This window comes from Anomaloglossus baeobatrachus, chromosome 1 (assembly GCF_048569485.1).
Source record: "Anomaloglossus baeobatrachus isolate aAnoBae1 chromosome 1, aAnoBae1.hap1, whole genome shotgun sequence".
Lineage (NCBI taxonomy): Eukaryota > Metazoa > Chordata > Amphibia > Anura > Aromobatidae > Anomaloglossus > Anomaloglossus baeobatrachus.
In genome coordinates, this window is record NC_134353.1 from 543,378,816 (window position 1) to 543,450,657 (window position 71,842).

A 71,842-nucleotide genomic window follows, 5' to 3' on the forward strand; every position below is an offset into this window, starting at 1 on the left:
TTGATTGTCATCCGGTGAAGATACCGTTTGACAGCGTCTTTTTCCCATTGGAACTCCCCTGATGATCCGCTTTTTGAAACGTTGGGAGTGGGTATTGCAACTATATGCCTGACTGGGTTTAGGTGTCTGAGGGATCTGGATATGCTGTTTAAACAGCCCCCTGTATGAACCGACAACCTACATTTATGCCCGTGTATAATCTCCGGACCCGGTAAGACCGTTCCCACCCTGTGTGGGATGTATTATTTGTACGGTTTCTATGGGTTTAGGAGTTTCTGCCTGAGACACACAAGTGCATATCCTCCCCTGGATGGGGTTGTGACAGGAATATTCTTGTGTGTCTTTGCCTCAGTTAGAGCCATCATATCATAATTGTGTGATTTATCCTCCATTGGTGTTTACCTACTGAGGCAGACTGATTTGGGCTCATGTGCTCACAGCCCATTGTTTGTTCACATTGGGTGGATTTCAGCCACCTAGGTTTTTAACCGGTGAGCTACGGTTCACTTTTATCCGCATATTTAGTAAAGAAGGGAATTTTGTTTACTTACCGTAAATTCCTTTTCTTCTAGCTCCAATTGGGAGACCCAGACAATTGACAATTGGGTGTATAGGCTATGCCTCCGGAGGCCGCACAAAGTATTACACTAAAAGTGTAAAGCCCCTCCCCTTCTGCCTATACACCCCCCATGCTCCCACGGGCTCCTCAGTTTTGGTGCAAAAGCAGAAGGAGGAAAAAATTATAAACTGGTTTAAAGTAAATTCAATCCGAAGGAATATCGGAGAACTGAAACCATTCAACATGAACAACATGTGTACACAAAAAAACAGGGGCGGGTGCTGGGTCTCCCAATTGGAGCTAGAAGAAAAGGAATTTACGGTAAGTAAACAAAATTCCCTTCTTCTTTGTCGCTCCATTGGGAGACCCAGACAATTGGGACGTCCAAAAGCAGTCCCTGGGTGGGTAAAATAATACCTCGTAATAGAGCCGTAAAACGGCCCCTTCCTACAGGTGGGCAACCGCCGCCTGAAGGACTCGTCTACCTAGGCTGGCATCCGCCGAAGCATAGGTATGCACCTGATAGTGTTTCGTGAAAGTGTGCAGGCTCGACCAGGTAGCCGCCTGGCACACCTGCTGAGCCGTAGCCTGGTGCCTCAAAGCCCAGGACGCACCCACGGCTCTGGTAGAATGGGCCTTCAGCCCTGAGGGAACCGGAAGCCCAGCAGAACGGTAAGCTTCGAGAATTGGTTCCTTGATCCACCGAGCCAGGGTTGATTTGGAAGCCTGTGACCCTTTACGCTGGCCAGCGACAAGGACAAAGAGTGCATCCGAGCGGCGCAGGGGCGCCGTACGAGAAATGTAGAGTCTGAGTGCTCTCACCAGATCTAACAAGTGCAAATCCTTTTCACATTGGTGAACTGGATGAGGACAAAAAGAAGGTAAGGAGATATCCTGATTGAGATGAAAGGGGGATACCACCTTAGGGAGAAATTCCGGAACCGGACGTAGAACCACCTTGTCCTGGTGAAACACCAGGAAAGGGGCTTTGCATGACAACGCTGCTAGCTCAGACACTCTCCGAAGAGAAGTGACTGCTACTAGAAAAACCACTTTCTGCGAAAGGCGTGAGAGAGAGATATCCCTCATTGGCTCGAACGGTGGTTTCTGAAGAACCATCAGCACCCTGTTCAGATCCCAGGGTTCTAAAGGCCGCTTGTAAGGAGGAACGATGTGACAAACTCCCTGCAGGAACGTGCGTACCTGTGGAAGCCTGGCTAGGCGCTTCTGGAAAAACACAGAGAGCGCTGAGACTTGTCCCTTAAGGGAGCCGAGCGACAAACCATTTTCCAGTCCAGATTGAAGGAAGGACAGAAAAGTGGGCAAGGCAAAAGGCCAGGGAGAAAAACCCTGAGCAGAGCACCACGACAGGAAAATTTTCCACGTCCTGTGGTAGATCTTGGCGGACGTTGGTTTCCTAGCCTGTCTCATAGTGGCAATGACGTCTTGAGATAACCCTGAAGACGCTAGGATCCAGGATTCAATGGCCACACAGTCAGGTTGAGGGCCGCAGAATTCAGATGGAAAAACGGCCCTTGAGATAGCAAGTCTGGTCGGTCTGGTAGTGCCCACGGTTGGCCGACCGTGAGATGCCACAGATCCGGGTACCACGACCTCCTCGGCCAGTCTGGAGCGACGAGGATGACGCGGCGGCAGTCGGCCCTGATCTTGCGTAACACTCTGGGCAACAGTGCCAGCGGAGGAAACACATAAGGGAGCTGAAACTGCGACCAATCCTGAACTAAGGCGTCTGCCGCCAGAGCTCTGGGATCTTGAGACCGTGCCATGAACATCGGTACCTTGTTGTTGTGCTGGGACGCCATGAGGTCGACGTCCGGCACCCCCCAGCGGCAACAGATCTCCTGAAACACGTCCGGGTGAAGGGACCATTCCCCTGCGTCCATGCCCTGGCGACTGAGATAATCTGCTTCCCAGTTTTCCACGCCTGGGATGTGAACTGCAGAGATGGTGGAGGCCGTGGCTTCCACCCACATCAAAATCCGCCGGACTTCCTGGAAGGCTTGCCGACTGCGTGTGCCGCCTTGGTGGTTGATGTATGCCACCGCTGTGGAATTGTCCGACTGAATTCGGATCTGCTTGCCTTCCAGCCACTGCTGGAACGCTTTCAGGGCAAGGTACACTGCCCGTATTTCCAGAACATTGATCTGAAGCGAGGACTCTTGCTGGGTCCACGTACCCTGAGCCCTGTGGTGGAGAAAAACCGCTCCCCACCCTGACAGACTCGCGTCCGTCGTGACCACCTCCCAGGATGGGGGTAGGAAGGATTTCCCCTTCGATAATGAAGTGGGAAGAAGCCACCACCGAAGGGAAGCTTTGGTCGCTTGAGAGAGGGAGACGGTCCTGTCGAGGGACGTCGGCTTCCTGTCCCATTTGCGTAGGATGTCCCATTGAAGAGGACGCAGGTGAAACTGCGCGAAAGGGACTGCCTCCATTGCTGCCACCATCTTCCCCAGGAAGTGCATGAGGCGCCTCAAGGGGTGTGACTGGCCCTGAAGGAGAGATTGTACCCCTTTCTGTAGTGACTGCTGCTTGATCAGCGGAAGCTTCACTATCGCTGAGAGGGTATGAAACTCCATGCCAAGATATGTCAGCGATTGGGCCAGTGTCAGATTTGACTTCGGAAAATTGATGATCCACCCGAAACTCTGGAGAGTCTCCAGGGTAGCGTCGAGGCTGCGTTGGCATGCCTCTTGAGAGGGTGCCTTGATCAGCAGATCGTCCAAGTACGGGCTCACCGAGTGACCCTGAGAGTGTAGGACCGCTACTACAGTAGCCATAACCTTGGTAAAAACCCGTGGGGCTGTTGCCAGGCCGAACGGCAGTGCCACGAACTGCAGGTGTTCGTTTCCTATGGCGAAGCGCAAGAAGTGCTGGTGCTCCGGAGCAATCGGTACGTGGAGATAAGCATCTTTGATATCGATCGATGCAAGGAAATCTCCTTGGGACATTGAGGCGATGACGGAGAGGAGGGATTCCATCCGGAACCGCCTGGTTTTTACGTGTTTGTTGAGCAGTTTCAGGTCCAGGACAGGACGGAAAGACCCGTCCTTCTTTGGGACCACAAACAAGTTGGAGTAAAAACCGTGGCCCTGTTGCTGAAGAGGAACAGGGATCACCACTCCTTCTGCCTTCAGAGTGCGCAGCGCCTGCAGAAGAGCCTCGGCTCGCTCGGGAGGCGGGGATGACCTGAAGAATCGAGTCGGGGGACGAGAGGTGAACTCTATCTTGTAACCGTGAGACAGAATGTCTCTCACCCAGCGGTCTTTTATTCGTGGCAGCCAGGTGTCGCAAAAGCGGGAGAGCCTGCCACCGACCGAGGATGCGGATTGAGGAGGTCGAAAGTCATGAGGAAGCTGCTTTGTTAGCTGCCCCTCCGGTGGTCTTTTTAGGACGTGACTTAGACCGCCATGCATCAGAGTTCCTTTGCTCTTTCTGAGGCCTTTTGGACGAGGAGAATTGGGACCTGCCCGCGCCCCGAAAGGACCGAAACCTCGACTGCCCTCTCCTCTGTTGGGGTATGTTCGGTTTGGGCTGGGGTAAGGATGTATCCTTTCCCTTGGATTGTTTGATGATTTCATCCAAACGCTCGCCAAACAATCTGTCGCCAGAAATTGGCAAACTGGTTAAGCGCTTTTTGGAAGCAGAATCTGCCTTCCATTCCCGTAGCCACAAGGCCCTGCGGAGTACCACCGAATTGGCGGCTGCAACCGCCGTACGGCTCGCAGAGTCCAGGACAGCATTAATAGCGTAAGACGCAAATGCCGAGGTCTGAGTGGTAATGGACGCCACTTGTGGCGCGGACGTGCATGTGGCTGCTTCAATTTGCGCTTGACCTGCTGAGATAGCTTGTAGCGCCCATACGGCTGCGAATGCTGGGGCAAAAGAAGCGCCGATAGCTTCATAGATGGATTTCAACCAGAGCTCCATCTGCCTGTCAGTGGCATCTTTGAGTGAAGCCCCATCTTCCACTGCAAGTATGGATCTAGCCGCCAGTCTGGAGATTGGAGGATCCACTTTGGGACACTGAGTCCAACTATTAACCACGTCAGGGGGAAAGGGATAACGTGTATCCTTAAGGCGCTTAGAAAAACGCTTATCTGGGCAAGCATGGTGATTCTGGACTGCCTCTCTGAAATCAGAGTGGTCCAGAAACATACTCGGTGTACGCTTGGGGAACCTGAAACAGAATTTCTCCTGCTGAGAAGCCGACTCCTCTGCCGGAGGAGCTGAGGGAGAAATATCCAGCATTTGATTGATGGACGCAATAAGATCGTTCACTATGGCGTCCCCGTCTGGAGTATTAAGATTGAGAGCGCCCTCAGGATCAGAATCCTGATCAACTGTCTCCGCTTCATCAACCCGAGATTCCCCTCGCTGAGACCCTGAACAATATGATGATGTCGAGAGAAAATCTAAGCGAGCTCGCTTAGTCGGTCTGGGGCTGGGGTCTGTGTCAGAACCCTCAGCCTGGGATCTATGAGATACCCCGGGAGGACATTGTTGGTCCAACTGAGGGGGGCCAGGGAACAAAGATTCAACAGAGTCCCTGTGCTGAGATACCGGCCTGGACTGCAAGGCTTCTAGTATCTTAGCCATAGTCTCAGAGAGTTTTGCAAACTCTGTCCCCGTCACCTGGACATTGTCAGCAGGTGGCTCCCCCTGGGCCCCTCTTAGCAGAGGCTCTGGCTGAGTAAGTGTCACAGGGCCCGAGCACTGTACACAATGAGGGTCAGTGGAACCTGCCGGTAGTGGGGTCGTACATGCGGCGCAGGCAGCATAATAAGCCTGTGTTTTGGCACCCCTGCCTTTTGTGGGCGCCATGCTATTATCTTCCCTGAGCAACACAATAGGGTATATAGCCAGAAATCAACTGTGCACCTTACAGTGTAAATTATATACCATAAACATAAATGTATAGGTACACTACTGCACAATGGGGCTAGCACCACAGGTGCTTACCACCCGCTTAAAGCGGTTGTGAGGCCACCCAAGTCCCTGCCTGGGTCTCCCAGACTTTGTCCCCCTCTGCTGTGTCCGAGGAGCTGACAGGAATGGCTGCCGGCGTCCTGAGGAGAGGAGGGAGTCGTGGGCGTGGCCCAGAAAGTGCGGGAACTGGTGCCGCACTGTGCACAGTGAGAGGGGTGGAGTATGCAAAGCATGCTCCAGCCCTCAGTGCTGCTCGTTCTGTGCAGCTTCCCGCCCTTCCCCTGCCTGTCAGGGCTGAGGGCGGGAGGAAAAGCGACTAGGCCGCAAAAAAGCCGGGGACTCGAGTAATACGCGCGGCCGCCGTATAAGCGCGGTCAGCGCGGAAGTCCCCGGCGCACTACAAGTCCCAGCCGCGCCGCAGTGTTTCCGTGGCAGCGGCGGTCAGCGCGGCAGTCCCTATACATAAAACACACTCAGCAACGCTGAGTGTGTAATGGCACATTTTAACCCGGTCAGCGCCGCGGTCCCCGGTGCACTAGCACACCCAGCAAAGCTGAAGTGTTGCTGTGCGCAGTCCCCATAGGGATACAGAGTACCTCCAAGTAGCAGGGCCATGTCCCTGAACGGTACCCGGCTCCTATCCAGCAGGCTCCACAGGAGTTGTGGATGAAGCACGGTCTCAGTGCCTGGGGACCGATAGGATCCCACTTCACCCAGAGCCCTGAGGGGGATGGGGAAGGAAAACAGCATGTGGGTTCCAGCCTCCGTACCCGCAATGGATACCTCAACCTTAACAACACCGCCGACAAGAGTGGGGTGAGAAGGGAGCATGCTGGGGGCTCTATATGGGCCCACTTTTCTTCCATCCGACATGGTCAGCAGCTGCTGCTGACCAAGCTGTGGAGCTGTGCGTGCATGTCTGCCTCCTTCGCACAAAGCATAAAAACTGAGGAGCCCGTGGGAGCACGGGGGGTGTATAGGCAGAAGGGGAGGGGCTTTACACTTTTAGTGTAATACTTTGTGCGGCCTCCGGAGGCATAGCCTATACACCCAATTGTCAATTGTCTGGGTCTCCCAATGGAGCGACAAAGAAAGTTACATTTTAAGCTTGTCTTTCTTTTTGCATTCCTGGTCCAGCTAATTTGTTTGAAAAACAATTAGCCCTGCCATGATGCACCGAGCGCCTGTGCTTGGTTTGGACAGTCACTGTGTTGCCAGACCCAATGAAGAATGTTTCAGAATGAGTTCTGATCTAAAATCTTAGTGGAATAGTTCTGTGTGAACAAAGCCTCCAGCACTTCATGCCCCTCCATGTACTGTGTGCCCCACTCCCAAGCACTGTGTTCTCCATGCCTCTCCTTAAGTTAACACTCTATGCCCCTCTGCATGCAGTCAGTACCCCCCCTTCCCAGCATTCAGTGCCCCTCTACACGCCCTGTGCTCCTCCCCACCATTCGGTGGCCCTCCACACCCACTCTGTCCCACCTTCCCTGCATTTAGCACCCCTCTGTGCACCTGGTACCTCTTCCCAGAATTCTGAGCTCCTCTCCACGCACTCTGTGGCCCTCCATGAACCACATGCTCCTCCACACCACCCCGTCCTCCTCTCCCCAGTACTCTGTGCCTCTCTCCATGCACCTCCACACCACTCTGTGCCCCTCTCCACGCACTCTGTGGCCCTCCGTGACTCTCTCTCTCAGTAAGCTGTCCCCCTCTCCACATCACCCCGTCCTCCTCTCCCCAGTACTCTGTGCCTCTCTCCATGCACCTCCACACCACTCTGTGCCCCTCTCCACGCACTCTGTGGCCCTCCGTGACTCTCTCTCTCAGTAAGCTGTCCCCCTCTCCACATCACCCAGTCCTCCTCTCCCCAGTACTCTGTGCCTCTCTTTGGCCCTCCCCAGTACTCTGTGCCCCTCTCCATGCACCTCCACACCACTCTGTGCCCCTCTCCACGCACTCTGTGGCCCTCCGTGACTCTCTCTCAGTAAGCTGTGCCCCTCTCCACATCACCCCGTCCTCCTCTCCCCAGTACTCTGTGCCTCTCTTTGGCCCTCCCAGGTACTCTGTGCCCCTCTCCATGCACCTCCACACCACTCTGTGCCCCTCTCCATGCACCTCCACACCACCCCGCGCCCCTCTCCGTGCACCTCCACACCACCCCACGCCCCTCTCCGTGCACCTCCACACCACCCCGTGCCCCTCTCCATGCACCTCCACACCACCCCGTGCCCCTCTCCATGCACCTCCACACCACCCTGTGCCCCTCTCCCCAGTACTCTGTGCCTCTCTTTGGCCCTCTCTCAGTAATCTGTGCTCCTCTCCAGCACTCTGTGCCCCTCTCCCCAGTACTCTGCACCTCCCTACCACTGTGGCCCTCTTCCCAACATTCAATGCCCCTCCGTGCACCCTTCGCCTCTCCACGCACTCAGTGCCCCCCTTCTCAGCACTCTGTGCCCTCCAAGCCTCTTCCCAGAACTCTGTGCCACTCCACGCACTCCCTCTATCACCCTGTATGTAGGCAGGGCCTTCTGGATAGCGTGCACAGACTAGAGCCCTGCCCGCCATATTAGTGACTGAGTAATACATGGTGAGGCAGGTGCGCGGTGTCCATACAGCCCCCTCACAGCCAATCAGAAGGTTCTATGAGGCTCGCCGTCTGGAGAGCACAGACCCGTCAAATCACTCCATAGGCTCCGCCCATACGCCAGGGACTCGGCCCCGCCCTGTTGTGAAGCGTGCGCATGCGTGGTGCGGCCCGCGCGCCTGGCAGTGAGCGAAGTCATGATGGCGGCGGTCAGGCCGTGCTGATGAGACAGCGAAATAACCGTCATCTACAGGAGCGCACATCCGGGCATCTGCGGACCGCCCGACACTGACAGCGACCGTTACGGAGCACTACCGGCAGGGAGATCGAGATTGGAAGCCTCGCATCCGGGAAACCCCTCCTCGCCGCTGCTAAGCTCTACCAGGCCGGAACACCCAGGAGACAGCGGGACCGGGAGGGTCACACAGCGCCGCCACCATGCAGATTACTATGAAAACTCTGCAGCAACAGACCTTCAAGATAGAGATCGACTGCGAAGAGACGGTAAGGCTGCGGCGGCGCTGTGCGGTGTATGTGCGGTGCAGGCCTCCACACGGGCTGCCCGGAGCGCGCCACAACCGCCAGCGGCGCCCCCTGGGTGACCGGTGACAGGGTCGGGGACTTTTTTGGGGCACTGGCAGTGACAGAGTTAATAGCTAGGAGGGGGTTGGGGCGACTATTGCGCGTTCTGGGCCCATGTTTGCCTGCTGGATGGTGGGCACGTGACTTGGGGGCGTGGCCGAGGCCACGTGGTGTGCGCAGCAGTATCTAGCGCTCTGGCGCGCAGTGCAGGCAGTGTGTGGCGGCCCGGCCGGCTAGGCGCCGCTCATGGCGTACATGGAGGTGGCACCGGGGCACCTGACGGCCCTGAGAGGGCTCTGAAGAGAAAGGTGTCCTGCTGGGACATTGTACAGGGCTGCAGACTGGCGCCACACACAACACGGCCACCATACCGGTCAGAAAGGGGCAGCACCTCCCTATGTGTGACCCTGAAGCCACATTTCACAATGCTGCCTGCACACAGTGACCTCACACCTGATGACACTCGTGTACTTACACTGGATCCATGGCACAGAGGGGGAATTCTATTTTCTGGGAGTTTTTCCACATCTGGACCATGATGGACTGGATCCCCCCATAGATGTGTGGCTGAGGGAGCCCACGTCCCAGCCTGGACCCTCCAGTGTTTATCTGCAGCATTTAACGCCACCCTCCTAGGCTGAGGTGCTCAGTGTCCCTCCTCCCTGTAGAGTCCTCACGCTGCTCAGTACAGCTGCAAAGTGGAGACTGAATCCCTCGCATGAGATACATATAACTTATTGTTTCTCGTACGTGTTAATGTGAGGGTTTGGGACACTGCTGTTTCCCCCCTTCTTCTATTTTATGGGTGTTCATGGGCTGATGCTGGTGACCCTGCCACTTTAGCGTACCCTACTCTCACCCTGTGCTTTTTGTGGCCCCTTGTGCCTCTTACTCCTCTGCTGGTGTGGTTGGACCCTTCCACCAGACTGTCCCAGCAGTGCTGTAGGCAGCCCCCCTTCAGTGTGTACTCAGGCCTCCAAATGGAAACTGCAGCTTTTATATGACCTGCAAACATACTCTTTAACCTTTGTTTTACTGCAGAGGAGGGAGGCTCCTGCGGCAGCTGCTTTTTTTTTTTTTTTTTTTTTTTTTTTTTTTACACCCTGACCCAGGAGGACATGATCTCCTTGAGCACTCCGAAGAGTTAAGGTCGCTTTGCACGCTACGATTTATCTGACGATATGTTGTCGGGGTCACGGTTTTCGTGACACACTTTTGTGTTTGTTAGCGACGTCGTTGCGTGTGACACCTACGTGCGACTCCGAACAATCACAAATAGGTTGAAAATCGTTGATCGTTGACACGTCGTTCAGTTTCAAAATATTGTTCATCGTTTGGAATGCAGCAGACATATTGCTACGTTTGACACCCTGAAAACGACGAACATCCACACGACCGCCTTGGTCAAACAATATATCGCTGATTGCTGTTGCGTCGTTTGTGACATGTACGTGTGACCGCTACAAAACGACCTATGAGCGATCTCGGCAAATCGTAACAGCGATCTGGTCGTGTCACACCGCTAGCGATATCGTCGTGTGTAAAGCGGCCTTTGTGGATGTCAGTCTTAGGCTAAGTTCACATTTCCGTTGTTTTGAATCAGTCACATGCGTCGCTTGATGCATGTGACTGATGCGCTGTACAACGGATGACAGAACAGAATTCTTTGTCGGACTCCGTTGTGTGCGGGGGGCGGAGCGCGAGGGGGCGGAGTTCGGGGGGTGGAGCCGAGCTGGGCCGTGGCACTGAGGACATCAGTACCGCAGGGACTGCAGGACAGGTGAGTGTGTGTATACATGCTGAATGCGGGAGGGGGCAGAGCTGAGCGGGGGGCGGGGCCAGGCGCTGAGGATGTCAGTGGCAGTGCTGCGGTCTGCATAGCTGGGGACAGGTGAGTGTATGTATGTGTGAGTGTGTGTGTGCACATGCGGAGTGAGGGAGGGGGCGGAGCCGAGCAGGGCCAGACGAGGGTGTCAGTGGCAGTGCTGGTCTGCATGGCTGGGGACAGGTGAGTGTGTGTGTGTACACACATGTGCGGAGTGCGGGAGGGGGCGGGGCCGAGCAGGGAAGTGTCGGCCTCCCTGCACACGTACCAGACTAAATATCGGGTAACAGCAAAGCACCCGATGTTTACCTTGGTTACCCGATATTTACCTTGGTTACGGGCGTACACCGCTTAGCGCTGGCTCCTTGCACCGTAACCAGGGTAAATATCGGGTAACCAACCAAAGCTGGTGACGTGTGCAGGGAGCCAGAGAGCATGCGCAGCGAAATCCGACGGATCGCGTTGCTCAAAAAACGTTAGACTGCGTTCCTCCCGCCCGGCGGTCAGTCGTTCCACGACTGACCGCCGGGCGGAGGGTGCAACGCAGCATCATCAGTCTCAATCCGCTGCTCATACAAGTCTATGGGAGCAACGGAATCCGCTAAACGGATTCCGTTGTTTACAAGAGCAGTGGATTGTGACTGATACATTTTAGCGGAAATGTGAACTTAGCCTTATTCGTGGGTTTGATGGAGGCTTTTGTTTTCTTCATTGTGCCGCCCAGTTGCAATAAGGCATGAAGCACAGCTGTCACTTGATGCCTGTTCCCTTTTCATTAGGATGTGCATCATCTACTATAACTCGAGGAGATGGAAGGGGAGTGGGTGCATCAGTCTCGTCAACTTATCTGTGACTGAGAAAGTGTACATTTTTTTGGGAGGGGGGGATGTAGGTCTATTCAGAGTCTTTAATGGATAAATTGGGTAAGTTGTTATGGGAGCCTTACCTTATGAGATATCTTATTGTTTCCAAAGTTTTTCCTAATATTTTGTAGAGGCTGCCTATTGGTGGTGGTTCGGGTTGTTAGACCCCACACCCTCGCCTGACTGCATGAGTACAGGGTGTGTATAAGCCCGTACACCATGCCCAGAGCGACGTATAGACTTTCTATTGAGCACGTACACTACCTTGGGCTGATTCACTAAGACAGGGTGTACATACCAGTTCAGGACTGCTGGAGTAAGATGCGCCTAATTCATTAAAGGGGTCGTCAGGACTATTTATTTTGGCCCTTAGGACTAACGGGAGTTGCTGCCTCCTTGCCTGTTCTGCATGGCACAGACTAATCACAGCCCGCTGCTGCCCATGATTTTGCAGCTTCCACTAACATAATGTCGGTAGAACAGAAAACTGTGGAAAAAGGAGCGCAAATAGGGTCTTACCCCGGTAGGAAGGGGGGGTTTTGAAAGGGGGTAGTCACACTCACCTATAGGGGTTGTGAAAGTCACAACACCTATGACAGCATATACGTAACTCCGAGTCAAGGCAGCGGTCCCCAAATTGGCAGATAACAGAGAGTTGTAGAGCAGGGTATTTCCACGCCACGCCAATGACTACCAGTCCGGAAGATTTGAAGATTAATGTAGCTTTATTTGTGCACTGGTCAACGCGTTTCGGGAGACCCAGCTCCCTTCCTCAGGACAGTCAGGCAAAGAACATTAAAGGGAACCTGTCATCAGGAATTTGGCTTTCAACCTAAACGTTTCCCCCTCTGCAGCTCCTGGGCTGCATTCTAGGAAGGTTTTTGTACTTTTTGTGCCCCTTTTTAAACCAAAATAAACACTTTATAAACTTGTACCTTTCTGTTTGAAAATCTTGTTAATTTTCCATGGGGGCGGGCCGTGTGGCGTCCGTTGCTGTAGCTTACGCCGTCCCCCATGCTCCAAATCATGCCTCATAACGCCGCCCACTGCGCCGAGGTCCCGTGCACGCCGGGACACCTAGTGACGTGGTCGCATGCACGAGAGTATGGGCGGCGCTGTGATTGCATCGCAAGTGCCCGCCCATACTCTCGTGCCCGCCCTTTCCCCCACTGCCTCCAGCGTTCTGCGCCGGCCCGACGTCACCTCCTTCCCATCGTACCCTGCAGCAGGAAATAGATGGGAGGAGCGGAGCACAGGAGAAGCAGAGGATCTGAGCGACGTACAGAGGGGAGAGCGCGCACACGAGAGTATGGGCGCGCACTTGCGATGCAATCACAGCGCCGCCCATACTCTCGTGCCTGCGACCACGTCACTAGGTGTCCCGGCGTGCACGGGACCTCGGCGCAGTGGGCGGCGTTATGAGGCATGATTTGGAGCATGGGGGACGGCGTAAGCTACAGCAACGGACGCCACACGGCCCGCCCCCATGGAAAATTAACAAGATTTTCAAACAGAAAGGTACAAGTTTATAAAGTGTTTATTTTGGTTTAAAAAGGGGCACAAAAAGTACAAAAACCTTCCTAGAATGCAGCCCAGGAGCTGCAGAGGGGGAAACGTTTAGGTTGAAAGCCAAATTCCTGATGACAGGTTCCCTTTAAATTAGATTTAGGCTATGTGTCCACGGTAGAATGTACTTGCGGATTTTTCTGCCTGAAAATCCGCGACTTTCGCGGCAAATCCGCACCCGCGGATTTTGATGCGGATTTTTTTTTTTTTTTTTCCCCATTCAAAACCAAAAATCCGCACCAAATCTGCACCAAACAATTGACATGCTGCAGATTTTTCCGGATCAAAATCCGCGGCAAATCCGCAGCGGAAAAATCCGCAGCATGGACACAGCATTTCCAAAATGCCATTGAAATGGCTTGGAAGTGCCGCTGCTGCAGATTTTCGGGAAATCCGCGGCAAATCCGCGCAAAATCCGCAGCGTGGGCACATAGCCTTAACCTTGAGATTGATACTTTTCTACATTTTTGGTGCTCAAGTCCTCACAGTTCTCTTCTTCTCTTTCTGTTCTCTATGCTAAATATGGCGCACACAGTGCAAAGATTGAGTCAACTTCTTTATCTGGTTTCAGTTGTCATTTTCATATTGTCCATACAATTTAGGAAAGGTGTCAAGTTTTGCCCATTTTTGGGGTTCTTTGACATTGTCCAATTTTCCTTTTTTTTTCTGTTCCAGTACACACAAAGGAAATACAGATGTGTATAAATAAGCCTGTAATAGAATATTTTCTGGGAGAAATACTTCATTTTCTGGAACAATTTCAAGGGTCATGGCCATGACTGTTTCTAACTTGTATGTGCATCTTTTTTTAAAGGGAACCTGTCGGGTGTAATATGCACGCAGAGCCACGGGCAGTTCTGGGTGTATATTGCTAATCCCTGCCTAACCATCCCTGTATACACTAACATAGATAAAGAGATCTTTAGAAAAAGTATTTCTAACGATTCTTTATGATATGAGCGCGGGGACTATTTGCAAGGGCATTGGTTCCCCCCTTCGATTAGTCCGTCCTCTTAGCACAGGGGTGTACTAACATGGTATTCAATGCCCATTGCCAAGTGTCATCGGCAGTGACGCGCGTACTGGTGTCCATTGTCACCGCCTCAGAAGCTGGGTTTAGGCTCAGTGCACATGATCAGATGTCCCAGCACTTCCTGTCATGTGCACAATGAAGCTGGGTGTACACGTCCTGGCTTCAGAGCGGTCTACTGCACATGACTGGAAGTGCTGGGCCTTCTGATCATGTGCACTGAGCCTAAACCCTGTGTCTGAAGCAGTGACAACGGACACAGGTACGCGAGTCACCGCTGATGATGCTGGGCAGTGGATATTGAATAGCATGTTGGTACACCCCTGTGGGCGTGCTATCATGCTTAGAGGGCGGACTAGCCGGGGGGGGGGGGCGCTCTTGCGACTAGTCCCCACGCTCATTAGCATACGATAAAAGATCTTTACAAATAGTTTTTCTAAAGATCTCTTTATCTATGCTAGTGTATACAGGGACGGTTAGGCAGAGATTAGCAATATACACCCAGAACTTCTCATGTTTCTGGGTGCATATTGTATCTGGCAGGTTCCCTTTAAAGGGAACCAAACATCAGGATTTTCGTGTATAAGCTGCAGCCAGTGCAGTACTGGCACTATCAGGCACAGTGTGTACATACCATTAGGGTGCAGCTCGGGTGTTTAGGCTGTGAAATCCAACTTTATAAAGTTTGAAAAATCAAGCACTTTTTGATTGACGTGTGCACCTCTCTCCTGATGTCCGGGCGGCTTATGCACGTGTATCCCCGCCCCCCCGCCGCCTGTTCCTTCCTCTCTCTTGTTGTATTCAAATTTCTCTCTTCAGAAACATGGCGCTGGAGTTGGCACCTGCGCATAGCACTTATCTCCGGCGCCATGTTTCTGAAGCCTGCAGTAGCTAGTATTACCTGCAGCTACGATATCGTACCGTGCCAGCACAGCAGCCGCCTAGGACACCGGGACGCCACAGGAAAAAGCCGACAGTAGCCTGCCAGCGACATCGGGGGTCAAGTGAGGTAAGTTCACAATGGACTCACATGACCCCGTGACGGCAGTGCTGCGAGACCCGGTCACTGTATCCTGGGGCGGCACGATATCGTAGCTGCAGGTAATACTAGCTACTGCGGGCTTCAGAAACATGGCGCCAGAGATAAGCGCTATGCGCAGGTGCCAACTCCAGCGCCATGTTTCTGAAGAGAGAAATTTGAATACAGCCAGAGAGAGGAAGGAACAGGCGGCGGGGGCGGAGGGGGGGGGGGGGCGGGGATACACGTGCATAACACGCCCGGACATCAGGAGAGAGGTGCACACGTCAATCAAAAAGTGCTTGATTTTTCAAACTTTGTAAAGTTGGATTTCACTGCCTTAATACCCGAGCTGCCCCCTGATGGTATGTACACGCTGGGCCTGATAATGCCAGTACTGCACTGGCTGCACCTTATACAGGAACATGCTGATTTCTTCAGCGCTCTTATTGGGAGACCCAGACGATTGGGGTATAGCTACTGCCCTCTGGAGGCCACACAAAGCACTACATTAAAAGTGCAAGGCCCCTCCCCCTCTGGCTATACCCCCCCCGTGGTATCACGGGTTCTCCAGTTTTAGCTTTGTGTGCGAAGGAGGTCAGACATCCACGCATAGCTCCACAGATTTTAGTCAGCAGTAGCTGCTGACTATTTCGGATGGAAGAAAAGAGGACACATATAGTGTTCCCAGCATGCTCCCTTCTCACCCCTGGATGGTGTTGTAAGGTTGAGGTACCTATTGCTGGTACAGGGCTGGAGCCTGACATGCTGCTTTCCTTCCACATCCCCCTGAGGGGCTCTGTGGAAGTGGGATCCTGCCGGCCTCAAAGCTCTGACGCCGGGCTCCATCCACAGACCCATTTGAACCTGCTGGATACGGAGCTGGAGTACCGTTCAGGGACATGGCCCTGCACCATTACAGGTACTCTGTGTCCCCGTACACACAGGCACAGCACACTCCAGACTTGCTGGGTGTGCTAGTGCGCCGGGGACAGTAAAGGGTTACAGTCACTGCAGCTTTGCTGAGTGACTTTGTGTTTTGGGAACTACCGCGCCGGACGCTCCGGGAGCGGCGGCGCGGCTGGGACTTGTAGTTCGCCGGGGACTGGGCGCCGACCGCGCTTTTACGGCGGCGGCGCTGATAACTCCAGTCCCCGGCTTCTGCGGCCTAGTGCCGCTTCGTTCCCACCCCCTCCCTGTCACTCAGGGAAGGGGACAGGCGCTGAGCAATCAGCAGCGCCGAGGGCTGGAGCCTTTTTACATGCTCCAGCCCTCTCACTGCACACTGTCGGACGCCGGATTCCCGCTCTGCCTTGGGGCACGCCCACGGCCCGCCCCTACTCACACGAGCTGGGGAAGAAGCCGGCAGCCATTACTGGCAGTTCTTCAGGACTTTCGGCGCCAAGGCAGGACGGTGGCGATCATACACCCGCTTATAGCGGGCGGTAAGAGGCACATATAGTGCTGAAATCTGCAGTGGATACATGTGTTGTTTTTAACTACATAGGTCGCTATATGCCCGCTTGGGGAGCGACTCATCCGCAGCAGGAAAGCAGGTGTGCTAAAGCACAGGCTTTCTAGGCTGCTTGTTTTACACGACTGAGGTGTTCATTTGTGTTTATGCTGATATGCACTGTACAGTCGCTAGTCTTAGCTATATTCTTCTGGAATGGCTAGACTACAGCAGCAGAAAACCAAGGGTGCTGGGGCACAGGTTTTTTTCTATGCTGCTTGTATTGCATGGGCTGCAGTGTGCATTTGTACTTTATGCTTGTATGCTATACATTGCACTGTATGGTCACTCTTCTGGGCTATATTCCCCTAGATGACTAGTCTATAGCAGCAGAAGAGCTGGGGTGCCAGGGCACAGGCTTCTATGCTGCTTGGATTGCATGTGCTGCAGTGTTCATTTGTACTTGTGCTTGTATGCTATACATTGCACTGTAGGGTCACTCTTCTGGGCTATATTCCCCTAGATGACTAGTATACAGCAGCAGAAGAGCAGGGGTGCCAGGGCACAGGCTTCTATGCTGCTTGTATTGCTTGTGCTGCAGTGGTCATTTGTACTTTATGCCTGTATGCTATACATTGCAATGTACGGTCGCCAATCTTGGCTATATACTTCTAGATAGCTAGTCGGCAGCGGCAAAAAAGCAACACAGATTTCAGTGCTGTGTTTACTACATGGGATGCTGTTCATGACACCGTCCCATTGTGTGCATGCTCCCCTGTAGGTCTGCCGGGGTCTCTAGCACTTCGTCTGCCGGGGCTCTACTAGTTGGGGCCAAAGAAACCTCCTGTCAACTCTGTCCATGGACAGGGACGGAGTAGTCATAATATAGAGACTTGCACCCATGGGCAATCTACTTGACCAAAAGGCAGTTCTTCAGGGCTTTGATACTGACATCGCTCTCAATCCGGATACACCGGGTGGTAACGTCATACGGAATGATCCTATACCGTCCATCAATGGAAGGTTGGATCTTTCTCCCTCAGCTCCCCCAGTGGGGATAGGAGACGAACAGGAGAAGTTCCTTTTCAGTGTCTCACGCAGATATTGAGTGTTTTTCTGGCCACGCTGACTTCAGAGAAGCAGTCCAGGAACACCACGCTTACCAGATAAGCGTCTTCTCCAAACGTTTTTAGGATACACGTTATCCCTTTTTTCCCCTGACGTGGTCAGCGCGGGACCCAGGGTCCAAAGGTGGATTCTCCAATCTCCAGGCTTGCATATGGAGATGGGGCTTCACTTCAAGATGCCATTCACAGACAGATGGACTCTGGTTGAAATCTGTCTAGGAGGCTATCGGCGTGTCGGTTGCTCCGGCATCCACAGCCGTATTGGCAACCTAACCTTTTCTGCTGTTCTTGCGCAGCGGACCTTGAACAGGGACATCTGTACGCAATGTCTGCACTGCGACTTACCCTGTTAATACTGTCCTAAAAGTACAGTCGAGGTTTCGGTCCTTCCCAAGCTCCGGCAGGTCCCAATTGTCCTCGTGCAAAAGGGCTACAAAACCTCAGACGGGCTCAGATTCCGGCCGGGCTCAATCTCGCCCAAGGAAGGCAGTCGGAGGAACCGCTACCAAGGCGGTCTCCTCAGGACTCTCAGCTCTCTCTCTCTCTCTCTCCGCGGTTGATGGCAGACTCCCCCGCCTTTGGCGACATTTAGCTGCCACAGGTCACTGACTGGTGGGTGACGGACATTGTGCTCACGTGCACAGGACAGTGTTCTGTTCTCGTCCTCCGACTCCATTCTTCAGAACGGCCCCACCTCTCCACCGAGCAGATGCCCTGCTGCAGGCGGTGGACGCTCTAAGAGCAGAAGGAGTGGAGATCCCTGGCCCCCCTCAGGAACGAGGGCGAGGGTTTGTACTCCAATCTCTTTGGGGCTCCAAAAATGGACGGTCCCTTCCGTCCTGTTCTGGTTCTGAAACTGCTCAACGAGCATGCGAACGCCAGGCGGTTCCGGATGGGATTCCTCCGATCCGTCATTGCCTCAATGTCTCGAGGAGACTTCCTTGCCTCAACAGACATCAAAGATGCCTATCGCCACGTGCCAATTGCTACGGAGCACCAACGTTTTCTACGTTTTGTGATAGGAGACGAACATCTTCTGTTCGTAGCTCTGCCATTCAGTCTGGCGACAGCCCCACGGGTGTTCACCAAGGTCATGGCAGCAGTGGTAGCAGTCTTGCACTCTCAGGGACACCCGGTGATCCCGTACTTGGACGATCTACTCGTCAAAGCACCCTCCCTCGAGGCATGCCAACGCAGCCTGAATGTTTCGCTGGAGACTCTCCAGACTTTCGGGTGGATCATCAATTTGGCAAGGTCAAATCTGTCTCCGACTCAATCACTAACGTATCTCGGCATGGAGTTTCATACTCTATCAGCCATAGTGAAGCTTCCGCTGAACCAGCAGCGTTCACTGCAGACAGAGGTGCAGTCTCTCCTTCAAGGCCAGTCGCACCCCTTAAGGCGCCTCATGCACTTCCTAAGGAAGATGGTGGCAGCCATCGAGGCAGTTATCTTTGCGCAGTTTCATCTGCGCCAACGGCAATGGGACATTCTCCGCCAATGGGATGGGCAGTCAACCTCCCTGGACGGGAAGTCTCCCTTTCCCTGACGGCCGAGGACTCTCTGCAATAGTGGCTTATTCCCACCTCATTGTCATAGCCCCCATCCTGGGCAGTGGTCACGACAGATACGAGTCTGTCGGGGTGGGGAGCAGTTTGTCTCCGCCACATGGCTCAGGGGACGTGGACTCAGCAGGAGTCCACCCTTCAGATCGATGTTCTGGAAATCGGGGCAGGGTATCTTACCCTATTAGCTTTCCAGAAGTGGCTAGAAAGAGAGCAGATCCGAATCCAGTCGGACATCTCCACAGCGGTGGCATACATCAACCACCAAGGAGGGACACGCAGTCAGCAGCCTTCCAGGAAGTCCGGCGAATCCTCATGTGGGTGGAGGACACAGCATCCACCATATCCGCAGTTCACATCCCGGGCGTAGAAAACTGGGAAGCAGACTTCCTCAGTCGCCAGGGCATGGACGCGGGGGAATGGTCCCTTCACCCGGACGTGTTTCAGGGAATCTGTTGCCGCTGGGGGGTGCCGGACGTCGACCTAATGGCGTCTCGGCACACCAACAAGGTCCCGGCATTTATGGCACGATCGCGCGATCACAGAGCTCTGGCGGCAGACGCCTTAGTGCAAGATTGGTCGCAGTTCCGGCTCACATATGTGTTTCCACCTCTGGCACTCTTGCCCAGAGTACTGCGCAAAAATCAGATCCGATTGCAGCCGCGTCATACTCGTCGCACCAGACTGGCCGAGGAGATCGTGGTATCCGGATCTGTGGCATCTCACGGTCGGCCGACCGGGGTCACTACCAGACCGACCAGACTTACTGTCTCAAGGGCCGTTTTCTCCATCGGAATTCTGCGGCCCTGAACCTGACTGTGTGGCCATTGAGTCATGGATCCTAGCATCTGCAGGATTATCTCAAGGAGTGGTTGCCACAATGAGACAAGCTAGAAAGTCGAATTCTGCTAAGATCTACCACAGGACGTGGAAGATTTTTCTTATCCTGGTGCTCTGCTCAGGGAGTGTCTCCCTGGCCATTTGCATTACCCAAGTTTCTTTCCTTCCTGCAATCGGGGTTAGAAAAGGGCTTGTCGCTCAGCTCCCTTAAAGGGCAAGTTTCGGCACTATCCGTGTTTTTTCAGAAGCGTCTAGCACGTCTTCCTAAGGTGCGCACGTTCTTGCAGGGGGTCTGTCATATTGTGCCCCCGTACAAGCGACCGTTAGATCCATGGGATCTGAACAGGGTACTAGTTGCTCTCCAGAAGCCGCCCTTCGAGCCTCTGAAGGAAGTTTCCTTTTCTCGGCTGTCGCAGAAAGTGGCGTTTCTTGTTGCGATCACATCGCTTCGGCGAGTGTCTGAGCTGGCAGCTCTGTCATCCAAGGCTCCCTTCCTGGTGTTCCACCAGGACAAGGTTGTGCTGCGCCCTATTCCGGAGTTTCTTCCTAAGGTCGTATCCTCTTTTCATCTTAATCAGGATATCTCCTTGCCTTCGTTTTGTCCTCATCCGGTTCACCGGTATGAAAAGGACTTACGTTTGCTAGATCTGGTGAGGGCACTCAGAATCTACATTTCCCGCACGGCGCCCATACGCCGTGCCGATGCACTTTTTGTCCTTGTCGCTGGTCCGCGCAAAGGGTTGCAGGCTTCTAAAGCCACCCTGGCTCGATGGATCAAAGAACCAATTCTAGAGGCCTACCGTTCTGCGGGGCTTCCGGTTCCTTCAGGGCTAAAAGCCCACTCAACCAGAGCCGTGGGTGCGTCCTGGGCATTACGTCACCAGGCTTCGGCTCAACAGGTGTGCCAGGCAGCTACCTGGTCCAGTCTGCACACTTTCACCAAGCATTATCAGGTGCATACCTATGCTTCGGCGGATGCCAGCTTAGGTAGAAGAGTCCTGCAGGCGGCAGTGACACCCCCGTAGGGGAGGGCTGTTTTGCAGCTCTAACATGAGGTATTTATTTACCCACCCAGGGACAGCTTTTGGACGTCCCAATCGTCTGGGTCTCCCAATAGAGCGCTGAAGAAGAAGGGAATTTTGTTACTTACCGTAAATTCCTTTTCTTCTAGCTCTTATTGGGAGACCCAGCACCCGCCCTGTTGTCCTTCGGGATGTTTTTTTGTTGTTTGCGGGTACACATGTTGTTCATGTTGAACGGTTTTTCAGTTCTCCGATGTTATTCGGAGTTAATTTGTTTAAACCAGTTAATGGCTTCCTCCTTCTTGCTTTGGCACTAAAACTGGAGAACCCGTGATACCACGGGGGGGTATAGCCAGAGGGGGAGGGGCCTTGCACTTTTAATGTAGTGCTTTGTGTGGCCTCCAGAGGGCAGTAGCTATACCCCAATCGTCTGGGTCTCCCAATAAGAGCTAGAAGAAAAGGAATTTACGGTAAGTAACAAAATTCCCTTCTTCTGGTTCCCTTTAAGTTCTCTTAAGGGACTTGAGCTTGCAGTTGTTGTAGTACTGCAGTAAATAGTGTGCTATCAAGTACACTGTAGCTTCACATGATGTGGCAACTAAGGTGGCAGGCACAGGGGCCTTCAGCAGACTTTGGCTCCTTGCAGTCGCATTATAGGGGGCTGATGGGAGCATTATTTAACGGTGACGTTAGCTTCGGCTGTTGCAGGCAGATCCTGGCTATCTAACATCTACTGTTCATGAAACAGGCTCTGCTCCTGAGCCTGCTCCCTATAGCCCTCAGTAACAATTATCATTACAGGACTATTTGGCGTGCTGCAGGTAGTCCAGCATATTCATGAGCTCTGTATAACTGCTAGATCTGCAGCAGAGAAAACATTGATTTTATCAAAATGACAGCAAACAGCTCAGTAAGTGACACATCACTGGAATCAGGGTCTCTATCTCTACATTATGCTGCACTCAGATGTCGGACACAAAAACCTGGTGACAGATTCCCTTTCAGTTGAATGTAGAGGCACATGTATCTACTGTATTAGCATTAGAGGGGTATTCCCATCTCCAAAATCCTATCCCAATATATAGTAGATGTAATATTAGCAAATGCCTCTAATTAGACATACAGTATAGTTCTAATTAGCCATGTGTCTTACCTCATGTTCAGGGCATTGCAGCTTAGAAATCCATGGTTATGACCACTCATAGTGACAAATAGTTGTTAGTGATAATAACAATGGATACCTAAGCTCCTGCAATGCCCTGCACATGAGATGTTTGCTAATATTATTACATCTTCGTCTAGGATCTAGGAGATTTACTTATGCTGCACACACATTTAGGCAGGTTTAGCGATTAAAAAACAAAGCTTAGGATTGTTTCTTCAGAGCCATTGGTTAGGCCCCTTTCACACATCATTTTTTTTGCCATCAGTCACAATCCGTTGGCTTGACGGATCCTTCGCATCATATATAGTGTTTTTACACCCCACCTGAGCATGCTCAGTTAAAAAGAAAACGTAATCCATCACCGGATTACGACGGATCCTGCGCCCATAGGCTTCCATTCTGCCATACGACAGATGGAGACAGAACTGTCCCGACTGTTTTTTCGACGTGGGTTCGATGAAACGTCGCTAATACAAGTCTATAAGCAAAAACCGGATTCAGCGGCATCAGTCGCCGGATCCGTTTTTTCAAAATTCAACGGATTGTGACTGATGGGAAAAACATGATGTGTGAAAGGGGCCTAAAGTGGATACTGTATAGTTTTATGCGTTTAGGTATGTCACAATTTGCTGAATAGGCGCCGATCTCCCCTTAGCGTCGTGCCGTTCTGCTCCGTGCGCTGTACACATCCGACCACCGCCCATAACAGCTGATTGTATAACTGATCTATGGGATCCTCCTCTCTAAATCAATCTCCCTCTCCACAGGTTAAAGCTTTGAAGGAGAAAATTGAACAAGAGAAGGGAAAGGATGCATTTCCAGTTGCTGGCCAAAAATTAATTTATGCAGGTAATTACAGGCACTGAGTGATGAATGTATGGCTTATATGGAGAATAGAAGGATTGCCGACACTTCCTAAACTGAAACTGAAAATAACATATAGTATTATTTATTTATTATAGCACCATTAAATCATTAAATCCATGGCGTTTACATGTGAAAAGGGTATATATAAAAACTAGTACAACAATCATTAACATTAAAAAAAAAAACCAGACTGGTACAGGAGGAGAGAGGACCCTGCCCGCGAGGGCTCACAGTCTACAGGGAATGGATCAGGGTACAATAGGTGAGGACAGAGCCGGTTGCGCAGTGGTGTACTGGACTGAGGGCTATTGTAGGTTGTAGGCTTGTCGGAAGAGGTGGCTCTTCAGGTTCCTCTTGAAGCTTTCCACGGTAGGAGAGAGCGTCTGATTTGCTGGGGTAGAGCGTTCCAGAGTATGGGGGAGGCACGGGAGAAATCTTATATGCGATTGTGTAAAGAAGAGAAGAGAGGAGTAGTATCCAAAATAACAGTTGCACTCAAGTAAAGGAGAAGGGTAAATAACTAAAGGATGTAAACAGTGACTATTGAAATGGGAATATGCATTGCTGCCTTGAAAACATGAAATTATTTTTTGAGAGAAAAAAATTATTTTCCCTCCCCTTTCCTTGAGTGCAGCTGTTATTTCGGATTATATGAAGTAGTGATCTACTTTGTACGGCCACCTTAACACATTGAGTATTTGGTAGGCCAAAACCAGGAGTGGGTGGATAAAACAGAAGTGGTGCCTGTGTTTCCATTATACTTTTCCTCTGAGTGGTCCACTCCTGGTTTTAGCTGCAAATATTAATGTAAAATGCTGACCAAATACTGAAGGTGTGAATGTGGTCTTAGGCTCTGTTCACACAAAATCCTGGCTTGAGAAATGAAACTGCTGTTTTTTTGGGCAAATAAATGGCAGTAAGTACTTACAAACCCTAATGTTATCCATTAGGTTCCTTTTGGGGTTCTAGTAGTCTCATGTGACTTAAGTACATGCCCACAATGAGTTTTACTCGTATTTTTGCTGCCTGAGTAAAATGCAGCGCTTTACAGTATAAGAAGAGTGGATCGGCTAATAGAAATCTCCTGCCCACGGTGCCTCTTTACACAGCATAAACTGACCTGCAACGTGTTTTTCCAATCCGCAGCAGGCCAATGTCTCTTGTGGGTGTGCTGAGTTTTCTGTGTGGAACTTTCCCATAGACTTGCATTAGATATGGAAATTCCGCAGTTAAAAAAGCGCAAATGCATTTTTGGTGTGTTTACGTGGCGGAAGTGCATAAAAAACACATGTAATCCGCAGATGAAGATTCTAAAACAAAACTGCTTCATTTAAAGGATGTCGCCAAACAGACAAAAACACACCCCAAAATGTAAGGAAAAAAATGCACGTAAACGAAGGAGATGGTGAAGAAATTCTACATGGTAAAAAACTCAACAGATACTGATCGTGAGGATGTAGCCTAAAGGGGCTCTACAGTTTGTGGAGTTTTTGCAATGTAGAATACCAAAAACCCTGTCTGACTAACACAAAAAACCCTGTCTGACTGACGAACGCCGAAACCCCTGTCTGACTGACGAACGCCGAAACCCCTGTCTGACTGACGAACGCCGAAACCCCTGTCTGACTGACGAACGCCGAAACCCCTGTCTGACTGACGAACGCCGAAACCCCTGTCTGACTGACGAACGCCGAAACCCCTGTCTGACTGACGAACGCCGAAACCCCTGTCTGACTGACGAACGCCGAAACCCCTGTCTGGCTGACGAACGCCGAAACCCCTGTCTGGCTGACGAACGCCGAAACCCCTGTCTGGCTGACGAACGCCGAAACCCCTGTCTGGCTGACGAACGCCGAAACCCCTGTCTGGCTGACGAACGCCGAAACCCCTGTCTGGCTGACGAACGCCGAAACCCCTGTCTGGCTGACGAACGCCGAAACCCCTGTCTGGCTGACGAACGCCGAAACCCCTGTCTGGCTGACGAACGCCGAAACCCCTGTCTGGCTGACGAACGCCGAAACCCCTGTCTGGCTGACGAACGCCGAAACCCCTGTCTGGCTGACGAACGCCGAAACCCCTGTCTGGCTGACGAACGCCGAAACCCCTGTCTGGCTGACGAACGCCGAAACCCCTGTCTGGCTGACGAACGCCGAAACCCCTGTCTGGCTGACGAACGCCGAAACCCCTGTCTGGCTGACGAACGCCGAAACCCCTGTCTGGCTGACGAACGCCGAAACCCCTGTCTGGCTGACGAACGCCGAAACCCCTGTCTGGCTGACGAACGCCGAAACCCCTGTCTGGCTGACGAACGCCGAAACCCCTGTCTGGCTGACGAACGCCGAAACCCCTGTCTGGCTGACGAACGCCGAAACCCCTGTCTGGCTGACGAACGCCGAAACCCCTGTCTGGCTGACGAACGCCGAAACCCCTGTCTGGCTGACGAACGCCGAAACCCCTGTCTGGCTGACGAACGCCGAAACCCCTGTCTGGCTGACGAACGCCGAAACCCCTGTCTGGCTGACGAACGCCGAAACCCCTGTCTGGCTGACGAACGCCGAAACCCCTGTCTGGCTGACGAACGCCGAAACCCCTGTCTGGCTGACGAACGCCGAAACCCCTGTCTGGCTGACGAACGCCGAAACCCCTGTCTGGCTGACGAACGCCGAAACCCCTGTCTGGCTGACGAACGCCGAAACCCCTGTCTGGCTGACGAACGCCGAAACCCCTGTCTGGCTGACGAACGCCGAAACCCCTGTCTGGCTGACGAACGCCGAAACCCCTGTCTGGCTGAGTAACCCCCAAACCCCTGTCTGGCTGAGTAACCCCGAAACCCCTGTCTGGCTGACGAACGCCGAAACCCCTGTCTGGCTGACGAACGCCGAAACCCCTGTCTGGCTGACGAACGCCGAAACCCCTGTCTGGCTGACGAACGCCGAAACCCCTGTCTGGCTGACGAACGCCGAAACCCCTGTCTGGCTGACGAACGCCGAAACCCCTGTCTGGCTGACGAACGCCGAAACCCCTGTCTGGCTGACGAACGCCGAAACCCCTGTCTGGCTGACGAACGCCGAAACCCCTGTCTGGCTGACGAACGCCGAAACCCCTGTCTGGCTGACGAACGCCGAAACCCCTGTCTGGCTGACGAACGCCGAAACCCCTGTCTGGCTGACGAACGCCGAAACCCCTGTCTGGCTGACGAACGCCGAAACCCCTGTCTGGCTGACGAACGCCGAAACCCCTGTCTGGCTGACGAACGCCGAAACCCCTGTCTGGCTGACGAACGCCGAAACCCCTGTCTGGCTGACGAACGCCGAAACCCCTGTCTGGCTGACGAACGCCGAAACCCCTGTCTGGCTGACGAACGCCGAAACCCCTGTCTGGCTGACGAACGCCGAAACCCCTGTCTGGCTGACGAACGCCGAAACCCCTGTCTGGCTGACGAACGCCGAAACCCCTGTCTGGCTGACGAACGCCGAAACCCCTGTCTGGCTGACGAACGCCGAAACCCCTGTCTGGCTGACGAACGCCGAAACCCCTGTCTGGCTGACGAACGCCGAAACCCCTGTCTGGCTGAGTAACCCCCAAACCCCTGTCTGGCTGAGTAACCCCAAAACCCCTGTCTGACTGAGTAACACCAATGTGAAGAGAACCTGGTAAATGTGAGAGGTTTGGCCACCGCTGGTCCACCTTCCCCCATTTTCAGTGTTTAATAATAACCTGTCTGCTTCATTCTAGGAAAAATCCTTAATGATGACACGGCACTCAAAGAATACAAGATTGACGAGAAAAACTTTGTAGTGGTGATGGTGACAAAAGTAAGTTACTATCTGCACCCTGAAAATATAGACGTACATCATGTCCCTTCAAGCTACAGGGTAATACTGGAGAGCTGCTTTTTCACCAATACCTTTTATTTAGCATAGTATAAACCTTTAATAAATCCCCATCGGCATTCGTACAACACGATCATGGGGACCTGATGATTGTCACTGCAAGCAGAAACTCAATTAATGACCTAATCTGCCAGCTGGGGTGGCCTGTTAGCCTTAGACCATGTTCTTGGCATGGTCAATGTGCCCACGCTGCAGAAAATGCGCAGATTTTGCCACGGATTTCTCGTGGAAAAGCTGCGGATTTTCCAAAAATCTGCAGCACAGCTACTCCCCAGCCATTTCTATGGCATTTGGGAAATGCTGTGCCCACGCTGCGGATTTTTCCGCAGCATAAATCGTGCGGATTTTCGTGCGGAAAAATCTGCAGCATGTCAATTATTGTTGCGGATTTCTCCGCAGTGTCTCATATACTTACCTGCCTTGATAGACACCCGAGTCACTTTCTCCGTCCGGTGTACAGCAGCGCGGTGGATCCAGCCAGGTACAGGAAGGAAGAGGTGGGCGGGGCCTGCACGAGCTCCGGTCATGTGACAGCCGGAGCTAGTTCAGGCCCGCCCACCTCCAGCACAGTTACCCGGCCGCCGGAAAGCGAGGTGCTGCATGATGGAGTTAAGTATGAGCAACCCCAATCACTGCAGCACTTGTTCTGCATTGAGGATGCAGTGCCGAAGCCATGGTACTGTATCCTCAATGCAGAATATCCGCACCATATCCGTAGGACATTCCGCTGTATATCCGCAGCATTGAAACAGAGAAAGTTCTGTTGCGGATTTCTGGGAGCACCTGCGGATATGACCGCAGGACACTGTCCCCGTGGGCACGTAGCCTAAAAGTCAGTGAAAGGGCTTGTGCAGACAAGTGCAATCCATTGTTTTGATGGATAACACTTTTTCCTATGTTCTCTATATCCAATTTCTTTTTTGTTTTTTTTGCTTAATCGATGGGCAGTCTCTCCGAAGGAAAAAAAAAATCTCAATATGGACAACTTATATGCATTTTCATAAATCTAATCACTCTCTGAGCAAACTTGGATGAGAGAAAAAGTTCACAGCCGGCCGCTGGGCGATCAACTGATTGTTCACAAAAGCCGGCTGCTGGGCGATCAACTGATTGTTCACAAAAGTCGGCCGCTGGGCGGTCAACTGATTGTTCACAAATGCTGGCCGCCAGGCGATCAGCTGATCGTTCCTGCTGCTGGAACTGAATTTAGAGTCGTCATGGTTTTTTACTGTGTGCCTGCTCATAGTAAAAAAAAAAAAATCCGCCGCACTCAAAAAAACGTTACATTCAGCGTTGCTCCCGCCTGATTGTCAGTCAGTGAACGACTGATCCATCAGCGGCGGATGCAACGCAAGGTCATCAGTCACAGTCCGTCGCTAATAGAAGTCTATGGAGAAAAAATGGATTCCTCAAGGCGACTGATTGTGACTGATGCGAAACAACGCAAGTGTGAACTTAGCCTAAGATATCTGCTTCCTTGCAGATAGAATGTGCACACAGACCTTGTGCCTAAAGAGGCAGAGTGACATTCATTCCTACCGTACACTCGTATAGTATTTTACTATGAAGCAGACTATCTCAAGCCCCCTCTAACAGTGCGTACTACACACCCCATCCAGCGATAATATGGACACCAGTTCTGCTCTGCTGTGCAGGGCTACTTAATAAGCCCCCGTATGGCAACCTTCTCTTCACAGGTGCTAATGAACCAAGCGGGCAGACAGCCGTGAGTCACACATTGGGCCTGCAAGTTGCATGTGGCCACAGGTTGGGGCCCCCCGCTCTCTTGGGCTGTGGTGTATATCCTGTATACACCTTGTATAATGAGGCACTTATATAATGTCATAATGTCTTATTTATAAAAATGTGTTCTCATATATAGGGAAGAGCATGGCATCAGGTATTAACAGTATTCTAGTCTGAGTTTTTGTGATTTTTACTTTTTTTTTTTTTCTTCCCTTTAAGCCAAAGGCAGCAACTGGTTCATCTGCGCCAGCTCCAGCACCATCCCAGCCTGCCAGCACTGCTACTGCGGCCCCTGCATCACCACCCTTGACATACACACCTATTTCTCGAACCAATGCCGCCCTATCTCTTCCGTATCCCAATCCTAGTGTCCCTATACCTAGCCCTTTCGCTACAGAGCCCCCCGTCAATGCTGTACCTAAGGATGTTTCTAAACCTGAAGAGAAATCTGAAAGCCCTGAAGAAACGGTGAGCCCAACTTCAACTGAGTGCAGGTATGTATCATTTTTGGCCTTTGCTCCTTGTCACTTAAAGGGTTTGTACACTACTTTATATATCTCTTCCATCTAAGCCTTTCACTAAAACTTATCTTTGTGAAATCCTGGTGTAACCTGAGCTGCCCATCTGGCCACATGACCTCTGGCTGAGAATCTGCTTCCCATCAGATTCTCCCTCACTTCCGAGCTGTGGAAACTGATGTGGGCGGGGCTTGTCATGTTAGTGGGTGTGGCTGCATTTAGCAGAGCTCACTCGGTATTTGTGAATGCTGCCAGCTCTCCCTTGCATCTGTATGTGTGCACACTGCTGTATACCCTATGTAATGCATATACACCCTGCTGTATCTTCTTTTTTAATGTGAGTACATTCAGATCTCTCCCCATCCATTGATCCCTCCCATCATCCATGTCAGGGAGTATGGAATAATCGTTATGGTCAGGGCTGGTGTAATGGGGCTTTGTGCACTACTTCTATTCCCTGCATTGTCCTGTACAGCAGCTGGTGCTGGGCCTGTGCGTGAAGCTGGGGGAGGAGTGATTAGTGGTGTAGGCGGAGTTACAGGTCTGAGCTCACTGCTGGCTTGCAGCCCAGCACAGGGAATGTTGGGAAATTAACAATAAAGGACTGTAAAGAGGAAGTGATCACTGACAACCGAGCTGGTGCCGGTGCATATTAAGTAAAGACGAAAACATGGAACCAGGTAGAAAAGTATATAGAGTAATTTAGAGTCATTATCCTTGAGCATTTATGGCAAAATTAGTAATTCAGCTAGGGTAGTGGACAACCTCCGTTACTTTCCACTAGCAGCCTGATCTGAAAGTGGTCATATACATTAGACTTTTATAAGCCTAACCTGCTGAGTTCAGCGTGACCTTTCACCCATCTTTCTATGATAAGGTGGGGGTGTAATATCAATATGCCCAATCCTTTGTTCTTACAGTAGACAAGCCGTCGGCAGAGAATGCTTGGTAGCGGCTTCTGTCATTCAGAGCATGTCTATAGGAAGCTTGTTAGTATATAGACAGCTTCTGAATGTGTGTGGCCACCTTTATTTTCATCTTACACATAAGGACCTGTTCACACATGGTCTTGCTTTATAGGATTGACCACTCTGCGATGTTGAACCTATCAATCAAATGCCACTTACATATGTTGCAATCTGTTTCTGGGTTTTTGTGTGTTGCCATCAAATCTAACAGCATTGTTGTAAACTGCAGCTTATTGCACAGAGCAAATTTTTGGAAAGATAAGTTCTAGGGGTTGCTGATAAGTCTTTGGCTTTGTGATTTTTTTTTTGTTCTATGGTAATGAATGTTACATCACATGAAAGCCTTAAGTGTCTAATATATGATTTTAAAATTGTTTGTTGCTTATGGCAACAGTGTTCTACGCACACGGGAAAATGAAATGGCAGAGTCTAATGCGATATTCACAGCAACTGAGAGCAGAGGAGTGATAAATTCTTGTTTCTGCAAGGAAAGTCCGTGAAGGATATTCATGGTGATATGTCACAGACATTGGGAGAACAATGCCCTTCATATTCCACAATAAAGAACTGGGTTGCCAAATTTAAAACAGGCCACTTCAGCACCAATGATGAGGAACGTCCTGGATGACCGAGAGTTGTTGTTGTTCTGGAGATCGTCAATTTTGTGCACAACCTCATACTGGAGAATCAACTAATTTCAGCTAAAGAAGTAGCAGACATTATGGGGATTTCCCATGAATGTGTTTGTGTCATTATCCATGAACATTTGGATATGAGAAAGCTATCTGCAAAGTGAGTTCCCAAATGTTTTACAACAGATCAGTGTGAGTGAAAACTTCCCAGTCCATTTGTTAGTGGTTCTGGACTGATAAGAACTTCTTGGATCGACTGGTCACTATGGATGAGACTTGGATTAATTTGTATGACCCTGAAAATAAGGAGCAGTCAAGAGTGGAGGCACAGTGGTTCTCCTTGTCCAAAGAAGTTCAGGGTAGAAAACTCAGCCACTAAGCTGATGGCGTCTGTGTTCTGGGATAAGGAGGGGGGTGCTACTAGTGGACTACCTTCAAAAGGGTTCCACCATCAATGCAAGGTATTACATTGAACTTTTGGACCAATTGAAGGCAGCTCTCAAGGCCAAAAGGCTCGGCAAGCTGTACAAAGGAATCTTATTCCTGCAAGACAACGCCTCCGCTCACACTGCACAAGCGACCATGGCAGAGCTGGGCTTCAAGCTGATCACCCACCTTATTCACCAGAGATCACCCACCTTATTCACCAGATCTAGCTCCCTCCCAACTATCATCTGTTTCCAAACCTGAAGAAACCCCTCAAGGGTACCAAATTTAACACCATTTCTGATGCCATGGTTGCTACGGACGCCTGGTTTGAGGCACAACAGAAATCCTTCTTTTGCTAGGCTTACAGAACTTGCAATACCAATGTAAGGAGTGTGTTGATATCAGTGGAGAGTATGTGGAATAAATGTAAAGTTTCATCATCCTATCTCGTTCTTTTTGGGTAAAGCCAAAGACTTATCAGCAGCCCCTCGTATCATAGAAAGCAACAAAATGAGTGTATGAGTACAGCCTTGGCCACAGCACACATTTCTATAAACACATGATTTTTTATCTTTTTATTGCTTTCTTTGGGGGGTTTGTGTTGCTGCTTCTTCTAAATTTGGCACTGCTAGACCTTGATATGTGAAGTCCTAACTAATTAAATTTTTTATTTCTTTTTTTTTTCCTCTAGCATACCCAGTGATTCTTCTCGACCTTCCCTTTTTGAGGATGCCACAAGTGCACTGGGTGGGTTTAGTGTCTTCTGTGTGTGTTTTTCTTACATGTATGTAATGAGGGAGTGTGGGCATCTTGTAAAGCTATTATAAGGGAACCTGTCAGTTTGGAGATGCAGTGCAATACCATGGACATGTTATAGAGCAGGAGAAGCTGAACGCATTGCTATATAGTATTGTATGCGAAAAGACTCCGTTCAGCTTGTGTTTATGCCATGAAATCCCTGCTTTTTCTCTGCACTCGGGTCCAGTGGGTGGACTTACTCAGTGATTGACAGCTCTCTCTCTATGCACACTTGGACAAGGAAGCTGTCAATTACTGATCAGGACAACCCGTTTCACCGGAGTGCACAGAAAGAGCAGGGCTTTCATGGTATGAAATATAACGTAAAGTTCCTTCAAAATTCTTCTTGGCGTTTGGTCAGTGTCTGACATATCAAACAGTCCATGAAAAATGGATAAGAACAGAGCAGAGTGTTTTGGCTTTAACAGATTTCTAGTGCATTGGAGAGGGGTTTTTTTTCTTTCTGATATCCGGATCCATATCGGACAAGTCTCCCGTACTTTTGTGCTCACCACTCTGGGGAAAAGTCAGACACGGACTATCATGGGTGTGACTGTTTGCTCCATGAAAAATATTTTTTTTCCCTCTTTCCAAGGGTCGGCGATGCCTAAAGTGCTAAAATGAACTACGACCCTTCCTGCGGCCACCTGCTTTCAGTTATTGGGGCTGCAAGGAGCTGTTTGTCACTGCTGCCTGTACAATGAGTGCGAGTATAATCACTCCCTGGCGCAAGGATTTAGTTTACTCTTCACACGCTGTGATATGGTGTCGGAAAGTAATTATAGCCGTACTGTATAGTTAGGTGTGACTTTAAGTTCTCCCACTGAGTGTAGGCAAGTGGCTGTAAGGAGAAATAAAACTTTCTTTTCTCCCTGTAGCTGCTGCTCCAATAAGGCAGCTTAGGATTTAATGCCATTTACCTGCTGGTTGAGCCTATACCTGTAAGTAAGCAGCATTTCTGCTTATGGGAATTCTATTAGTAAACTTAGACCAGCCATGTTAAAAGGAATCTGTCAATACGGTCAAGCCTCCATAGCCATCTATTTGGGCGTACAGGGCATAGAAAGTTGAATAAAATCATACCTGGCTATCTGCAAGTCTGTTTGTTCTAGAGAAATCTATGGATTTCTTAACCCCTTTGTAACGTGGTTAGTCGTCTTTCATTTTTTTTTCCCTCTCCTAACTTTTTTTTTTTCTGGCCACATAGCCATATGAGGGCTCACTTTTTGCGAGACGAGCTGTACTTTTGAATGACACCATTCAATTTGAATCGTAGTGTACAGTAAAAGGGGGGAAAATTCCCAACGTGGAGAAATTGTGAACAAAACACAATTCTGACATGTTTTTTGGGAATTGTTTTTTCTGTGTACATTGTCTCTAAATAGCAATATGATTCTCCTAACCAGTATAATTGTGGTGATACTAAACAGGTCCAGTTTTTTTTTTAAGTAGTCAAAAAAATCAGAAGTTTGCCCAAAAAAATAACTTGCCGGTCCTGTCACCATTTTCCAAGACTCGTAACGTTTTTATTTCTCAGTCAATGTGGCCGTGTAATGACTTGAGATGTGACATTTTGATCTCTTGTTACAGCATTTTTTTTGTGGTATTGCCGGGACCAAAAAAAACATAATTTTGGCGTTTTTAATTTTTTTTTTTGTTTTAGGGGTTTAACAAACATGTTATTCCTGCTTTGATAAATTGGAATTACTGAACACAGTGATACCACATGTATTTTTTTTTTATTTTTTTTTTAATGGGGCAAAAGAAAGGTTAACTTTCATTTTTTTTCATATTTTTTCAAACTTTTTTTTTTTCTTGAACATTCACTATTTTTAATAGTTCCCTTAGGATACTACAATCTGCGATTTGTTTGATCGCTTTTGCTATATATAGTAATGTCACAGACTTGCTTTAGAAGGCAGAAATCACAGTATCCTTTGAAGCCTGGCCACACGCAGGCTTTCAAAGGAGCACTGCTATGACAAGCATGGAGATCTTCAGCAGATGCCTTGCTGTCATACCAACCCTTTGGTGACCCGCGATCACATGACTGGTGCGCTGATGGATGCTTTAAATGGTGCGCCCCCAATCTGTCGTGTCTTAAATGTCACTTTGACAGCAGGATTTATCAGGTTAACAATCGAGGGTGGAGCAGAATTCCACCCGCGGTTGTTAGGCAGGTCCTGGCTGTAATACACAACCAGGACCTGCTGAGTACGGGGTGGGCTTTCCCCATGAGCCTGCTCCATACACTTGCTCTTTTTTGTGCCGTGCACGTATAGCAGATGTTATGGAGGTGTTAAAGTACCACTCCAGCGTTTTTTTTTTTTCATGGCTGTAATGGTGCTTTAAATCAAAGTCCCCTGCCCCATTTCTTATACTGTCCTCCTGGTGTCTCCATCTGTTTTCACCGACGCTCCCATCGATGTCAGTCGCTTTGTGACCTGCCGGCAGCTCCATTGTTTCTTGGAACGCATCGGCGATCACAAATCAATACAACTGTTAGAGCTTCGTTCTGGTTCTCATAGAGAAGCATTGAGAGCTTGTGACACAACTTCTGGCTTCTGGCCAGTCAGACGTTATGGGCATAATATGGGACTGGAGCGATGCCAACAAAGGATGGAAATGCCAGAGAGTTAGTATAAAACCTGGGGCAGGGGACTATTACTGTAGTGTAAAGCACCACTACAGCAATAAAATAGAATAGAAAAAAGTTAGAGCTGATAAAGGGGACCTGTCAGGTGCAATATGCCCCCCGAACCACGAGAAGTTCTGGGTACATATTACTAATCCCTGCCTACCCGTCCCTGTATACACTAGCATAGATAAAGAGATCTTTAGAAAAAGTATTTCTCATGATCTTTTATCATATGCTAATGAGCGAGGGGACTAGTCACAAGAGCGTGAGTTCCCTTAGCTAGTCAGCCCACATAGCATGGTAGCACGCCCCTGTGGGTGTACTAACATGCTCATGAACGCTACCTAAGTCTTGATGGCAGTTGGCGGAGGATGGATGCGCACTGGCTATGATCCGGAGTCCTCAGCACTTCCGGTCATACGCTCTATACTATACCGGGAAGCTTACATCTGGCATCAACTTAGTGCGCATGATCGGATGTCTCGGGTACTCCAGATCATGCGCAGTGCACATCCATCCTCCGCCGGCCGCCATCAAGAGTGAGGTATGTGCGGTGAAGCTGCACATTCATTGGCATCTTAGTACACCCACAGGGGTGTGCTAACATGCTATGTGGGCCGACTAGCCAAGGGAACTCACACCCTTGTGACTAGTCGTGGGCCTCATTAGCATACGACAAAGATCTTTAGAAAAAGTATTTCTAAAGATCTCTTTATCTATGCTAGTGTATACAGGGATGGTTAGGCAGGGATTAGTAATATGTACCCAGAACTGCTCGTGGTCCTGGGTGCATATTACACCTGACAGGTTCCCTTTAAGATATATGGGCCTGGTGCAGCTCTCCCTGAGAATCTGACTCTAGTACTTAATTTAAATGAAAGGAAGCATTACCAGTGTGAGACATGTAATGACAGTCTGCTCCCTTTATCTACATAGTAATGCCGCCTTTCATTTAAAATAAGCTCTGAAGGCAGAATTCTGATGGAGACCAGTATCTGGCCCATAGATCTTAACAGCTCATTTACATATAAGAAAAACAATTTCTCTGGAATAAGATCTCGAATATTGAGGTATAATTTTATTCATCTTCCTATGACCTGCATGCTCACATTTATCATACTGACTGATGGGATGTTGCCAAAATAGTGACTGCAGACTTTTTCTATTTCCTGAAGGTATAAAAAGCATTCAGCAGCTTGATGTGCACATGACTGAGGCTTGCATGCTTTTAAAAGGAACCTGTCAGCAGAAATATCGCCCAAAACCTAAAAGATTCCCCCTCTGCCGCTCCTGGGCTGCATTTTAGAAAGGTCCCTGTTGTTATTGTGCCCCATGTGAGACCAAAATAAAGACTTTATAAAGTGGTACCTTTTTGTATTCAGATACTGTAAATGTGACACGGGGGCGGGCTCTCTGGCGTCTGTTATTCTGCCTCCTGGTCCGGTATGCCGCCCCCATCGCTCCTTTCCATAGCTGATGCACCGCCCACTGCTCCAGCCATCCCCACGCATGCCCAGTGCCAGTCTCACTGGACTGAGCAGTGTGACTGCTGGTGACGTGTGCACAGGCAAGTGATTATGGGCAGGGCTGTGATTATCAGCAAGTACCCGCCCATAATCTCGTGAGCGCGCAAACCTCACCAGCGGTCAGACACACTGTGCTCAGGGTAGTGCTAGACTGTATGGGCTGCTTCCAGGGATGACATCCCTTTTGTCACGTGATAGGGGCGTGTTCAAGATACTATCACGTGACAAAAGAGATGTCATCCCTGGAAGCAGCCCATACAGTCTAACACTACCCTGAGCACAGTGTGACCGCTGGTGAGGTTTGCGCGCTCACGAGATTATGGGCGGGTACTTGCTGATAACAATCACAGCCCCGCCCATAATCACTTGCCTGCGCACACATCACCAGCAGTCACACTGCTCAGTCCAGTGAGACTGGCACTGGGCATGCGCGGGGATGGCTGGAGCAGTGGGCGGTGCATCAGCTATGGAAAGGAGCGATGGGAGCGGCATACAGGACCAGGAGGCAGAATAACGGACGCCAGAGAGCCCGCCCCCGTGTCACATTTACAGTATCTGAATACAAAAAGGTACCACTTTTTAAAGCCTTTATTTTGGTCTCACATGGGGCACAATAATAACTGGGACCTTTCTAGAATGCAGCCCAGGAGCTGCAGACGGGGAAGCTTTTAGGTTTTGGGCGAAATTTCTGCTGACGGGTTCCCTTTAATTTCTTTGTCGCTCTATTGGGAGACCCAGACAATTGGGTGTATAGGCTATGCCTCCGGAGGCCGCACAAAGTATTACACTCAAAAATGTTAAGCCCCTCCCCTTCTGCCTATACACCCCCCGTGCTCCCACGGGCTCCTCATTTTTTTTGCTTTGTGCGAAGGAGGTCAGACACGCACAGCACAGCTCCACAGATTAGTCAGCAGCAGCTGCTGACTGTGTCGGTTGGAAGAAAAGTGGGCCCATATAGGGCCCCCAGCATGCTCCCTTCTCACCCCACTCTTGTCGGCGGTGTTGTTAAGGTTGAGGTATCCATTGCGGGTATGGAGGCTGGAGCCCACATGCTGCTTTCCTTCCCCATCCCCCTCAGGGCTCTGGGTGAAGTGGGATCCTATCGGTCTCCAGGCACTGAGACCGTGCTTCATCCACAACTCCTGTGGAGCCTGCTGGATAGGAGCCGGGTACCGTTCAGGGACATGGCCCTGCTACGTGAAGGTACTCTGTATCCCTGTGGGGACCGCGCACGGCAACACCTCAGCTTTGCTGGGTGTGCTAGTGCACCGGGGGACCGGGTTAAACTGTGCCATTACACACTCAGCGTCGCTGAGTGTGTTTATATGTAGAGGCTACCGCGCTAACCGCCGCTGCCATGGGAAACTGCGGCGCGGCTGGGACTTGTAGTTCGCCGGGGACTTCGGCGTTGGCCGCGCTTTTACGGCGGCCACGCTTATACTCGAGTCCCCGGCTTGGCTTGCGGCCTAGTTTCACTTTCTCCCGCCCTCAGCCCTGACAGGCAGGGGAAGGGCGGGACGCTGCATGGAAGAGCAGCACTGAGGGCTGGAGTATGATTTCCATACTCCACCCCCCTCACTGTGCACAGTGTGAGCACCTCGGCTACGCCCACGGCTCCCTCCTCTCGTCAGGACGCCGCAGCCATTTCCTGTCAGCTCCTACGACGCTGCAGAGAGGGACAAACCCTGAGAGACCCAGACACGGTCTCTGGTGGCCTCATAACCGCTTTAGGCGGCTGGTAAGCAGCACCTGTTGGTGCTAGCCTCATGGTGCTGTAGTGTACTGATACATTATCTGTTTTTAGTATATATTTTACACTGTATGAGCACAGTTCATTCTGGCTATATACCCTAGTGTGTTACTCAGGGAAAACAATAGCATGGCGCCCACAAAAGGCAGGGGTGCCAAAAACACAGGCTTATTATGCTGCCTGCGTCGCTTGTACGACCCAGCTGCCGGCAGGTTCCATTGACCCTCATTGTGTGCAATGTTCGGCCCCTGTGTCACTTCTTCAGCCAGGGCCTCTGCTAAGAGGGGCCCAGGGGGAGCCACCTGTTGACACTGTCCTAGTGACGGGGACGGAGTTTGCAAAACTCTCTGAGACTATGGCTAAGGCTAAGTTCACACATCCTGTGTTTTCAATCCGTCAGGTCCGTCAGCAACGGATCCGTTGTTTTTTAGATGTCAACTGATGCAACTGATGTGTTTTTCACAGGATTCCTTTCACAGGAATCCTGTGAAAAAACGGATCAGTTGCGTCCGTTACATCCGCTGTGCGTCCGTTTCTTGACGGATCAGTCATGATCCGTCTGTGTTTGGGACAGCCCAGTGGGCGTGCCAAACATGCTGGGCATGCTCAGTAGAGCATGACGGAATCCTGCGCTGGATTCCGTTGTAAGACGGATTACAACGGAATCCTGCACCATAGACATGCATTACAAGCTTGGCGGATCGCGACGGATTCCTGCGCGGTGCGTTGTTTTCAACGGCCCGAAAAACGTTACATTCTGCGTTGCTCCCCGTTCGGCGGTCAGTCAAAAACGACGGACCGCGACGCAGCGGATGCAACGCAGGGTCATCAGTCGCAATCCGTCGCTAATATAAGTCTATGGGGAAATACAGGATTCCTGCAAAATATTTTGCAGGGTACCGTAATTCCCCAAGGCGACGGATTGTGACTGATGCAAAACACAGGATGTGTGAACTTAGCCTAAGATACTAGAAACCTTGCAGTCCAGGCCGGTATCTCAGCAAAGGGACTCTGTTGAATCATTGTTCCCTGACCCCCTCAGTTGGACCAACAATGTCCTCCCGGGGTATCTCATGCATCCCAGGCTGAGGGTTCTGACTTAGACCCCAGCCCCAGACCGACTAAGCGGGCTCACTTAGAATTTCCCTCGACATCATATTGTTCAGGGTCTCAGCGGGGGGAATCTCTGGTTGATAATGCGGAGACAGCTGATCAGGATTCTGATCCTGAGGGCGCTCTCAATCTTAATACTCCAGACGGGGACGCCATACTGAACGTTCTTATTGCGTCCATCGATCAAATGCTGGATATTTCTCCCTCCGCTCCTCCGGCGGAGGAGTCAGCTTCTCTTACACCGAGTATGTTTCTAGACCACTCTGATTTCAGAGAGGCAGTCCAGAATCATCATGCTTGTCCAGATAAGCGTTTTTTCTAAGCGCCTTAAGGATACACGTTATCCTTTTCCCCCTGACGTGGTTAAAGGTTGGACTCAGTGTCCCAAAGTGGATCCTCCAATCTCCAGACTGGCGGCTAGATCCATACTTGCAGTGGACGAGGGGGCCTCGCTCAAGGATGCCACTGACAGGCAGATGGAGCTCTGGTTGAAATCCATCTATGAAGCTATCGGAGCTTCTTTTGCCCCAGCATTCGCAGCTGTATGGGCGCTACAAGCTATCTCAGCAGGTCAAGCACAAATTGAAGCAGCCACATGCACGGCCGCTCCACAAGTGGCATCCATTACCACCCAGACCTCGGCAATTGCGTCTTACGCTATTATTGCTGTCCTGGACTCTGCGAGCCGTACGGCGGTCGCGGCCGCCAATTCGGTGGTACTCCGCAGGGCCTTGTGGCTACGGGAATGGAAGGCAGATTCTGCTTCCAAAAAAGCGCTTAACCAGTTTGCCAATTTCTGGCGACAGGCTGTTTGGCGAGCGTCTGGATGAAATCATCAAACAATCCAAGGGAAAGGATACATCCTTACCCCAGTCCAAACAGGACATACCCCAACGGAGGAGAGGGCAGTCGAGGTTTCGGCCCTTTCAGGGCACGGGCAGGTTCCAATTCTCCTCGTCCAAAAGGTCTCAGAAAGTACAAAGGAACTCTGATGCATGGCGGTCTAAGTCACGTCCTTAAAAGGCCACCGGAGGCGCCGCTAACAAAGCGGCTTCCTCATGACTTTCGACCTCCTCTAGTAGCATCCTCGGTCGGTGGCAGGCTTTCCCGCTTTTGCGACACCTGGCTGCCACAAATAAAAGACCGCTGGGTGAGAGACATTCTGTCTCACGGTTACAAGATAGAGTTCACCTCTCGTCCCCCGACTCGATTCTTCAGGTCATCCCCGCCTCACTAGCGAGCCGAGGCTCTTCGGCAGGCGCTGCGCACTCTGAAGGCAGAAGGAGTGGTGATCCCGGTTCCTCTTCAGCAACTGAGCCACGGTTTTTACTCTAACTTGTTTGTGGTCCCAAAGGAGGACGGCTCTTTCCGCCCGGTCCTGGACCTGGAACTGCTCAACAAACATGTAAAAACCAGACGGTTCAGGATGGAATCCCCCCGCTCCGTCATCGCCTCAATGTCCCAAGGAGATTTCCTTGCGTCGATCGATATCAAAGATGCTTATCTCCACGTACCGATTGCTCCAGAGCACCAGCGCTTCTTGCGCTTCGCCATAGGAAATGAACACCTGCAATTCGTGGCACGGCCGTTCGGCCTGGCAACAGCTCCACGGGTTTTTACCAAGGTTATGGCTACTGTAGTAGCGGTCCTCCACTCTCAGGGTCACTCGGTGATCCCGTACTTGGATACTGATCAAGGCACCCTCTCAAGAGGCATGCCAACGCAGCTTCGACGCTTCCCTGGAGACTCTCCAGGGTGTCGGGTGGATCATCAATTTTACAAAGTCAAATCTGACACCGGCCCAATCGCTGACATATCTTGGCATGGAGTTTCATACCCTCTCAGCGATAGTGAAGCTTCCGCTGATCAAGCAGTAGTCACTACAGAAAGGGGTACAATCTCTCCTTCAAGGCCAGTCACACCCCTTGAGGCGCCTCATGCACTTCCTGGGGAAGATGGTGGCAGCAATGGAGGCAGTCCCTTTCGCGCAGTTTCACCTGCGTCCCCTTCAATGGGACATCCTACGCAAATGGGACAGGAAGCCGACGTCCCTCGACAGGACCGTCTCCCTCTCTCAGGCGACCAAAGCTTCCCTTCGGTGGTGGCTTCTTCCCACTTCATTATCGAAGGGGATATCCTTCCTACCCACATCCTGGGAAGTAGTCACGACAGACGCGAGTCTGTCAGGGTGGGGAGCGGTTTTTCTCCACCACAGGGCTCAGGGTACGTGGACCCAGCAAGAGTCCTCGCTTCAGATCAACGTTCTGGACATACGGGCAGTGTATCTTGCCCAGAAAGCGTTCCAGCAGTGGCTGGAGAGCAAGCAGATCCGAATTCAGTCGGACAATTCCACAGCGGTGGCATACTTCAACCACCAAGGCGACACACGCAGCCGGCAAGCCTTCCAGGAAGTCCGGCGGATTTTGATGTGGGTGGAAGCCACGGCATCCACCATATCCGCAGTTCACATCCCAGGCGTGGAAAACTGGGAAGCAGATTATTTCAGTTGCCAGGGCATGGACGCAGGGGAATGGTCCCTTCACCCGGACGTGTTTCAGGAGATCTGTTGCTGCTGGGGGGTGCCGGACGTCGACCTCATGGCGTCCCGGCACAACAACAAGGTACCAATGTTCATGGCACGGTCTCAAGATCCCAGAGCTCTGGCGGCAGACGCCTTAGTTCAGGATTGGTCGCAGTTTCAGCTCCCTTATGTGTTTCCTCCGCTGGCACTGTTGCCCAGAGTGTTACGCAAGATCAGGACCGACTGCCGCCGCGCCATCATCGTCGCTCCAGACTGGCCAAGGTGGTCGTGGTACCCGGATCTGGGGCATCTCACGGTCGGCCGACCGTGGACACTACCAGACCAAACAGACTTGCTATCTCGAGGGCCGTTTTTTCCATCTGAATTCTGCGGCCCTCAACCTGACTGTGTGGCCATTGAGTCCTGGACCCTAGCGTCTTCAGGGTTATCTCAAGACGTCTTTGCCACTATGAGACAGGCTAGGAAACCATCGTCCGCCAAGATCTACCACAGGACGTGGAAAATTTTCCTGTCGTGGTGCTCTGCTCAGGGTTTTTTCTCCCTGGCCTTTTGCCTTGCCCACTTTTCTGTCCTTCTTTCAATCTGGACTGGAAAAGGGTTTGTCGCTCGGCTCCCTTAAGGGACAAGTCTCTGCGCTCTCTGTGTTTTTCCAGAAGCGCCTAGCCAGGCTTCCACAGGTACGCACGTTCCTGCAGGGGGTTTGTCACATCGTTCCACCTTACAAGCGGCCGTTAGAACCCTGGGATCTAAACAGGGTTCTGATGGTTCTTCAGAAACCACCATTCGAGCCAATGAGAGATATTTCCCTCTCACAACTTTCGCAGAAAGTGGTTTTTTCTAGTAGCAGTCACTTCTCTTCGGAGAGTGACTGAGCTAGCAGCATTGTCGTGCAAAGCCCCTTTCCTGGTGTTTCACCAGGACAAGGTGGTTCTACGTCCGGTTCCGGATTTTCTCCCTAAGGTGGTATCCTCCTTTCATCTCAATCAGGATATCTCCTTGCCTTCTTTTTATCCTCATCCAGTTCACCAATGTGAAAAGGATTTGCACTTGTTAGATTTGGTGAGAGCACTCAGACTCTACATTTCTCGTACGGCGCCCCTGCGCCGCTCGGATGCACTCTTTGTCCTTGTCGCTGGCCAGCGTAAAGGGTCACAGGTTTCCAAATCAACCCTGGCTCGGTGGATCAAGGAGCCAATTATCGAAGCTTACCGTTCGGCTGGGCTTCCGGTTCCCTCAGGGCTGAAGGCCCATTCTACCAGAGCCGTGGGCGCGTCCTGGGCTTTGAGGCACCAGGCTGCGGCTCAGCAGGTGTGGCAGGCGGCTACCTGGTCGAGCCTGCACACTTTCACGAAACACTATCAGGTGCATACCTATGCTTCGGCGGATGCCAGCCTAGGTAGACGAGTCCTTCAGGCGGCGGTTGCCCACCTGTAGGAAAGGGCCGTTTTACGGCTCTCTTATGAGGTATTATTTTACCCACCCAGGGACTGCTTTTGGACGTCCCAATTGTCTGGGTCTCCCAATAGAGCGACAAAGAAGGGAATTTTGTTTACTTACCGTAAATTCCTTTTCTTCTAGCTCTAATTGGGAGACCCAGCACCCGCCCCTGTTTTTTTGTGTACACATGTTGTTCATGTTGAATGGTTTCAGTTCTCCGATATTCCTTCGGATTGAAGTTACTTTAAACCAGTTTATAATTCTTTTTCCTCCTTCTTGCTTTTGCACCAAAACTGAGGAGCACGGGGGGTGTATAGGCAGAAGGGGAGGGGCTTAACACTTTTGAGTGTAATACTTTGTGCGGCCTCCGGAGGCATAGCCTATACACCCAATTGTCTGGGTCTCCCAATTAGAGCTAGAAGAAAAGGAATTTACGGTAAGTAAACAAAATTCCCTTCTTTTTGTTTTTCAATATCACACAGGTTTCTTGGGACATTACCAGAGTTTTACTGCTAACTTGCTTTACTCAGAAAACCCAAAATAAGAATATGATCGTATACCCTGCTGTAACTAAATAAAAGCATAGTGCATATAAATAAACAAACACAGGGTACTTGGTAAACACTATTTTGATCAAAAAAGCCTAAAATCGGGACAGTACCTACACTCTAATATTAAAAACTCACCATGTGTCAACTTGTGTCAATCTGAATAAGGGCAGAGAATGGCTGGGTCCCGACTATAGGCACACAGGCATGGGAGATGCAATGGATGAAATGCTCAGCTCATTTGTTTTTTTGTTTTTTTTTAACTTACTTTACTCGTATAACGGTAGCTTGTGCTAGTAAACCTGTGGACTCAAAATCTTACTGCAGATCCCTCTTTTTAAAGGGAACCTGACAGGTCCCCGTGTTCTCCCAACCACAAGCATGTGTACATTCATGTATAAATGCCCTTTGGTAATGTATACCTCACAACCATGTGTCAATCTATTTTAAAGTTTTGTTTCCAATTTGTAATTAACGGTTTCACTAGTTTGTGGGGCATTTGATTCCCCAGAATAGTCGTCCAACTCAACATGTTATCATACCCATGCAGGCGTGATACCATAATATGCAATAGCCATCATTGTCCCATTGTAAATTTCATGCATACACACCACTTTCTTCACATTAGTGCATCTCTGAAGCCAGGTGTACGATTTCCAGCTTCAGAGATGCACTGTGCATGTCCGGAGAACATGCACAAGAAGAAGCCTGATATCAGAACTTGAAAGGATGTCTTTCTTTGTCGCTCCATTGGGAGACCCAGACAATTGGGTGTATAGCTTCTGCCTCCGGAGGCCACACAAAGTATTACACTTTAAAAAGTGTAACCCCTCCCCTCTGCCTATACACCCTCCCGTGCATCACGGGCCCATCAGTTTTTTGCTTTGTGTTGAAGGAGGCACACATGCACGCAAGCTCCACATTTTAGTCAGCAGCAGCTGCTGACTTTATCGGATGGAAGAAAAGAGGGCTCCTAACAGGGCTCCCGGCATGCTCCCTTCTCACCCCACTCTGGTCGGCGGTGCTGTTAAGGTTGAGATACCCATTGCGGGTACAAAGGCTGGAGCCACATGCCGTTATCCTTCCCCATCCCTTAGGGGCTCTGGGAGAAGTGGGATCCTAACCGGTCACCATGCACTGGGACCGGGCTCCCTCCGCAGCCCCTGGGGGAATCTGACGGACAGGAGATCGGGTATCGTCAGGGGACGTCAGCGGTGAAGGCCCTGCTACTCTGAGGTACTCTGTGTCCCCTTGGGGACGGCGCATAGAGCGCCTGTGTTACAGAAGCTGCAGCGGCTGCTGTGTGTTTTGACACCTCCAGCTCCACCGCCGGGACTACCGCGCCGACCGCGCCTGTTTGCCGGCCGGGTTACTAACTTTAGTCCCCGGCTTCTGCGGCCTAGTACCGCATACTCCCGCCCCCGGGCCTGCCAGTCAGGGGTAAGGGCGGGACGCTAGACTGGACGTCAGCAGTGAGGGCTGGAGCATACTAGGTATCCTCCTCCCCCCTCACTGAGCACTGTGGGGCACCAGATTCCCGCACTTTCTGAGGCACGCCCACGGCTCCCTCCTCCTCTGAGAACGCTGGCAGCCATTGCTATCTGCACTTCTACCGGTGGAGAACTTCAGACCGAGCTCCACAGCTCTGGGAGGCCCAGGCAGGGAATCTGGTGGACACACAACCGTTGAGGGCGGTCGGTAAGCCGCACCGGTTACCTGGTGCTGGCCCCCCCGGGTGCCGAAGAGTATATATAGATATATCCATATACTGTATACATTGCTCTGTTCGGCCGCATTATTTGCTTTTGGCTATATACCCTCACTGATTGCTCTAAGAGGAGACAACAGCATGTCGTCCGCAAAAAGCAAGGGTGCCAAGGCACAGGCTTATTTTGCAATCTGTACCTCTTGTGCGGCTATGTTACCTGCAGGTTCCACCTACCCTCATTGTGTGCAATGCTCGGCCCCTGTGACACTCACTCAGCCGGAGCCTCAGCCACGGGTGGGACCCCCGGCCCAGGTAGAACCACCGGCTACCACTGTCCAGGTGGCAGGGACAGAGTTTGCAGTGTTGGCTGAGAAACTTTCTGAGTCACTTTCACAATCCATGGCTCAGTCTATGGATAGATGGTCTGCTAAGATACTAGAAGCTTTGCAGTCCAGACCTGTAACACAGGCCCCGGGCACTGTTGATTCATTGCCCCCAGGCCCCCCTCGGTCGAAGCAGCAAAGTGCTCCTGGGGTGACTCCTAGGTCCCACGGTGAGGACTCCGACACGGACCGCAGTCCCAGACCGGCTAAACGGGCTCGCTGGGAGCTTCCCTCGACTTCTTCACACTGCTCAGGGTCTCAGCATGAGGACTCTCTGGAGGATGAAGCGGAGGTGGCAGATCAGGGCTCTGATCCTGACGCTGCTCTCAATCTTGATACACCTGAAGGGGACGCCATAGTAAATGACCTTATAGCGTCCATCAACCAGGTGCTAGAACTTTCTCCTCCAGCTCCACCGATTGAGGAGTCAGCTTCTCAGCAGGAGAAATTCCAATTTAGGTTTCCCAAACGTACACGGAGTGCGTTTTTCGATCACTCCAACTTCAGAGATACAGTCCAGAAACACCGAGCATTTCCGGACAAGCGCTTTACTAAGCGCCTTAATGACACACGTTACCCCTTCCCCACTGACGTAGTTAAGGGTTGGGCTCAGTGTCCAAAAGTGGATCCTCCGGTCTCTAGACTGGCGGCTAGATCCATAGTAGCAGTGGCAGATGGTTCATCGCTCAAGGATGCCACTGACAGGCAAATAGAGCTCCTGATGAAATCCATCTATGAAGCCATTCGCAGCCGTATGGGGACTCCAAGCTATCTCAGCTTGTCTGTCTGAGATTAATGCAGTCACACGTGCCTCTACTCCGCAGGTTGTGTCTTTAACCTCTCAGGCGTCGGCTTTTTCGTCCTACGCCATGAACGCCGTCCTGGACTCTGCGGGCCGTACAGCGGTAGCATCTGCCAATTCAGTGGCAGTTCGCAGGGCCATGTGGCTACGCGAATGGAAGGCAGACTCTGCTTCCAAGAAGTTCTTAACCGGTTTGCCATTTTCTGGCGACCGTCTGTTTGGCGAGCAATTGGATGAAATTATTAAACAATCCAAGGGAAAGGACTCGTCATTACCCCAGTCCAAACCAAACAGACCTCAGCAACGGAGGATACAACCGAGGTTTCGGTCCTTTCGGCCCTCAGCCACGTCTCAATTCTCCACGTCCAACAGGCCACAGAAGGGCCAGAGGAACTCTGCTTCATGGAGGTCTAAGTCACGTCCTAAAAAGACCGCCGGAGGAACCGCCCCCAAGGCGGCCTCCTCATGACTTTCGGCCTCCCCAGACCGCATCCTCGGTCGGTGGCAGGCTCTCCCGCTTTTGCGACGCCTGGTTGCCACATGTCCAAGACCGATGGGTGAGAGACATTCTGTCTCACGGTTACAGGATAGAGCTCAGCTCTCATCCTCCGACTCGTTTCTTCAGAACATCTCCGCCCCCAGAGCGAGCCAATGCTCTTTTTCAGGCGGTGAACACTCTGAAGGCAGAAGGAGTGGTGATCCCTGTTCCCCTTCAAGAATGTGGTCGCGGTTTTTACTCCAACTTGTTTGTGGTGCCAAAAAAGGACGGATCATTCCGTCCCGTTCTGGACCTCAAACTGCTCAACAGACACGTGAAAACCAGACGGTTCCGGATGGAATCTCTCCGCACCGTCATCGCCTCGATGTCCCAAGGAGACTTCCTAGCATCAATCGACATCAGGGATGCTTATCTCCACGTGCCGATTGCACCAGAGCATCAACGCTTCCTGCGTTTCGCCATCGGAGACGAACACCTTCAGTTCGTGGCACTGCCTTTCGGCCTGGCGACAGCCCCACGGGTCTTCACCAAGGTCATGGCAGCAGTGGTGGCAGTCCTACACTCTCAGGGACACTCGGTGATCCCTTACTTAGACGATCTTCTAGTCAAAGCACCCTCCCGGGTGGCATGCCAACACAGCCTGAACACTGCTCTGGAGACTCTCCAGAGGTTCGGGTGGATCATCAATTTCCCAAAGTCAAATTTGACACTGACCCAATCGCTCACTTACCTCGGGATGGAGTTTCATACTCTCTCAGCGATAGTGAAGCTCCCGCTGGACAAACAGCGTTCACTACAGACAGGGGTGCAATCTCTCCTTCGAGCCCAGTCTCACCCCTTGAGGCGGCTCATGCACTTCCTAGGGAAGATGGTGGCAGCAATGGAGGCAGTTCCATTTGCGCAGTTTCATCTGCGTCCACTCCAATGGGACATTCTCCGCAAATGGGACAGGAGGTCGACGTCCCTCGACAGGAACGTCTCTCTTTCTCGGGCAACCAAAGCCTCTCTTCAGTGGTGGCTTCTTCCCACTTCCCTGTCGAAAGGGAAATCCTTCCTGCCCCCATCCTGGGCTGTGGTCACGACGGACGCGAGTCTGTCAGGGTGGGGAGCGGTCTTCCTCCACCACAGGGCTCAGGGAACCTGGACTCAGACAGAGTCCTCCCTTCAGATCAATGTTCTGGAGATAAGGGCAGTGTATCTAGCCTTAAAGGCGTTCCAGCTGTGGCTGGAAGGCAGGCAGATCCGAATTCAGTCGGACAACGCCACGGCGGTGGCGTACATCAACCACCAAGGCGGCACACGCAGTCGTCAAGCCTTCCAAGAAGTTCGGCGGATTCTGCTGTGGGTGGAAGCCACAGCCTCCACCATCTCCGCAGTTCACATCCCGGGCGTAGAAAACTGGGAAGCAGACTTTCTCAGTCGCCAGGGCATGGACGCAGGGGAATGGTCTCTTCACCCGGACATGTTTCAAGAGATCTGTTGCCGCTGGGGAACGCCAGACGTGGAACTAATGGCGTCCCGGCACAACAACAAGGTCCCGGCATTCATGGCACGGTCTCAAGATCACAGAGCTCTGGCGGCAGACGCATTAGTGCAGGATTGGTCGCAGTTTCGTCTGCCCTATGTATTTCCCCCTCTGGCACTGCTGCCCAGAGTGTTACGCAAGATCAGGTCCGACTGCCGCCGCGCCATCCTCATCGCCCCAGACTGGCCGAGGAGGTCGTGGTACCCGGATCTGTGGCATCTCACGGTGGGTCAACCATGGGCACTACCAGACCGACCAGACTTGCTGTCTCAAGGGCCTTTTTTCCATCTGAATTCTGCGGCCCTCAACCTGACTGTGTGGCCATTGAGTCCTGGATCCTAGCGTCTTCAGGGTTATCTCAAGAGGTCATTGCCACTATGAGACAGGCCAGAAAACCAACGTCCGCCAAGATCTACCACAGGACGTGGAAGATCTTCTTATCCTGGTGCTCTGATCAGGGTTTTACTCCCTGGCCGTTTGCCTTGCCCACTTTTCTGTCTTTCCTTCAATCCGGATTAGACAAGGGTTTGTCTCTCGGCTCTCTCAAGGGACAGGTATCGGCGCTTTCCGTGTTTTTTCAAAAGCGTCTAGCCAGGCGTCCGCAGGTACGCACGTTCCTGCAGGGGGTTTGTCACATAGTACCACCTTACAAGCGTCCGCTAGAACCCTGGGATCTTAACAGGGTGCTAACGGCTCTTCAGAAACCACCTTTCGAGCCGATGAGGGATGTTTCTCTTTCACGCCTTTCACAGAAGGTGGTCTTCCTAGTGGCAGTCACATCACTTCGGAGAGTGTCTGAGCTAGCAGCGCTGTCATGCAAAGCCCCCTTCCTGGTGTTTCACCAGGATAAGGTGGTTCTGCGTCCGGTCCCGGAGTTTCTCCCGAAGGTGGTATCCCCTTTTCATCTCAATCAGGATATCTCCTTACCTTCTTTTTGTCCCAATCCAGTTCACCAATGTGAAAAGGATTTGCACTTGTTAGATCTCGTGAGAGTACTCCGACTCTACATTTCTCGTACGGCGCCCCTGCGCCGTTCTGATGCGCTCTTTGTCCTTGTCGCTGGCCAGCGTAAGGGGTCGCAGGCTTCAAAGTCCACCTTGGCTCGGTGGATCAAGGAACCGATTCTTGAGGCCTACCGTACTTCTGGGCTTCCGGTTCCTTCAGGGCTGAAAGCCCATTCTACCAGAGCCGTGGGTGCGTCCTGGGCACTGCGGCACCAGGCTACGGCTCAGCAGGTGTGTCAGGCGGCTACCTGGTCGAGTCTGCACACTTTCACGAAACACTATCAGGTGCATACCTATGCTTCGGCAGATGCCAGCCTAGGTAGGCGAGTCCTTCAGGCGGCAGTTGCCCACCTGTAGGAGGGGGCCGTTTTACGGCTCTTTTTATCGAGGTATTCTTTTACCCACCCAGGGACTGCTTTTGGACGTCCCAATTGTCTGGGTCTCCCAATGGAGCGACAAAGAAGGGAATTTTGTTTACCGTAAATTCCTTTTCTTCTAGCTCCTATTGGGAGACCCAGCACCCGCCCCTGTTCCCTTCGGGCTGTTGTTCTTTTGTGTACACATGTTGTTCATGTTGAATTGTTCTTTGGTTCATGGTTTAGTTCTCCAAACATCCTTCGGATTGAGTTTACCTTAGACCAATTTATAAGTTTCCTCCTTCCTGCTTTGGCACCAAAACTGATGGGCCCGTGATGCACGGGAGGGTGTATAGGCAGAGGGGAGGGGTTACACTTTTTAAAGTGTAATACTTTGTGTGGCCTCCGGAGGCAGAAGCTATACACCCAATTGTCTGGGTCTCCCAATAGGAGCTAGAAGAAAAGGAATTTACGGTAAGTAAACAAAATTCCCTTCTTTGGCGAGTCTGTGACCAATCTTCGGCTTCTCTGTGGACACCAGGCTTCTGTTTCTGGACATGTGCCTGAAGCCCGGAAGCATACAGCAAAATACAGAAGCACACTGAGGTGTAAAAAAAAAAATAATTTATCCACGAGATTTACAGAGGGACAGCAATGACCCCAGCGCTTACAAATCATGTTATCGTGCCCACAGGGGAGCGATAACATGATGAATGGGACGACTAGTATGAGGAAGAAACAACCATTTGACTAGCATGAAACTTGTATTCATATGGAAAACCTAATTTAAAGGGAATCTGTCCCCGTTTTGAGCTTTGAGTTATTAATCCAGGCATGCAGGTTGTATACAGCCTTAAATCATACCTGTATGATCTTTTATTGTTTCGATCTTCCAGGCTATGGGACCTACGCTTCTCCAGTGTTATAATGGTTCAAAAAAGACCTAAGCCCATCTAGTGTTCATTATACAAGATTTCTCCTCCCCTTCTCTTCAGTATGACTTTGACGTTAGGTGCGCTGCTGGAAATCCTGCACCTGCGTATTCTCCCTTGAATAGGTCTGCCCTTCTGTAGGCACGGTCATTAATTTTGATGTATACAGGCGCCGGGGAGTCACTGTAACCTCCCAGTGATTGCCTGCGCTCAGAAAAGGTGAATACCTCCCTGCACGCAGACACAGTATGGTTTCCTAAGCCCTAGTTTAATAAAATCCTGTTAGTCAGCGTGCTCTCACAATTATTGTATGTATGACTCTACCCCCCAATGAAGAGAAGGGGAGGAGAAATCTTGTATAATGAAGTCTTGTATAAGTCTGCTACTTCTGGGTGTCCGCCTGCAGAAAGTGTAACACCCAAAAATGGTGCAAGACAGAGCACATGCTGACTCCGCCTGCTCCATTATAGTCAATGGCCCCGTCGGCGTATGCATCCGAAACACATTTTGCCGGGGTGTTAGGACGGAAGCTCCGACGGGACCACTGAAGGAGGTAAAAACGAAATGTGAAAACAGCCTAAGAGTACTGAAGTGATATGTAGGAGTTATGAACAATCGGGTAGAAAGTTGAGAATTCGTGCTGTCCACTGCCTCATGTCATTCCCGTTGTTTCAGTAACAGGCCAGTCATATGAGAATATGGTGACAGAGATCATGTCCATGGGCTATGAACGAGAGCAAGTCATTGCGGCCCTTAGAGCTAGTTTCAATAACCCTGACAGGGCTGTGGAGTACCTTCTCATGGTAAGCATGTCCTCTTCTTATCACCATTACACGGTATGAACAAAAAAGTAACCCTTCATTTTCTTATCTTTTCACCGTTTTCCACCCACTCTGCGGTACTTGCCAATATGTGAAGTTTATCATAAGAGGCAGTTTTGCTGGAAGTTGCGTCACTGAGATTTATGACAAATTTACCAGTATGCTACAATAAGAATTTAGCACATCTGAGAATAGCCACATTTAAAGATGCAATTCATAAGGCTATGTTCACACAGTGCATCTTTTCTAACCACAAAGATGCAGCGTTTTTGGCCCCCAAAAAAGGCACCCGCGCAAAAACTCATAAAAAAACAGCATGCGATTTTGCTGCGTTTTTAACCGCATTTTGCTCATTGCATTTTTCAAGTTAAATCTATTGACTGGAGGGCTCAAAAATGCATAAAGACTTGACATGCTGCATCTTCAAAAACGCAGCCAAGATGCAGCCAACAAAAGATGTCCAGTGTGGACAGCAGACTAGAAATCTCATAGACATTGCTGGGGGAAGGAAATGCAGGCATTTAGGTGCATCTGTGTGACCTCAGAAACACAATAAAAGATGCATTGTGTGAACATAGCCTAAATCTGTCCAAGGCTACATTGCCACGATGAGCTTTTAGTGAGTTTTCGATGTTGCAGAATTTCTGCACCATTTTTGTACCCATTATGTCAATTAGATTACTTCTGGGGGTTTTTTTCCATGGCATTTTTTGTCTGTCATGCTTTCTTTTTGATACTTCATGTTAACTAAATAGTGGTAAATAAAGCTGTTAAACCACTCCAGGTTTTTTTTTTGCTCTTTTTCCACTGCTGGGGTGGCGCTTTAAATGTAAGTCCCCTGCTCCCTGTATTATACTATTATACTCACCCTCTGGTGGCTTCATCTTTCTTTTTTTTTTTTTTTTTTTTTGGCCCCACTATGGTTTTGCAGCGCTATCTTGTACCCAACACTTCTGGCTGTCTGGTATTTGCATCACAAGTTCTCAATGCATTTCTGAGAGCCAGAATGATGCTCTCGTACATATGCATTGCTTTGTGACCTCTGGCGTGCTACATGAAACACTGGTCACAAATCGCCGAGAGCGACTGGAGTGGAGGCAATAGAAGATGGAGCCACTTTGTGAGCTTGTGACATATAACGTCTGACTTCCAGCCAGTCAGAAGTTACAATTACAAGATGGCACCGCAGGACCAGAGTGGCGTCGTTTTAAAAGGTGAAGACGAGATGAGCTGACTGTGTAAGTTCGGCAGGGTCAGCTGGACTTTATCTAAGGGTCAGTTGGGTGCCTGGATTTGACCTGAACCCCAATGGAAGTCACTGATCGGGTCTCCGCCCACATGCAACCTGCTATAAACAGATCACTTCCGGGGAAGTGCTAGACAGTAGATGTGTACTGTATATTGAGCTTGTAAGCAATATTTTGAAGCTGGATAACACTGACACCTGTATTAGTTAATTGGTATTGTCGATCTTGGATAACTATTTTACGCACTTGCATAACGACAATTAAGAGCTCAAGTGTGAAATTATCCATTGTTACGTTGTTTCATTTTCCCATTTCAGGGAATTCCAGGTGATCGAGAAGGTCAAGCAGTTGCTGACCCACCGCAAGCAGTCAGTAGTGTTCCTACTCAGCCTCTCCCTACAGTAGCTGGGGCTGGTGCAGGTGCAACCTCTACTACTCCTTGCACACCTTCTACTGGAGGTAAGATTTGGCTATATACAGCATCATTTCTCAGGAAACAGTAAGTTATGCTGTAAATAGGAACCATATGAATGCTACTTTCTATATTGATTGCTTTGTGGAAAACCAGGGTCTGCATGTACCTAACATTAAAATTCACTCAGCCAAATCCTACTAATTGCATTACTCTGTGGCATTGAATGTGCAATGTATGTACAATATTTATTTATTTTATTTCTAGGAAATCCCCTTGATTTCTTGCAGAATCAGCCTCAGTTTCAGCAGATGAGGCAAATTATTCAGCAGAGTCCCTCTTTATTACCGGCACTTCTCCAGCAGATAGGACGGGAAAATCCCTCATTACTGCAGGTAACATCCTTTTTGAAAAGGAACACGCACAACATTTTACCTACTTGGATATTTTCTCCTTGCGGCCTGTATAGCATGATCGTAGAAAGATGTGCAGAGGTATTTAATCTTTGTTATCTTCAATAACAGCAGATTAGTCAACATCAGGAGCAGTTTATTCAGATGTTAAATGATCCAGTCCCAGAATCGGGTGGACAAGGTGGGGGAAGAGGAGGAGGAGGAGGAGGAGGAGTAGCAGCTGAGGCTGGAAGTGGTCATATGAACTACATTCAAGTCACACCTCAGGAAAAAGAAGCTATAGAAAGGGTAAGTAAATGATTTGTCATTATACAAAAACCTAAACATGGTGTCTGATTTGCAGAAGGATCTGATTCAGTATACCTTGTTTGATCTGTTAAATCCACGCTCTTTGTGTGCCTAAGTCCAGTAGGTGGTCCTAAGCAGTGATTGACAGCCTTCCTTTTAAAGATAGCGGTCAGTTATATCAAGTAGAACTGCCTCCATGACTTCAAAGGACTGAGCAAGCTGAGATTATAATCCTGTACAAGCAGTAATGAAGGGCATTCCACAAAGCGAAAATCCACGCTGCTCCCTCCTGCTATGCACCATGTTTCCTGTATTGCACACCTCTTTTTCAGTAACTCGTACAGTAGCTTGAGATTTACAGATACCCACTCAGATGCATCTTTAAGAAAAAAAATACATTTGGCATAAACGTGAACTTATGACAGCAGATACTTGGAATTTGGGGTTGCCTTGAAACCTTCATGGACAAGCAACGTCATCTGAGATGGTCTTTGGTACTTTTCAGTTTTTGTAGACCACTTCGAGCCATTGTAGTAAAATTCTGAGCTAAAAGAAAAACATGACTGCTGAGCTCTCAAGATAGTGTCTGCCTTTGTCCCTTTCTAAATTTTCATAGAAGATGATGTTGGATGTAGAGCTAAACTTTGCAAATATGATTAGGCTAGATCATTAAGGCTGGGGCTACACACAGATTTTAGTGGTGATACAAGTCCAGCAGCTAAGAACTTTAACAAACAAGTCTCTGTATCACTGGAAAAGCTAGTTCTGCCTTTCTAGGACGTGAAGCGGTACCCTAGGCATCAATATGTGACCTCCTTTCACCGGCATTACGCTTTAATTTAGCAGCTAAAACTAGCTATCTTTGGTCGTGCGACCTGTGTCACATTTAAAGTGCTGTGAAGCTGCAGACTGAGGGTTGTCGGTTTTAGACCTCTACTTATCAGAAACTTTGTAATCTGAGCACCCACGTAACACCCATCTTTTCACCAGTCAGACCTCCACCGATATGGAATTGATCAGCCATCCTGTGGATAAGTGATGACTTTGTTCTATTTCAAACATTTAAACTCACAAAGAGAAAATCTAATTTGACGATAGAGACCATGGGCCTCAGGCTAGTCTTGCTCCTCCCAGTGCTGCTGTGCATGGTTCATTGTAGATCTGGACTGTTTTGATCTCCATCTATGGTCTTCAGCCGCTTCTTCTAATTTCTAACTACATTCTATCTGAAAAATAAATAATCGTGTATAATGCTCATCAAGGTTATGTAAAATCAGCAGAGCAATTTGTGTAGCAAAATGTGTGAAAACAAAATATAACCTTTAATAAATATTATCAAAATATATGCGGTGCATGACGCGTCTGTCATACACACGCACCGGCTTTGAGCTCCTGCGCAGGCGCACTTTGATCTGCCCTGCTCAGGGCAGATCAAAGCATTGTAGTGCGCCTGTGCAGGACCTGAATGCCGGCACATTTGTATGACGTACATGCGTCATGCACCGCGGCTTCAGAATAAGGAAAACCAAGATGGCCGAAAAGGAAGGTGCCAATCCTGGAGAACGGCGCCACCCATCCAAGCGTTGTGCACCGGAGCGACCTTCTAGGTGAGTATTATAAAGTGTTTTCTATGTTATACCCAGCGGCCTGGGCTCTTATATACTGCATGTTAGAATGCTGTATATAAGATACCAGTGGTGGTGGCTTCAGCTTATAGGGCAAAAAACGTTGGAGGAAGGGGGTCACTTTATCATGGTGGTTGATTTCTGCACCCCATCGGAGTGTATGGATAGGCTTGAATCTGACTGTTTTCTTTTTGTTTCTACTTTCCAGCTAAAAGCACTAGGATTCCCTGAAGGACTTGTGGTACAAGCTTATTTTGCATGCGAGAAGAATGAAAATCTTGCGGCCAACTTTCTCCTACAGCAGAACTTTGACGACGATTGAAAAGAAGAGACTGTATTTTTTATCTCACTTCACACCAGTGCATTACACTAACTTTGCTCACTGGATTTACTGGGATGATTTGGGCTCATATCCACAATATTTGGTGTATGGTAGTCAAGGGTGGGGTGGGTTAGGGAAATCTCAGACAAGCTAGGACATAAAGCATCAATCTGCTATAATTGAGCAGTTGCAGCGTTCAGCGTGTATTATGGTAAAGCTAAAAGAAAGCAAATTACAACCAAAATCCAGCTTCAGCAGGCATTTATTCCCTTCTGAAAATATCTAACATCTAGATACTATTTCTACTTCACTAGTATTCATAGATCCAGAAATTTAGTGTAATGCCCTGCTTTCCATTTTTCCGTCTAACATTGCTATAGCAAATAGCCTGTGCTACCTGGAGATCGGGTTTTTTTTTTGTTTTGTTTTTTTTTTGTTTTTGGTTTTATTTTTTGGTTTCTTTTTTTTTTTTTCCCCGGTAACACTGGATTTTGACCTTTAAAGAAAATTGTGAGATGTAAATGCCAAAATAAAAATAGGTGATTATTTGCTGCTTCATTGAGTAATTACAACAAAATTAGTGCACAGGAGCCTGGTAAATGCTGTGAACGTAAATTTTAAAGCTGTTTCTTTCCATAAAATCATATTTGCTGATATTTAAGGAGAACCCACCCCCCCCTTCCCGATCAATAAGTGTGAAGTGGGCACTTTCTGTTCTGACTTAGAAAACAGTATGCACACAGGAGGTTTACTTTTCTGTTTTGTTGCCGTTTAGGGGATTGAAAACCAATATGGTTGCTTTCTAACTGCTCATTTACGTCAATTTTCCATTGCAGTAAAGGTTTTAAAAACAGTTGTTGCATGTTTTTTTTTTTTGAGGGGGGGCTTTTTGTTGATACCCACTACGTGTGTTGAATAACATATCCCTCCCCCCCAGTAATTACTTGTTTTCCATGTCTGCTGAGAATGTGCAACCCCTCCTCTATACCTGTCTGGCAAATTTTAACCCATACTTATCCTAGACCTTTGTAAACAAGTCAACTATCATTACAAGCTGCATATTGCAAGATTTACTTTTATTTTTTTTTAATTTTTTTTTATTTTTGCAATCTGTAATCTTAGTTTCATCCCCCATACCATAGTCAATTAACAAGTCCTTCTGCTTGGAAGAAGCTGGCATGACAGGGCTTGAGAGGTCAACACATCCTCTGTTCTTTTCAGAGAAGGCATGACATATAAATGAATTGTAAGAATATCTGTGTATGTACTGCTTATACATTGGGTAAATGGACAGATGAACAATCAGCGGAAACAAAAGTATAACCCAAAAAAAGTTATGCACAAAACATTAAAATTTCTCCTTGTATAGTGTTTGCTGCTTATTCATTGATTGCTGCGTGTTTTGTGTGATCGTGTTGATGCCTTGAGAGCCAAGGTTCTTGCAAGTTTGGGGTCTGCTTGCACTTTTATAAGAAATTTGTATTTAGAACCATCATTTTCTCAATATGTACAATGTTGTCCATTATAGTAGCAGCATATAGTTATACAGCTGGTGAAATAAGAATTTAACAGGTCACAAATTCCGTAAGTAGATATAGTAGGTCAGGGGTGGGGAACCTTATTACTGCCGGGAGCCGTTTGAAAATTTCTACCAGCCTTCGGTGTCCGCACAAAATTTTCAATGTGAAAATTACCTGGCCACATTTGGTCAAACAACTCACCCTACTGTGGTGGTTGGAGCTGCTTCTCTTTGGTGCGGCGGTTAATTTTCAGTGATATTGATCATATTGCTTCTCACAACTGCTTTTCCAGGATTGTCCTTGGTCTGGAGCACAGTCAACTCTTTGTGATAATAAGATTGGTAAATCATATACATCACATAACAGACACTGGGACTGCTGTACATACATCACAGGAGGGGCTGGGACTGCTGTATATACATTACAGGAGATGACCCAGCCCCTCCTGTGATGTTATGTGCCTTCACTGTGATGTATATGCTCCAGCATCTCCAATTTGATGTATATGCCACCAGCCCCTTCTGTGCTGTATATGCACCTCCTGTGCTGTATATGGCCCAGCCCCTCCTGTGATGTATATGCCCATCGGCGTCTCCTGTGATGTGTATGCTCCAGCCCCGCCTATGATATATAGATCACAGGAGGGGCTCGGAGCATATACATCACAAGGAAGGCTAAGGGTATATACATCACTGGGAGGCATAGATATGGCTTTGGGGAACAGACAGCACTGGGGGGGCCATGCACATCACTACTGGGCACTGGGGAAACTGACAACACTTGTGGAGCACACTAATCACTAGGGGGGCATGAACATCATTGGGGGGAACAGCACTGGGGGTCGTACACCGCATTTGGTGAGTCACACAGCCCTGGGGGCACACAGCAGTAAGGGGGAGGCACATAGTCCTGGTGGCGGGTGGGGGGTCACAGTGGGAGTGGGCATATTGGGAGCGGACACACACCATAGTGGGAGTGCGCACAGGGGGAACGGACACAACACACAGTGGGAGCGCGGACACACCGTATAGTGGGAGCTTGTACTGGGGGAGTGGTCACACAGCACAGTGGGAGTGGTCACAGCACAGTGGCAGTGCGTACTGGGGGGGCGGGCACACAGCGCTGGAAGCTGGGAAACTGCTGCTGGTCTTCTGTGGGATGGGGCGCAGAACACTAAACCCCGCCCACAAAGTAAGTCCCGAGCACACTGGCACTGACCAGCGTTCAGTAATGAGCGCTGAACACGTTTCCTCGCAGCGCACATGGGGATTTAAAGGATCAGCAGCCGGCAAGATGCAGTAGCTTGCAGATTCCCGGGAGCCGCAGAAAAGGTCACCCCGGGCCGGAGGTTCCCCACTCCCGTATATTAGGTGCTATTGACATGAATTTCTCACCAGATATCAGTTTGTCTCTCCAGGAAAGGAGGCAAACTCTAGCGCAGCGCCACCTATTGGAAGTAGTGATCCTAAAAGTCAAATGTGGATTTTTAACAATTCTTTGCATATGACAAATATCAGTAACAACCCATCCAATGCACACAAGGAAAGAAAAAAAACATTGATGTTCATAAATTAAGTTATACGTGATGAGAAATAACACCGGGAAAAAGTATTGAACACGTGAAGAGAAGTGCAAAAGGCCATGTGAAGTCATGACATCGGCTGAAATATACCAGTAATTACAAAAGCATTCCTGTCACTTAATGAAAAATATCAGCTGGTTCAACTGATGGCCTATTAAAAGGTGTCTCATTACCAAGGTGCCATACAAGAAATATCTTATGATGGGTAAAACCAGTGAGCTGTCTCGAGATTTTTGCAACCCTTTTGTTGCAAAGCATACAGATTGCATTGGGTACAGAAGTATTTCTAAACTCCTCAAGGGTCGAGTGAGCACTGTTGGGATAACTGGAAGTGAAAAGAACATCATTACACTATAAACTGGCTATGACCTAGATGACTCAAGATTTCAGACAGAGACGTGCAAAGCATTAGAAGAGTTGTCAAAGAGCCATGGACCATCTGCTAAGAGATATAGAAAGACCTGGGAATCAGTAGGTATAATTGTTTTCATGAAAACAAACAATGCACTTAACCTCCATGGCCTGTATGCACACTCATTACACAAGACTCCATTGCTGTCAAAAAGCATGTTCAAGAAAGTTAACGTTTGCGCAACAATATTTAGAGAATTCTGTGAATTACCGGGAGAATATAGATTGGTCAACTAAGACCAAAATTGAACTCTGGATGCCGGAGTTCCACCATAAAACCAACAGAGAAGTTTGGAGGTGGGAATATCATGTTGTAGGGTTGTTATCATTGCAAACGGCGCTGACAAACTTCATATCATTGAAGGAAAGATGAATGGACAAATGTGCTGAGAAATTCTTGATGGCTAAAAATATACAAAACTGCCATCTACCAGGATGATAAAGATGAAATAATATTTCAGCAAGACAATGATCGCAAACACACACCCAAGGAAACTCAGGTGATTTAGGAGAAAATAAACCTGTTCGAATGGCCCAGCCAATCACCTGACCTGAATCCAATAGAAAGTTTATGGATTGAACTTAAGCTCAGTGTTCATAGATTGAGCCACGGAACCTTCAGGTTTTGAAGAGGGTGTGGAAGAATGGACCATAGATCACACCTGAACAATGCATACGACTAGATTCTCCTTCAGAAGGTGTCTGGAAGCTTCATCACAGACACAGGCTTTAGTCTGAAACATTAAATACATTTCAGTAAGTGTTTTCAATATTTTATACCAATGTCATATGTATTACATATTTATGGACATCTGTGGTTTTTGATTCTTTTGCCTGTGTGAAATGAATGGGTTGTTTCCAACCTCTGATGAGAAATTCATGTCAATAGCACCTTTAGAAATATATTTACTCAGAAAATTGATGTGTTCAATTATTTCACCCGCTGTATAGGTTTAAAAAAGACAGTCCTCATGGTATAACTCGGCTGAGGATCTCATCGCGATGTTTGAACTGCCCAGCGGGTCTCCACACCCAAGTGTCACAGCTACCTAGAAACACATACTGTCACGCTCGGGTCAGGAATGCCGACTGCCAGGCTGAGCATTGTGATGCCATCCTTGGATGAGTTATATGGCCATATAACTTAGCCCTAAATATGAGAATCTGGTTGGCAAGTAAATGGAAAGCCTTTTGCTCAATAAGCAGAACCCTTTTCTAATAAACTAAGGGAAAGTTTCTTGCCTCTACCGCTAATTTCTTTTTAGAAACTGAACACATCATGGTGTAAAGCACAAGAGAGATTTATCAAGCTATGGAAGTATGGAAAGTAAATCAATTAGGTTCATCATACTCCGATGAGTTTCTGTTTAAATGCCACTTTACACGCAGCGACATCGCTAGCAAAAGCACCCACCCCCGTCGGTTGTGCGTCACGGGCAAATCGCTGCCCGTGGTGCACAACATCGCTAGTCCCCGTTACACGTACTTACCTGCCTAGCGACGTCGCCGGCGAACCGCCTCCCTTATAAGGGGGAGGTTCGGTCGGCGTCACTAAGTGGCCGCCCAATAGAAGCGGAGATGAGTGGCCGGAATATCCCGCCCACCTCTTTCCTTCCTCAGTGCCAGCGGCTGCAGGTACGATGTTGCTCCTCGTTCCTGCGGTGACACACATAGCGATGTGTGCTGCCGCAGGAATGAACAACTTGTGTCCTACAACAGCAACGATAATCGGGATTAGAACGACGTGTCAACGAAAAACGATTAGGTAAGTAATTTTGATCATTAATGGTCGTTCCTGCGTTTCACACGCAACGACGTCGCTAACGAGGCCGGTTGTGCGTCACGAATTCAGTGACCCCCAACGACCTCTCGTTAGCGATGTCGTTGCGTGTAAAGCCCCCTTAAGACTAGTGTGTAAAATCCCAGCCTTAAAATACCTCCCCATCCACCATGATTTAAGGTTTTGCTAATTTTCCACTTCTGCTCCTCAAGGTGTTCTATACCTCCTTTATCGATCATTACCAAGCATTGGTACCATTAGTGACAAATGTTTGAAAACTACATATTGATGACTTATTAACTAGTTCCTCCTTCCTAATGAATGTATTTTAGAATGATAGTCTTTTTGGAGGGGGACAAAAAAAAGTAGAAAGAAAGGGCCTAGACAGTAAAGAACCACCATCATTGCTGTGGGATTTGCAGAGAAGCCAAGATGATTGGAAGCAAACTTGCAATACCAGTATCTGAGTTCTTCTTAGAGGTCCTCGGTGTTGTTACTGGGTACTTCTGCAGCCTAAATCTAGCATTGAGCTGCATTTTCAGATTGTGCGTGGCATTTTTTTTTTCCATTTTCTGTAAAGGAAAGTGGCACTCTGTGTTACGAGCAGCAGATCTTTCTGGACTTCTGACTGCAGTCTTCTTCCTTTGTTTCCGTATTCAGTACAGGGTATCCTTCCGGTATAGCATACGATGTAACAATGTGACTGACGTAGCTTAGAATCCAACATATGCCAAATATAACATCCTATAACAAAGGAAGCATCCCAGCTAATGCATACACACAGTACCTTAGGCGCAACCAGATTTTAAATATTGTCTGAAATGGAAAATTAAGGCTGTGTGCACGTTTTTTTTTCTGTGCAGTTTTATCACAAAACCTGAAGGGTTTCCTGATGCCTGTAAAATAAATGAGCGTCCTGAAGTCTCATGCACACGTTGCTTATTTTTAACTTGCAGAATTAAATCTGCAGCACGTTAAAACCTTCCAATATTTTAGCATATTTCACCCATACTATTGAGTGGGGGTAAATTTGCACCAAAAATATGCGTATTTTGCGCTGCAGATTTCCTGCCAAGAGATGCAGGAATTTCTGTACCAAATACATATTGTGTGTACAATACCCTTAAAGGCAAAAACGTTCTTAAGTCTTCCATTTAAAAGACTTCTAGACTTGGATGGCTGAAAAGATGCGGTGGTCTTCAGAATAAGTGACATATAGCAATCAGATCAGAGAGGGTAGAAACAGCTCACCAGACATGTGATGGAAACTTCTCACTGCAAGGAATGCGCTTCAATCCAGTGTACCAATAATAAAGGGAATTACAAAAATCTTCCTGTATGCAAAGATAAAACTTCCAGTGCTTTATTACATATATATTTTTACATCTCTACTTTCAATAAAGATGAGCAATTTTGAACATTTCATCATTTTTTATCACATTTGTGCGTCAAGATAAGGCTAATGTGTTTTGAGTCGTTTAGTGTTCTTGATCACATTGTGCATGAGATTCCACAGTAGAGTTGAGATTTAAAGTATTGTTCCAACAATTGTAGAGTGTGATTCATGGTGATCCAAAAATACTGAAACGTTCGAAACGTTTTATTGATTTTCTTGGAAGTACAAATGGGTTTTTTTTAGTACTTTTGTAGTAAAGCATTGGTTTATCATTGAGAGTTGGGAGACTTTTATTCCCTTAATGATTGATGCACAAATATGACCAAATACGTTAGTTGGTAAGTATTTTGAAAGTGTTATCTTTGAGAGCTGGAAGATTTGTTTTCTTTGTCGCTCCATTGGGAGACCCAGACAATTGGGTGTATAGGCTATGCCTCCGGAGGCCGCACAAAGTATTACACTAAAAGTGTAAAGCCCCTCCCCTTCTGCCTATACACCCCCCGTGCTCCCACGGGCTCCTCAGTTTTTATGCTTTGTGCGAAGGAGGCAGACATGCACGCACAGCTCCACAGATTGGTCAGCAGCAGCTGCTGACTATGTCGGATGGAAGAAAAGTGGGCCCATATAGGGCCCCCAGCATGCTCCCTTCTCACCCCACTCTTGTCGGCGGTGTTGTTAAGGTTGAGGTATCCATTGTGGGTACGGAGGCTGGAGCCCACATGCTGTTTTCCTTCCCCATCCCCCTTAGGGCTCTGGGTGAAGTGGGATCCTATCGGTCTCCAGGCACTGAGACCGTGCTTCATCCACAACTCCTGAGGAGCCTGGTGGATAGGAGCCGGGTATCGTTCAGGGACATGGCCCTGCTACTTGGAGGTACTCTGTGTCCCCGTGGGGACCGCACACAGCAACACTCCAGCATTGCTGGGTGTGCTAGTGCACCGGGGACTGCGGCGCTGACCGGGTTAAATGTGCCATTACACACACAGCGTCACTGAGTGTGTTTGTGTATGGGGACTACCGCGCTGACCGCCGCTGCCATGGTTAACACTGCGGCACGGCTGGGACTTGTAGTGCGCCGGGGACTTCCGCGCCGGCCGCGCTTATACGGCGGCCGCGCTTATTACTCGAGTCCCCGGCTTTTGCGGCCTAGTCTTTTTTCCTCCCACCCCCAGCCCTGACAGGCAGGGGAAGGGCGGGACGCTGTACAGGACGAGCAGCAACGAGGGCTGGAGCATGCTTTGCATACTCCATCCCCCTCACTGTGCACAGTGGGGCACCAGTTCCCGCACTTTCTGGGTCACGCCCACGGCTCCCTCCTCTCTTCAGGACGCCGGCAGTCATTCCTGTCAGCTCCTCGGACGCTGCAGAGGGGGACAAATTCTGGGAGACCCAGGCAGGGATTCTGGTGGCCTCACAACCGCTTTAAGCGGGTGGTAAGCAGCACCTGTGGTGCTAGCCCCATTGTGCAGAAGTGTAATTATAAATTATATGTTTATGGTATATACTTTACACTGTATAGTGCACAGTTGATTTCTGGCTATATACCCTATTGTGTTGCTCAGGGAAGACAATAGCATGGCGCCCACAAAAGGCAGGGGTGCCAAAACACAGGCTTACTATGCTGCCTGCGCCGCATGTACGACGCCGCTACCGGCAGGTTCCACTGACCCTCATTGTGTGCACTGCTCGGCCCCTGCTGCACTTACTCAGCCGGAGCCTCTGCTAAGAGGGGCCCAGGGGGAGCCACCTGCTGACACTATCCAGGTGACAGGGACGGAGTTTGCAGTCTTTACGGATAAACTCTCTGAAACTATGGCTAAGATACTAGAAGCCTTGCAGTCCAGACCGGTATCTCAGCACAGGGACACTGTTGAATCATTGTTCCCTGGCCCCCCTCAGTTGGACCAACAATGTCCCCCCGGGGTATCTCATAGATCCCAGGCTGGGGGCTCTGACACGGACCTCAGCCCCAGACCGATTAAGCGAGCTCGCTTGGAAATTCCCTCGACATCATCATGTTGTTCAGGGTCTCAGCGGGGGGAATCTCTGGTTGATGACGCAGAGACAGCTGATCAGGAGTCTGATCCTGAGGCCGCTCTCAATCTTGATACTCCGGACGGGGACGCCATAGTGAACGATCTTATTGCGTCCATCAATCAAATGTTGGATATTTCTCCCTCAGCTCCTCCGGTGGAGGAGTCAGCTTCTCAGCAGGAGAAATTCCGTTTCAGGTTTCCCAAGCGTACACCGAGTATGTTTCTGGACCACTCTGATTTCAGAGAGGCAGTCCAGAATCACCATGATTGTCCAGATAAGCGTTTTTCTAAGCGCCTTAAGGATACACGTTATCCCTTTCCCCCTGACGTGGTCAAAGGTTGGACTCAGTGTCCCAAAGTGGATCCTCCAATCTCCAGACTGGCGGCTAGATCCATACTTGCAGTGGAAGATGGGGCTTCACTCAAAGATGCCACTGACAGGCAGATGGAGCTCTGGTTGAAATCCATCTATGAAGCTATCGGTGCTTCTTTTGCCCCAGCATTCGCAGCCGTATGGTCGCTACAAGCTATCTCAGCAGGTCAAGCGCAAATTGACGCAGCCACACGCACGTCCGCGCCGCAGGTGGCGTCCATAACTGCTCAGACGTCGGCATTTGCGTCTTACGCTATTAATGCTGTCCTGGACTCTGCGAGCCGTACGGCGGTTGCATCCGCCAATTCGGTGGTACTTCGCAGGGCCTTGTGGCTACGGGAATGGAAGGCAGATTCTGTTTCCAAAAAGCGCTTAACCAGTTTGCCAATTTCTGGCGAACGATTGTTTGGCGAGCGTTTGGATGAAATCAAACAATCCAAGGGAAAGGATACATCCTTACCCCAGCCCAAACCGAACATACCCCAACAGAGGAGGGGGCAGTCGAGGTTTCGGTCCTTTCGGGGCGCGGGCAGGTCCCAATTCTCGTCCAAAAGGCCTCAGAAAGATCAAAGAAACTCTGATTCATGGCGGTCTAAGTCACGTCCTAAAAAGACCACCGGAGGTGCCGCTACCAAAGCGGCTTCCTCATGACTTTCGGCCTCCTCAATCCGCATCCTCGGTCGGTGGCAGGCTCTCCCGCTTTTGCGACACCTGGCTGCCACGGGTAAAAGACCGTTGGGTGAGAGACATTCTGTCTCACGGTTACAAGATAGAGTTCAACTCTCGTCCCCCGACTCGATTTTTCAGGTCATCCCCGCCTCCCGAGCGAGCCGAGGCTCTTCTGCAGGCGCTGGGCACTCTGAAGGCAGAAGGAGTGGTGGTCCCTGTTCCTCTTCAGCAACAGGGTCACGGTTTTTACTCCAACCTGTTTGTGGTCCCAAAGAAGGACGGGTCTTTCCGTCCTGTCCTGGACCTGAAACTGCTCAACAAACACGTAAAGACCAGGCGGTTCCGGATGGAATCCCTCCGCTCCGTCATCGCCTCAATGTCCCAAGGAGATTTCCTTGCATCGATCGATATCAAAGATGCTTATCTCCACGTACCGATTGCTCCAGAGCACCAGCGCTTCTTGCGCTTCGCCATAGGAGACGAACACCTGCAGTTCGTGGCACTGCCGTTCGGCCTGGCAACAGCCCCACGGGTTTTCACCAAGGTTATGGCTACTGTAGTAGCGGTCCTCCACTCTCAGGGTCACTCGGTGATCCCTTACTTGGACGATCTGCTGATCAAGGCACCCTCTCAAGAGGCATGCCAACACAGCCTCGACGCTACTCTGGAGACTCTCCAGAGTTTCGGGTGGATCATCAATTTTCCAAAGTCAAATCTGACACCGGCCCAATCGCTGACATATCTTGGCATGGAGTTTCATACCCTCTCAGCGATAGTGAAGCTTCCGCTGATCAAGCAGCGTTCACTACAGAAAAAGGTACAATCTCTCCTTCAAGGTCAGGCACACCCCTTGAGGCGCCTCATGCACTTCCTGGGGAAGATGGTGGCAGCAATGGAGGCAGTCCCTTTCGCGCAGTTTCACCTGCGTCCTCTTCAATGGGACATCCTACGCAAATGGGACAGGAAGCCGACGTCCCTCGACAGGAACGTCTCTCTCTCTCAGGCGACCAAAGCTTCCCTTCGGTGGTGGCTTCTTCCCACTTCATTATCGAAAGGGAAATCCTTCCTACCCCCATCCTGGGAGGTGGTCACGACGGACGCGAGTCTGTCAGGGTGGGGAGCGGTTTTTCTCCACCACAGGGCTCAGGGTACGTGGACCCAGCAAGAGTCCTCACTTCAGATCAATGTTCTGGAAATACGGGCAGTGTACCTTGCCCTGAAAGCGTTCCAGCAGTGGCTGGAAGGCAAGCAGATCCGAATTCAGTCGGACAATTCCACAGCGGTGGCATACATCAACCACCAAGGCGGCACACGCAGTCGGCAAGCCTTCCAGGAAGTCCGGCGGATTTTGATGTGGGTGGAAGCCACGGCTTCCACCATCTCTGCAGTTCACATCCCAGGCGTGGAAAACTGGGAAGCAGATTATCTCAGTCGCCAGGGCATGGACGCAGGGGAATGGTCCCTTCACCCGGACGTGTTTCAGGAGATCTGTTGCCGCTGGGGGGTGCCGGACGTCGACCTCATGGCATCCTGGCACAACAACAAGGTACCGACGTTCATGGCACGGTCTCAAGATCCCAGAGCTATGGCGGCAGACGCCTTAGTTCAGGATTGGTCGCAGTTTCAGCTCCCTTATGTGTTTCCTCCGCTGGCACTGTTGCCCAGAGTGTTACGCAAGATCAGGGCCGACTGCCGCCGCGTCATCCTCGTCGCTCCAGACTGGCCGAGGAGGTCGTGGTACCCGGATCTGTGGCTTCTCACGGTCGGCCAACCGTGGGCACTACCAGACCGACCAGACTTGCTGTCTCAAGGGCCGTTTTTCCATCTGAATTCTGCGGCCCTCAACCTGACTGTGTGGCCATTGAGTCCTGGATCCTAGCGTCTTCAGGATTATCTCAAGAGGTCATTGCCACTATGAGACAGGCTAGGAAACCAACGTCCGCCAAGATCTACCACAGGACGTGGAGAATTTTCCTGTCATGGTGCTCTGCTCAGGGTTTTTCGCCCTGGCCTTTTGCCTTGCCCACTTTTCTGTCCTTCCTTCAATCTGGACTGGAAAAGGGTTTGTCGCTCGGCTCCCTTAAGGGACAAGTCTCAGCGCTCTCTGTGTTTTTCCAGAAGCGCCTAGCCAGACTTCCACAGGTACGCACGTTCCTGCAGGGGGTTTGTCACATCGTTCCTCCTTACAAGCGGCCGTTAGAACCCTGGGATCTGAACAGGGTGCTGATGGTTCTTCAGAAACCACCATTCGAGCCAATGAGGGATATTTCTCTCTCACGCCTTTCGCAGAAAGTGGTTTTCCTAGTAGCAGTCACTTCTCTTCGGAGAGTGTCTGAGCTAGCAGCGTTGTCATGCAAAGCCCCTTTCCTGGTGTTTCACCAGGACAAGGTGGTTCTGCGTCCGGTTCCGGAATTTCTCCCCAAGGTGGTATCCCCCTTTCATCTCAATCAGGATATGTCCTTACCCTCTTTTTGTCCTCATCCAGTTCACCAATGTGAAAAGGATTTGCACTTGTTAGATCTGGTGAGAGCACTCAGACTCTACATTTCTCGTACGGCGCCCCTGCGCCGCTCGGATGCACTCTTTGTCCTTGTCGCTGGCCAGCGTAAAGGGTCACAGGCTTCCAAATCAACCCTGGCTCGGTGGATCAAGGAGCCAATTCTCGAAGCTTACCGTTCTGCGGGGCTTCCGGTTCCCTCAGGGCTGAAGGCCCATTCTACCAGAGCCGTGGGCGCGTCCTGGGCTTTGAGGCACCAGGCTACGGCTCAGCAGGTGTGTCAGGCGGCTACCTGGTCGAGCCTGCACACTTTCACGAAACACTATCAGGTGCATACCTATGCTTCGGCGGATGCCAGCCTAGGTAGACGAGTCCTTCAGGCGGCGGTTGCCCACCTGTAGGAAGGGGCCGTTTTACTGCTCTATTACGAGGTATTATTTTACCCACCCAGGGACTGCTTTTGGACGTCCCAATTGTCTGGGTCTCCCAATGGAGCGACAAAGAAGAAGGGAATTTTGTTTACTTACCGTAAATTCCTTTTCTTCTAGCTCCAATTGGGAGACCCAGCACCCGCCCCTGTTTTTTTGTGTACACATGTTGTTCATGTTGAATGGTTTCAGTTCTCCGATATTCCTTCGGATTGAATTTACTTTAAACCAGTTTATAATTTTTTTCCTCCTTCTTGCTTTTGCACCAAAACTGAGGAGCCCGTGGGAGCACGGGGGGTGTATAGGCAGAAGGGGAGGGGCTTTACACTTTTAGTGTAATACTTTGTGCGGCCTCCGGAGGCATAGCCTATACACCCAATTGTCTGGGTCTCCCAATTGGAGCTAGAAGAAAAGGAATTTACGGTAAGTAAACAAAATTCCCTTCATTTCCTACAGCATGGGTGGGCACTCATTTTCTGCGGCCCCTGGACAGATTCCCAGGGAACAAAATGCTCGGGTTGGCAGCCAACCCTTTAAACCCCTCTTGCACTGCAAGCAGCAGTGAAAGCTGCATGCATATGTATTGAAAGATTGCATCCTCATGCTGGCCAGTGCCAGCGTCATCACATACTTTGTGGGCAGAGCTAGCGTGCAATGCGCTCCCGTCCCACACATTAATACAGCAGCGTAAGTCCCAGTCTCACTAGTTTATGTTCACTGTGATCAAAATTAGAGAACAACACACAGTTTCCTAAATGTTAAGGTCATTGTGTAGTCATATGTGATTATATCCTAACATGAGTAAACTAGCGGTATTTTAAGCTTATTTCATAAATTGAATTTATTCTAAAGTACATAATAAAAATGTAAATCAGATAAATGTAAAAGAACACGGATCAAAATTAGAGAACACTTTCAGATACCTGCAAGTTATTGGTGTTAATCTGACACCTGGTGCCAATTTCCTTAATTATCTGACAAACCCTATTTCACTGGCAGCCTAACTTTCCAGTTTTCACTGACTTTTCAAAAAATGGGGTGCCGTTCCAAAGTGACTGAAACTCCCCGGCAGCAGAATGACCAGATGAAAGACAAAGGGGTGATCATATCAGCCATAGCAAGAGAAGTTGGTCGTTCCAAGTCTGTGATTTTGAGAATATTGCATCTTTTTATCACAAACTCTTTCAACTCCCCCAAGAAGACTGGTTGCTCTCAGAAGACTTCGGGTAAGTTCACACTTCCATTGTTTTGCTTCCGTCAGGTCCGTCTTTGAGACGCAACAATGGATCCGTCGTTTTTTAGATGTCAACTGCTGCAACGGATGTGTTATTTCACAGGAACCGTTCACGGGAATCCTGTGGAAAAAACTGATCCGTCGCATCCATGACATCTGTTTTGCGTGTTTTTTAACGGATCTGTTGTGATCCACTTGTGTTTGGGACAGCCCAATGGGTATGCCAAACATGCTGGGCATGCTCAGTAGAGCATGACGGAATCCAGCACTGGATTCCGTCGTGTGACGGATAACGGCGGAATCCAGCATCATAGACATCCATTATAACAAATGACGGATGGCGACGGACACATGCAGAGTCCGTTTTTTTGCCGCTCCGAAAAATCTTACAGTCAGCGTTGCTCCCGCCTGACGGTCAGTCAGTAAACGACTGATCCGTCACGCAGCGGATGCAACGCAAGGCCATCCGTCGCAATCGTCGCTAATAGAAGCCTATGGGGGAAAAAACGTATTCATGCAAAATATTTTGCAGGATACCGTAATTCCTCAAGGCGACGGAACCAAAACAACGTAAGTGGGAACTTACCCTAATGCAAGAAAGGGCAGGATAATGTAGATACTCTGTTTTGGTAATCGTTTCAACGCTGCAACTGAATGGAATTTCTCTCCAGTTCAGCACTGAACAGGGTAAGGATTTGTCTCATACGGTGTCACGACGTTTAACAGCATTTGGACTGAAAGCCCACTGTGCAGTGTCCAAACTTTTCATTAGTGGAAAGAACCAAAAGGCTAGACACACCTATGGTGAGGAGCATGTCGTGTGGACAGAGGAGAAGTGGTCCACAGTTCATTTTAGTGATGAAAGCAAGTTTAATTTATTTGGATCTGATGGGAAACATTATGTTCATCGACGAACTGGGGAAAGACTGAACCCATACTCTGTTAAGGAGTCAGTGAAAGGTGGTAGAGGTAGTGACATGATTTGGGGAATGTTTTCTGCAGCAGAAGTTGGGCCTCATACAGCTACATTGCAGAGTGAATGCAAGTGTGTATCAGAACCTTTTTCAACAACACGTGGTTCCTTACTTGCGTTCATCACTCAATCGGCCAGCAATTTTCATGCTGGACCATGTCACCTGTCACACATCCCAGAGTCCTGATCTAAACCCAATAGAAAACCTCTGGAAAATCCTTGGTGATATAGTTATGGCCAAGAAACCCATAAGGCTATGTGCGCACTTTGCTTTTTACCTGCTTTTTACCTGCTTTTTTGCTGCTTTTTCAACTGCAGCGTTTAATGCCAAAATTGTTGTGTTCTGCTTTTCAAGCAAAGTCTATGGGAATTTGGTTTTCTTGTCCGCACTTTGCAGTTCAAACTGCAGCCTTTTTGTTGCAGAACTTTGGTCAAAAACTCAGCTTTGCAGGGCAAAACCCAAATGGCAAAAACAAAAACATGACAATTGTTTTTGTCATTTGGGTTTTGGCCTGCAAAGCTGAGTTTTTGACCAAAGTTCTGCAACAAAAAGGCTGCAGTTTGAACTGCAAAGTGCGGACAAGAAAACCAAATTCCCACAGACTTTGCTTGAAAAGCAGAACACAACCATTTTGGCATTAAACGCTGCAGTTGAAAAAGCAGGTAAAAAGCAAAGTGCGCACATAGCCTTACAGTCAAAAAACTGTGGAAGAGACTGGAAGAAGAGTGCACCAAAATCACACCAGAGCAGTGTGAGAGACTAGTGATGTTCTATGGCCGCAGATGCAAAGCAAAGGACTGTACACTTCCTACTGATTGGTGACTGTTGTTACCTTAAGAAAACTTACTTATAAGCTTTCTCTGTGCTACAGTCTTTGCTGTTCTGTAATTTTGAGCATCACATTTTGGGCAAAATAGAGTTTGCATGTTGATAAACTTTGAATCTTTTGTAAAACACTGTTGTAGTCGCATGGTATACCCCTTACAAAAAAAACTTTGAAATGTTGATCAATGTAGATTACATTATTTCTAGGAAAAAAAGCAAGTGATCA

The 71,842-nt window shown here is 49.7% G+C and overlaps 1 protein-coding gene across 3 annotated transcripts; it reads left to right on the top strand.

Annotated features, from left to right (window-relative positions):
• Positions 1-8,243: 8,243 nt before the first annotated feature.
• On the top strand, positions 8,244-57,262 carry RAD23B (RAD23 nucleotide excision repair protein B). 3 transcript variants are annotated; one of them, XM_075316692.1, is made up of 10 exons: positions 8,244-8,597; positions 22,917-22,998; positions 26,752-26,831; positions 28,875-29,149; positions 31,894-31,949; positions 51,439-51,566; positions 53,149-53,290; positions 53,511-53,638; positions 53,771-53,944; positions 55,778-57,262. In XM_075316692.1, the coding sequence occupies exons 1-10, from the start codon at positions 8,532-8,534 to the stop codon at positions 55,889-55,891; spliced, it is 1,245 nt and encodes a 414-aa protein (XP_075172807.1). In that variant the 5' UTR covers positions 8,244-8,531; the 3' UTR covers positions 55,892-57,262. The 3 variants fall into 3 exon arrangements, with proteins under 3 accessions (XP_075172807.1, XP_075172815.1, XP_075172801.1); XM_075316700.1 differs by having other exon boundaries at positions 51,445-51,566; positions 53,768-53,944; XM_075316686.1 differs by having other exon boundaries at positions 8,245-8,597; positions 53,768-53,944.
• Positions 57,263-71,842: the final 14,580 nt, after the last annotated feature.

Bases quoted from the DNA above. Each gene is read 5' to 3' on its own strand.
- RAD23B (XM_075316686.1), top strand. From the start codon at position 8,532: ATGCAGATTACTATGAAAACTCTGCAGCAACAGACCTTCAAGATAGAG. The intron at 26,832-28,874 runs GTAAGTTACTAT...CTTCCCTTTAAG, and splicing joins TAGTGGTGATGGTGACAAAA to CCAAAGGCAGCAACTGGTTC. The intron at 53,639-53,767 runs GTAACATCCTTT...CTTCAATAACAG, and splicing joins AAAATCCCTCATTACTGCAG to CAGATTAGTCAACATCAGGA.